The sequence below is a fragment of the Nyctereutes procyonoides genome, unplaced genomic scaffold (genome assembly GCF_905146905.1).
Source record: "Nyctereutes procyonoides isolate TBG_1078 unplaced genomic scaffold, NYPRO_anot_genome, whole genome shotgun sequence".
Taxonomy (NCBI): domain Eukaryota; kingdom Metazoa; phylum Chordata; class Mammalia; order Carnivora; family Canidae; genus Nyctereutes; species Nyctereutes procyonoides.
The window spans coordinates 67952120-68022407 of record NW_026575146.1 but is presented as its reverse complement, the minus strand read 5'-3'; the positions used below and the strand labels follow the sequence as shown (position 1 = coordinate 68022407).

The following is a 70288-nucleotide window of genomic DNA, read 5'->3' as shown; positions in this document are numbered from 1 at the left end:
TGCAGGATCCCAGAGGGTCACCAGGTAGACTTTTGAATGTTTGTCAGCAGAGCCTAGAGGAGGTCAGGGCTGGAGGTCCAGACTCCCTCTGCCCTACCCTACCCCCACCGCCCCTGGCATGGCCCTGCATGATTTAGGAGAGAGGCCTCAGAGATCAGTGGTGCTGGACTAGGCTGGGGTTTTAAATGGGCCAGCAGGAGCAGATGCCAGTCTATACCTGCTTCCTGTGGCCTCCTTGGAAGAAGCACTCCATGTGGCCCTATCTTTACATTTTTATTTCTTACTTTTTCAAAAAGATTTTTTAATATATTTATTTATGAGAGACACAGAGAGAGAGGCAGAGACATAGGCAGAGGGAGAAGCAGGATGATGTGGGACTCGATCCCAGAACCCTGGGATCAGGCCCTGAGCCAAAGGCAGACACTCAATTGCTGAGCCACCCAGGTGCCCCATAGATCTCATGGGTTTTACATGAAGCTGTTGATCCACACACGGAGTCCAGAACTCAGGAGAGTTTCCCTAGACTGGAAACAGAGATTTAGAAATGAATAGGCTATACATAGGCAGGGTTGGAGCTGCCGCATGGCTGTGAGCGCCAAGGAGGGAGGAGTCTGCAGAGGCAGAGGGGCCTGGAACCAGCTTCCGGGGACACCTGCCACTTCCGAACCAGGCAGCGGAGGAGGGGGAGCGAGCTTGGCTGGCAGGAGGGGGGCAGGAGGGGAGCCAGAAGGTCGGCAGCATGTGCCACATGAATGTCAGCTGTCCTCTCACCATTTCTAAGAAAAATTGATGCTTTGGGAAGCTCAAGAGGTTGGGGATGTTCAGGAGGAACCCATTGTGGTAACTTCTTGCTGGGGTCAGCAAGAGCATCTGGTCTGCCCCATCCAAGCCAGCTCACCACCCGTTGTTTCTCTTCAGCCATCCCTCCATGGGAGCTCCTGCCTGCTGGCTGCCTGCTGGCTGTCCTTCACTGCCCTCTCGCCCTCTTGAGGGGACACTTCCTGCTCCCTCAGCCTCCTTAAACCGCCTTTGTGGCCAGCTCGTTGCTTCCCCTCTGACCAGGTCACCTGCTGGTATCTCCATTCCTGCCCTGCTGTGTCTCTGTTCCCATCCTGCTCCATCCCTCAGGCCCAGCATTGATAACCACCTGCCTTTCCCTTCTCCTTCTCCTCCCCCAGACTTGGAGACTAGAGTGGAAATGAAGCAATCGGGGCCAACAGAGGACAACGTGGAACACCGCTCGCCTGTTGGGGTGCTTGGGGAAGGCCCTGCAAGGCATGGTGCCCGCAGCATGGCATATGAAGTCATGTGGATGCGGGACCTGGGGGAGAGGCAGCAGGGAGAAGTGCGGACCTGGCTGGAGCATGAGGAATGTAAGGCATTGGCGCCGCGGAGCACCCGCACGGCCCCACTGAGGGAAGAGGGCTCCCCGCCGTTTGTCCTGCACGAGGAGGCCTTCTCGGGTAACCTGGATCTCAGCCAGCCGTTCAGACGAGACGTGGAGAAGAAGTCTTATGATTGCAGCGCATGTGGTAAGGCTTTCAGCCGCAGCTCGTCCCTCATGAAGCACCAGCGGATCCACACCGGCGAGAAGCCCTATGAGTGTGACGTGTGCGGGAAGCACTTCATTGAGCGGTCGTCCCTCACCATCCACCAGCGCGTGCACACTGGAGAGAAGCCATATGCATGTGGGGACTGCGGCAAGGCCTTCAGCCAGCGCATGAACCTGATTGTGCACCAGCGCACGCACACGGGTGAGAAGCCATATGTGTGCGACGTGTGCAGGAAGGCCTTCCGCAAGACCTCATCCCTGGCACAGCACGAGCGGGTGCACACAGGTGAGAAGCCATACGCCTGTGGGGACTGCGGCAAGGCCTTCAGCCAGAACATGCACCTCATCGTGCACCAGCGGACACACACGGGGGAAAAGCCATATGTGTGCGATGTGTGTGGCCGTGCCTTCAGCCAGAACATGCATCTGACCGAGCACCAGAGGACACACACGGGCGAGAAGCCATACGCTTGCAAGGAGTGTGGCAAAGCATTTAACAAGAGCTCATCCCTCACGCTGCACCACAGAAACCACACGGGCGAGAAGCCATATGCATGTGGTGAGTGTGGCAAGGCCTTCAGTCAGAGTTCCTACCTCATCCAGCACCAGCGCTTCCACATTGGTGTGAAGCCCTTCGAGTGTAATGCATGCGGCAAGGCCTTCAGCAAGAACTCGTCCCTCACCCAGCACCAGCGCATCCACACCGGAGAGAAGCCCTACGAGTGCTACATCTGCAAGAAGCACTTCACGGGCCGCTCGTCCCTCCTTGTGCACCAGATGGGGCACACGGGTGAGAAGCCGTACGCCTGTGGCGAGTGCGGCAAGGCCTTCAGTCAGAGCGCATACCTCATCGAGCACCAGCGCATCCACACTGGCGAGAAGCCCTACAAGTGCGGCCAGTGTGGGAAGGCCTTCATCAAGAACTCCTCGCTCACCGTGCACCAGAGAACTCACACAGGGGAGAAGCCCTACAAGTGTGGCGAGTGTGGGAAAACCTTCAGCCGGAACACCAACCTCACACGCCATCTGAGGATCCACACATAGGGGAGGCCTAGGCTGGGGGTCTTCTTGTGTGGGGGCTTTCCTGCAGCCTGTGGGTGGATCCTGTGGGTGGATCCCTCATGCCTGCCGTCAGTGCGACAGCTCTGACGTGGTTGCCCAGGGTAGCATGGGCCAGAGGGGTGTCTCCCTACGAGGCACCTGCACATTTCTCTTCATCTGATGCCCTGGGGACCATAGTCAGGGTCAATGTGGCTGAAGCTTCCAGGAGTGCCAGGAACCTGGGCATCAGGGTTCCAGGACGTGTCAGTGAGCAGCAGGACCTGGGATGAGGCATCCAGTGTCTTTGGGGCAACAGTCAGTTGTAAAGTGCAAGATGGGGCTGGCAGGGAGATGGATTCAAGATGTGAACATGGGGACATTTCTGGACCCTAGCTTTAGTCCAGATGTCAGGTGGTCACCCCCTGTGGTTCCCCGCTGGGGTGGAAGCCAGAGGGGCCCTCTCTCTGGCCATCCCCCCTCCCGCATCCGGCCATCCCCCTCTCTGTCCAGCCATCCCCAGGCCACAAAGCCTAAGACTCTGGCAGGCTGTAAGCGGGGCAGGGAGAAGGGGGAAGGTGGTTTTCAGAGTCAGCAGATAACAGTAAGCACTGCAGATGCCGAAGTTTCTCAGAGTCTGTTAAATTTTTTTTAAATAAAACTTTTAATTAAGAGACACCAGTGTAATTTTAGACTGTTGTCAGGTGCAGAAGATACAGGCCCAGTGGTCCTGTCAAAATCCACCTCAGTGCCTGCGGGAGGTGGGAGGGCAGGCGAACACCAGCAGGCCTGATATTCAGATTTAAATACTTACTAGGTTGAGTGTGTGTATCTGAGGACACACTGTCCATTTTTATACTGATTTTTGGAGCTAAATTTTTAAAAAAGATTTTATTTATTCACGAGAGACACAGAGAAAGGCAGAAACAAAGGCAGAGGGAGAAGCAGGCTCCCTGTAGGGAGCCCAATGTGGGACTCGATCCCAGGACCCTGAGATACTGACCTGAGCCAAAGGCAGATGCTCAACCACTGAGCCACCCAAGCGTCCCTTTGTAGCTATACTTGAAGACAGCTCCAAGTGAGCCTTCTAAGGCTGACCTGACACTGTGTACATTGAGGGCCTCTGACACTGCCCTTCCTTTTATTTATTTATTTATTTATTCATTCATATATTTATTTATTTATGATAGTCACACACAGAGAGAGAGAGAGAGAGGCAGAGACATAGGCAGAGGGAGAAGCAGGCTCCATGCGCTGGGAGCCCGACGTGGGATTCGATCCCGGGTCTCCAGGATCGCGCCCTGGGCCAAAGGCAGGCGCTAAACCGCTGCACCACCCAGGGATCCCTGACGCTGCCCTTCCTGTTTAACATTTGATGCTACTTGTCGCCAGTGTCCTGGTGTTTCCGAATGTCCCATGCATCTGGACACTGGTGCCCACAGAATGGACAGCTCATTTTAAGAAATCATTTATATTATTGAGCACTTCATGTTGTGAGTAGGAAACACAACTACCCGGGAGTGCATGACCAGGCAGACGGGCTTTCGGATGTCTGGCAGCCAGGTGGGCATCAGGCTAGGTCTGTTCTAGACATAGCATCGGGAACACAGCTCTGGTGCTCTGGTTCTCTGGCTTTCCCTTCCTGTGCCGGCCTCATCCTCAGGCTGGCTTCCCTCTTCATTTCGTGGTCATGTCCACGTGGAGACAGACCTCTTGCAGTCAGTGGCACAAGAACCCAAAGCTTCATTCTGTGGACTTACCCGCCAGCTGATTGCCGTGACCTGAGAAGTGCTGAGTGTGGAAGGGCCTACATCTGGGTCTCTCCCTTATTCTTGAAATAGTGGCAGTGGCCCCAGGCTGAAGCTGTTCATGCCTTGACATTCCCATCTGGTCATTCCATCCAGATCCCAGTCCAGGGGAAGGAGGGAGGATCCAGGGAGGTGGCCCTGTGGCATCAAGTGAACGGGCTTAAAATCGTATGGCTGCTCTGGCCTTAATCATCAGACTGAAGTCTTGCTGCATGTGGCATTTCCTTTGGGAAGTGCTGTCACTGCCATGGTCACCAGGAGAGCCCTCAGTCCCCTCTGTGGCAGGGGGCTGGCCAGGGGCGCCCCCAGGAGCTAAGAGTTGCAGCTTCATGCCTGCTTGTCTCAACGTGCCTGGTACACCTCTGTCCCCACACATCCCTTCCCGTCATCTGCACGAACTATCGCTCAGGCCAGTGGGTGGGGGGCGCTGGGAGAGACGGGGGTTGGTGGGGGATGAAATCTGCAACTGCACGTGCAGAGGCCTTTGTGGTGAGCCCTGACCAGTGTGGAAGGTGGCTGGGAAGGACCGCAAGTCCGGCCGTGTGAGCCTGAGCAAGTTTCCCCCCTCCACGGGCGCCTCAGCCTGAAATGGGGCAGTGAGCGTTTCAACGGGGGGTTCTTGTTCCAGTGGAAGTCCTACTACCTCACAAGTGGACCCAACCTTTGAGAACAAAGCCCACCATCCTATTGGCCTTCTGTTTCTGTGTCTCCTGCTTCCTCCCTCTTGTTCTCGAACAAAGAAAACAGACATTTTGGGCCCCCCACCCCCATCCAGGGCTGGTCAGAGCTGGGTTGCAGGTGCATGCGTGCCACAGCCAGTGGCCCCAGGGACAGCGCCCAGAAGAGGCAAGTCTGGTGCCTTAGGACCTGCAGCAGAAGTGGCCCACGTGGCGCCTGCTGGGATTCCACTGGCAGCTGGCTCCCCTCAGATCCGTGTGCAGGCTGGGGGGCATCTGCTGCAGGTCCCAGAGGAGGCAGCCAAGACCAGCCACTCTGGCAGACCCAAGTCAGTGTGGTCAGGAAGCGGCACGGGAAGCTTGTTGCCTCTGGCCCATCTGGGACCTGAGAGACCAGCAGCCACTGTCTCCAGGCCCCTGTGCGTCCCCTGCATCATCCCGGTTCCGCCAGCTCCTGGCATCTTCGTCCTGGTGGGATGAGGCTGTCTCTTCAGGTTCCCTTGTCCTGCACAGTGCACTCGTGAAAGGCACAGGGCAGAGAGTGGAGGGGTGAAGTGAGGAGTGCCAGCTCCCATTTCACACATGGCCACCTGGTCCCAGAAAGTGGGACAGGATATCGGAAACAGGTCTGGGACGGGGCCTGGCGGCCCCTCGCTCTACAGCAGTCCCGGTGCACCTGGGCACAGTTGCCTGGAGCCGAGGATGGGGGTGCAGCACCAACAGGGATGCGCTCCCCAAGTGCTGAGCTTACATTCTGGTGGTGCCAGGCAGCAGTGAGTGGGCCAGAGAAGCATGAGACACGGAGTTAGGCCACGGTGGAGAACAGGGCAGCAGGAGAACCGGGAGCCAGCTAAGGCCTGAGGCGGGGGCACACTGGGCAGTCAGCAAGTCTGCCCAGGAGTGGACATCTGACACAAATCCCAGGACACCAGGGGATTTTTAGTGAGGTGGAATGAGATTTCCCTCCCCCGGAATGGCCCAGAAGAGGGGATCTGAGTTCAACACCATTCCCCATAAGGCAGTGGTGGCAGCACCTTGTCACTATAGTTGACATTTGTTGAGCACATGGCACGTGCTCCAGACTTGTCACAAACACTGGTGTTCTCGCCACATCATCTAGTGCGCAGATGGGGAAGCTGAGGCTCAGGGAGGCTCAGAGGCTCGAGTGAGATCGCACAGCGTGGATGTGAGGGGTGCCAGGGGTGGCATGTGGGGCTGCATCACCCTGAGCCTTTGCCCCGACCCCACTGCAGGCTGCCCCATGCTTACCAGCCTTCACCAGATGCCCTAGAGGAAGACATATAGTATTTTCATCTTGTTGTGTAAATGTCTAGAGTCATCGGAATGAGTTAGTACTCGTGAAAATGTAGAATGGAACCTGGCACATGGTACTCCATACTCCTAGCAAGTACCTGCTGTCATTGCCACCACTCGATGAGAAACGAGGCCCTCACTCAATAAATGATGGAAAAGGAGTGGAATAATGGAGCCAACATGAACAGAAGCCCTGAAGTCAGACTGCCTGGATTTAAATCCAGACTTTACTTCTGTTGTGTGACTCTGGGCAAGTTTCTTCACCTCTCTGAACCCGTTTCCTCATTTGTAAAATGGAGGTGATACTAGTCCTTGCCTTATGCATTGGTTGTGGGGAATAAATGAGATGGTGTATGTACGCTGCAGAAAACTGTTGTAGATGGAATGGTTTGGATCTCCTTGAAAGATAACAGGAACATGTTAAATATATTCATTTCTGCCCCCGGTTCCTGGCCCAGAGCTCCTCCATCACTTGGAATTTCCTGGGTGATAGCAGTGTCTTCTGCTCTGATGAGGTGACTGGGCGGGCTGGTCACCGGAGACCAAGCCGTGATTTGAAGCTTGGGATTCTCAGCTTCCCACCCATATCTTCTCTAGCAAGGGGAGAGGGCTGGAAATGAATTCAATGATTGACTGTGCCCAGGTGAGGAAGCCTCCATAAAATCCCAGAAAGCACAGTATTCAGAGAGCTTCCAGCTGATGAACACCAGCTCCACAGAGACAGAAGCTCCTGCCCTCGGCGAACTTTCCAGTGAACACCGGCTCCACAGAGACAGAAGTTCCTGCCCTCAGCGACCTTTCCAGACCTCGCCCTGTGTACCTCCTCGTCTGGCTGTTCCGCTGTGTCCTCTATCGGATCCTTTTATAATAAACCAGTAACCTAGTGAGAAAAATGTGTCTGAGTTCTGTGAGCCCCACTAACAAATTAAACCCAAGGATGGAGACTGGGAACCTCTGATAGGTGGCCAGTCACTCGGAGGGACAGGTGACAGTGTGACAGTCTGGACTTGTGAGTGGCATCTGAAATGGTGCGCAGGGTGGGGGGACTGTCCCATAGGACTGGGTCCTCAACTGGTGAGTCCTCGACCTGTGGAATCAATGCTACCTCCAGTTGAGGTGAACTGTAGGACATCCAGCTGATGTCTGAGAGCTGGATGGGGTGAGGGAAGCCCCACACATCTGGTGTTCAGGAAAAATGGGGTGCTTTTCTACTCTCTCTATATATGTATATATGTGTACTTAAATATAAAATAACACATAATATATATAATATACATACATAACACATACATTGTATCATAATTATACAATAAATTATATAATTATTATATAATGCAACATCCATTATATATTTTAGGTAATACATGTACACTATATGTAAAATAATTTGGGGTATATATATGATATATACAATGAGCTATATGATAGCATATGATATATAATAAAATACATGATATATGAGATATATATAATAAGACATACACGTCTAATGAAATATGGCTTTTCTGGAGAGCCCTGAATGACAAAGGTCCCTCCTTAAACATTATCTTCCTCATTTCCCTCTGAAACTAGCTTCGGCCCCTGCCTCATAGTCCTCCATGGGACAGACCACAGCCTGTCTTACCACTAATTTGTCATCCGTCTTCTCCACTAGAGGGATGGCAGAGCTGTGGGTGTGGTCAATTCAGTCTTGCTCACTTGTCTCCCCGGGACTTAGAACAGTGCCTAGTACACAGCAGGCTCTTGGAACTTGTTTGCTGGACGAATGAGTCAAGGATAGCACTCCATAAATGCTAGCCAGCTGCATTAGGAATAAGCAAGCAGGTCTTCCCGAGCACATTCCGCTCCAGACCTAACACAGTCCCCGGAGACCTGGATGTGGCTTGTGTCACTTCGGCCCACAGAAAGGAATAAGGTGTGGTGGAGAGAGGAAGGGTGAGTGGGTTGAGGGTCTGTGGGGCGCATGGGGGCTGCCAGAGTTGTCTGGCACCTGCCCTGGAGGGCTGAGGGCAGGCCAACAGAGGCTGGAGTGTGAGAGCCTCTCAGGGAAGGTTCTTGGGATGTCGGCTCTGGAGGGCTTGGCATTTGAAAAGCATATTTAGAGATGAGTTGTTTCCTGTCTCTAGGAATTAGCTAGCTCTGAGAGGGCAGTCCCTCCAGGCTCCGTCAGCCTCAGCAGGGGTGGCTGGACAAGGCCACCTGGTGGCCTATGGGAGATGGCCCTTCTGCTCTACCTGCCTACACACTGCCCCACCGAACCTCAGGGACCCAACACACCTGCCCCAGAATATGAGGGAGGGGTCTCCTGGGTCAGCCAGTTCCCCCTCACAGCCTTGGATTCCTGGTCTGGCAATGGTCAGACCAGAAGGCTGGGCCCCCACTGACAGCCTCAGAGACAGCGGAAAAGGAGGCTGGTCCTGCAGAAACCTAGGGAGGCAGTGGTGAGCCTTCCCAGGCAAAGCCAGGAATCTCTTGGAATCTTTGGAAAGACAGACCTCTCTCATGATTCACAGACTAATCACTACACCCACTCAACCCATCACAAACCCCAATGCCCTGGATGGAATTCATGCAAACATAAAGTGCTATGAGTTACACATGTGCATTATCCAGTATATACCTCACCCACAACCTTAATATTTTATTTTTTTTACCTTAATATTTTATTATTGATATTATACTCTATTTTGTCAACAGTAAATAGTAAATATGGTGCTCTATTATTATTTTTTTTAGATTTTATTTATTTATTTATGAGAGACACAGAGAGGCAGAGACATAGGCAGAAGAAGCAGGCTCCCTGCAGGGAGGCTGCTGCAGGACTCGATCCCAGGACCCCAGGATCACGACCTGAGCCAAAGGCAGACGTTCAACCACTGAGCCACCCAGGCATCCCAATAGTGTTCTATTATTATCATTAATAAAATATTTATTAAGAAAGAACTGGTAACCAGACTGTTATTATCTCACATCAGACTGTTCCGATGGAGGAAACAGGCTCAGGGGGTCAGAACTGGACAGGCCACACAAACCACGTGTTGGGGGAGAAGCAGACTAGACCCCTGGCCAGTAGCCTGTGTAGTGTGGCTGGCAGTGTGAGCAGGTTGGCTGCAGGGTCGGCAGATCGTGGGTTCTGTTGCATCCCCACACATATGAGGTGGTGATGGCTGAGCTCCCTTGGGGCCTCCTTGTCTATTAAAATATGGATGAAAGGAGCCTCACCTCCCACTCAGGGTGGAGGCGATGGGCAAGGTCACAGACCTGGGACCTTATTCCTCAAGGTCAATTTGGAGGAGAACAGATTTATGGGGGCTTGTGGTGCCGCTCCTGGAGGGGGGTGGGGATCCAGAGGATGGTGAAGGGAAGGGCAAGTGGCAAAGGCTTGGCCATTTCTGAACACATCCCTCTCTCTCTACAGGTGAGGGGTAGCCCTTGTCCCCCCACCCCCAGATGTGGTGGGGAAATTCGGTCTCTGACAGGACTGCTGTGTCCCCAGACCAACTTTACATGAAGTAAAGGGTTGCTGGCCCTCCCTGCCACACAAACAAGGCACAGGTGGGTGCTCAGTTAATGCTTGCCACTACCATGTAGACAGTAGTTATCATACAAAATGTCAAATTTCTAGCCATTTGGGGATGTCATAGATTGAATATGTCCACCCCCCCTCCCCCATAATTTTATGTTGAAATCCTAATACCCAGGAACTTCAAAATGCGACTGTATTTGGAGATAGGGCTTTAAAGGGATCATTGTGGTTAAATGAGGTCATGTGTGTGGACCTTAATCCTATGGCTGGTGTCCTCATAAGGAGAGAAAGCACCAAGGGCTCACTTGGGCACGGAGGGACCCCACCATGCAAAGCAGCACTGGGAGGGCTGCCATCTATAAGCCAAGGAGAGAAGCCTCAGGAGAAACCAACCCTGTGGATACCTCGATCTCAGAATTCCAGAGCTGTAGGAGAACAGATTGCTGTTGGTTAAGTCCCTCGGTCTGTGGTGTTTTGCCAGAGCAGTGAGAGCAAACCAGTACAGCGAACACAGGGATCTACAAAAAGCTCCCATTGGGCAAACTTTCCTTGCATGAGACACACAGGTCCTGCTGCACACAAGCAGCCACTGAACAGAGAATCACATTTATTCTATTCTCGATTAAGTGCCAGGTACACAGACAACTGGTGGGAATCAGGACCAATGGCAGCAGCTGGTCTGGCCCACAGGAGGGCATAGAGATGAAAGAAGCGAAGCCATCCCATCTCAGAATCCCGCCACTTGATGTGGAGGAGCCCACCCAGAGAGGACCAGGGAAGGAGACAGTGAGACCAAGCAGGGACCCTGCCATAGTATGGTGAAAGAGAGTTCAGAGTTCCTACAGGTTACTCTTGGTTGATGTCCAGTGGTTGGTAAAATTTCTGTGAAGGCCTCAATGGTCAATATTTTACCCTTTGTGGGCCAGAGGAGCTCTCTGTCTCATGCTCTTTTCATTTGATCTTAACAACCGTTCCAAAAGGTAAAATCCATTCTTGCCTTGTAGGTCATGCAAAGGCAGGTCTTCTGGCTCTGTGGGTTGTGGCTTCTCAACTCCTGGTCTGATCTCTTCCCTTGGATTAGCCAATTCAAGGTGGTGACAGCACAGCATGAAACACATGGTCATCCTATGTGGTTGCATGGGTTATGCACCCATAAGGCAGGCCCTGCTGTCACGTATCCTCGCCAGGTTCTCAGGAATGTGGCATCAGCCTCAGAGGCATCCCTTAGGATCCCTAAGTCAAGTCTAAAGAGAAAGAAGGCTGGCACTTGGCAATGAGGCCTATCACCCGGACTCAGCTGTTGGGTACCTGAGGGGAAGGCCTTCTCCCCAGCTGCCCGGCCACATGGGTCTTCTGGTGGCACGTGAAGTTCGTGATGTGCCCAAAGGTCTTGCTGCAGGCCTGGTGTGGATTCTCCGGTGCGCTGCCAGCATGGGCTGGTGCTGGAAGGCCTTGCTGCACTGCCGCACAAATAGGGCTTGTCGCTGGCGTGGATGCGGCCATGCTGCACCAGCGTGGCCTTGCGCATAAAGGCCTTGCCGCACATGCCACAATGGAAGGGCCTCTCATCACTGTGGATGACTTGATGCTGGAAAAGGAAGTACACCCTCCAGAAGCTGCGCCTGTACTCAATGCAGCGGTAGGGCTCCTCACCTGTGTGGATCTGCAGGTGGATAGGTGCGCCTTCTGGCTGAAGGCCTTGCTGCAGTCCTGGCAGCGAAAGGGCCTCTCTCCGGTGTACATCCACCGGTGCACTGTAAAGTAGTCCTTTTGGCTGTAGGCCTTACCACAGGCACTGCTCCGGAATGGCAGCTTGCCCATGTGGCTGCGCTGGTGCACCACGAGCTGCACGTTCTGGCTGAAGGCCTTGCCACAGTCGGCGCAGCGGAAGGGTCTCTTGCTGCTGTGGATCCTCTTGTGCAGGATCAGCACACAGGGCTTGCTGAAACGCTTCCCACGCTGTGGGCACAGGTACGCGCGCTCACTGGTGCGTGTCTTTTGGTGCTCCACCAGGGTCATGCTCTGTGTGAATGCCTTGCTGCGTTCACTTGAAGGACCCTTGCCAGCGTGCGTGCGGTGGTGGTTGACCAGGTCGGATTTCTTTCGGAAGGCCTTCCCACACACCTGGCATGCATGGGGCTGGGCGCCCATGGGGGCCCGCTCGTGCCCGAGCAGGGACGAGCTTTTGCTGAAGTGCTTGTCACACACATCGCACGCCAAGGGCTTCTCCCCAGTGTGGATATGCTGGTGGTCCACCAGGCTGGTGACAGAGCTGAAGACCCTGCTGCAGTCGCCACCCCTCTAGGGCCACTTGGTGTGTGTGCACTGGACCAGCTGCATGTTCTGCATGAAGGCCCAGCCACACTGGGCGTAGTGGTAGGGGCGCTTGCCCGTGTGGATGCACCGGTGCACTGTGAAGTTGGCATGCTGGCTAAAGGCCTTGCCACACTCAGCGCATGTAAATGGCTTCTCCCCCAAGTGCATGTGTGGGTGCACGCTGAGCCTGGCATTCCCGCCGAAGCGCCTCCTGCACTGGCTGCACGCAAATGGCTTGTTCGGGCGTGCATGTGCTGGTGCTGTGCCAGGTCGGCCCGCTGCACGATGGTCTCCCTGCACTGGCTGCACACACAGGGCTCCGCACCGCCAGGGGCTCCGCAGGGACCCTCCCAGTCCAGGGGCCACTGGTCGCCACTGCGGGAGGCACCCCCTTCTGAAATTCCCGGCTGGGATTCTCGGGGCTGTTCTGTAGTGGCCCTTCCTGCCGCCCCCTCGGCCTCTCCCATCTCGGCCAGGGCCAACCCAGGAGGCTCTCCTGCAGGCACGGCTGCCTCTGGGACGTCCCTGTCAGGCCAGGATTCCAAATCTGAAAGAGACCCAAAACACAAAAGTCATCCATGTAGGCTGCTCCCAGAGTTGGGAGAGCTGGGGGTGGGGAGCTGGAAAAGCAAACAGAAGCCCCCTCAAGCACTTCCCAAGAGTCCTAGGGTAAGGCCTGGTAGACCCACTGTGGACTGCATGTCTCCTCCCCCCATTCATATGGTGAAATCCTAACCCCCAGATGATGAGATGAGAAGGTAGGCAGAGCCCTCCTAGATGAGATTAGTGCCTTCATAAAAGGGACCCCAGAAAGGTCCCTTGACCTTGCCTCCATGCAGGACACATGGAGAAGGTACTGGCCCTGAGCCAGGAAGAGGGCCCTCCCCAGAATGGTTGGTCTTACCCAGTGAGCTCAGGTTCTGGAAGTTCTCCAGCATGACATCACGGTACAGATCTCTCTGAGTTGGCTCCAGCTGCTGCCACTCCTCCTGGGTGAAGTCCACAGCCACATCTTTGAAGGCCACTAGGCCCTGCAACCACAAAGTCATCTGGTCCATCCAGGGAGCTGGCTTCAGTGGGTCATCCCAGGGAAGACTGTCTACATACCAGCACAGCACAGGGCACATAGTAGGTACTCAAAAAACATCAGCTGAGATGATGATGACTATTATTATTACAGGGCTGGAGTTTGAGGCTGGGTTAGAGTCCCTGAGGCCATTCCTGGGTTTGAGGATTCTTTTTTTTTAATTTTTTTTTTTTTTTGAGGATTCTTTATGAGGACACACGGATTCAACATAAAATCATACTTGTGGCTGCCCTCCCCAAGTGATGGAGAGATGGGCCCTGGAGGGGACTCAGGCAGCCAGGGGCTCATTTAACTCTCTGGCCACCCAGCCTGAGCATCCATGAGGAGGGCAAGGGGACGTCACTACTCACCAGGGCCTCATCAGCCAGCAGCTGGGTGGCCATTCCTTCACTGTCCAAGGTGATGGGGGCCTGGTGGCTGAGTCTGGGGGCTGATGGGATGAGGTGGAGCCAGAGAGAGAAAGAGAAGGACAGTAAGGGACCAAGCCTTGCTCTGCCTCTGGGAAGTGCACATACACACCCACGTGTACACCCTCCCATCCCCAGAAGCACACAGACACAGCAGCCACAGTATGTGGGCTCACACTACCCAGACATTGGCAGAGTGGCAGAAGTGGACAGTGGAGATATCTCTCCCAGGCAGGATCAGACCAGCCCCACTCTGCCCAGGCATCCCCACCATCTCTGACCCAGCTTGTGGGGCTCTGGAGAGAACCCAGACTTTCTACACAACTCCTTTGACATTTGTCACCCTGGGCTGAATTGTGAGACTACTGGAGCCAGATACCTGGTTCAGATCTCAGCTCTGCCACTTACCCACTGTGTATCTTTGGGCAAGTGACTTAACTTCTCTGTGCCTCAGTTCTGTCATCTGGAAACTGAGGATAAGGTACCCATTTCACAGGGTCGTTACAAGATTTCAGCAGGTGAGTATAAGTAAATCCCTTAAAATCTCATGTGCCATGTGATAAGAATATAGAAATGTTTTAATTTTTTAAAAATATATATTTTTTAAGTAATCTCTACACCCAACATGGGCACTGAACAACAACCAAGAGTCGCATGCTCTACTGGCTGAGCCAGCCAGGAACCCCTGTTTTAATTTTATTTTATTACCACCATCTGCATATATAACATCCCCCTACCCCACTAAACAGATTCCTGTTGTTAGCCTCTATCCCAGGACTCTGCGTAGGATTTGGTCTACAAGAAGCCTCCCTGCTTTATTCTGCTCAAATACACATAACATAAAGTTTATCACTGTGTGAACAGACTGCTATCCATTCATCTGCTGGTGGACACTTGGGTTGTTTCCCCCGTTTGGCCATTGGGAGTAATGCTGCTGTGAATATGCATGGTCAGGTGTTTATTTCAGTCCTTGTTTTCAGTTCACTGGGGTGTATACCTGAGTGGAATCGCTGGGTCATGTGGAAATTCTGGGTTCGACTTATCAAAGAACCACCAAACTGATTTTCCACAGCAATCGGCTTTAAATTAGAAGAAACTCTGGAAAACGAAAGTGGAGGAGGCCAGGGTCTTTTAGGTCCTCTGGGGCTACAGGGTCTCAGAACCTGCATTTTTAACTGGTCCTCTTCCATTACCAGGGACCGTGATATGGCTCCCACTCCCTCTTCAAACTCTTGTGATCACAAACCCCAATCTGTAAAACACAACAAAACAAACAAACAAAAAAACAACGAAAAAAAACTGAGCCCAGGCAGCAAAGTCTGGGTCTTCCTTTCTTTTCTTTTCTTTTTAAAATTTTATTTATTTATTTGAGAGAGAGAGAAAAGGAGAGAGATTGGTGGGGGAGGGGCAGAGGGAGAAGGAGACTCCCCACTGAGCAGGGAGCCTGATGAGGGACTCAATCCCAGGACCCCAGGACCATGACCTGAGCCAAAGGCAGACACTTAACTTACTGAGCCACCCAGGCACCCCTGGGTGTTTATTTCTAAATGATACACAAGTACCACAGCATAAAACATGGTATATTATGAAACAAAAGAGACTGTATCTGTGTATGAAATGTGTATAAAATGTGTATAAAATATATGTATATGTATAATACTCTATATGTATAATACTCTATATGTATAATACTAAATACCAAATATACAGGTGTATAAGGTACACACACACAAATATATGATATTTACAAGTATATAAAGTGCGCACATACTCTAAAGACAATATTACTATAGGTATCAATGAGACATAATCACACAGTAAATCCCATATATGCACATATATGAGGTATATGTGAACTGATATACATGACATGTATATAAGAAGTATAGGTAATAAATAGCATATATACATTATATGTAGTCCAATCACACACTAAATACCACATATACCTATATATGTGACTTTATTATTCTGTGTGCTATGGTACCAAATACCATATATACCTGTATGTGGCATGTAATCAAGCACAATAACCATTATATACACATGTATAAGATAGATGTAAACTGATTATACATGTATCATTGTTCTGAATACCATATGCATAGGCATATAAACAGGTTAACATACAACAAATACCACATAAACGTGTATATAAGGTGCATAAATACTACCATATATACTTGTAAATAAGGTGCATATACTAATTACTGCATATACATTTATATAAGGTGCATATGTACACACACATTAAATACCATAATTACACTAATACATGTAACTACACCAATACTGTATATTTGGGTATGCCACTAAATACCGAATTTGGGGGCACCTGGGTGGCTCAGTGGTTGAGCGTTTGCCTGTGGCTCAGGTCATGATCTCTGCCTTTCTATCTCTCATGAATAAATAAATAAGATCTATAAATAAATACATACATACATACTGTATTTCAAGAACTCCTTATCTAAGGAAAAAAATCTGCCAATTAAACCACAACATAACATCAGTGGTAAGACACACCCTAATTTTGGAAATGTATAAAATAGGGGGGAAATGTGAAAAAATGCATCTTAAAGTTGAAATGCTCTTTCTGCTCATAGTGAAACGAGCAGTGAACACAAGCTGTACCACATTCTGGCTTCATTCCACTGCGTGGCCTGGCACAGCCCATGTCGGATGGAGATCACTGTCCTGACACAGTGCAGACCGCAGGTCCAGGCTGCCTGGGCTGGACTCCCTGCCTGTCGCTCCCTAGCTATGTGCCAGGGAGGGTCACTTAACCTGTTTGCTCATCTGGAAGGTGCGGGACCCAAGACCCCTACTTTGTAGGGCTGTTGTGAGCTGGTACCCACGTAGGGCTTCCTAAGTGTGGTTATTAAATTGCACTAACCCTCCCACCACTGGTGGGGGGGCTCTTTTCACTTTTGTGCCTCAGTTTCTTTTTATTTTATTTATTTATTCATGAGAGACAGAGAAAAGCAGAGACATAGGCAGAGAGAGAAGCAGGCTCTCTGCGGGGAGCCTAATGTGGGACTCGATCCTAGCACCGCCAGGATCACAATCCCAGCCAAAGGCAAATGCTCAACCACTGAGCCACCCAGACGCCCCCCTACCAGTACTTCTCTTAATCCTTCTTTCCTTAGAGGATACCTGGACCTCCAGTACCATGTTAATCTGTAGCAGCAATACTGGATGTTACTGTCCTATTCTTAGTATCAAAGTGAGAGCATCAGGTAGAGGGAGAAGCAGGCTCCCTGCGCGGAGCCCTATGCGGGACTCGATCTCAGACCCCGGGATCACGACCTGACCCAAAGGCAGACACTCCACCACTGAGCCACCCAGGTGCCCCTTGTGCCTCAGTTTCCACATCCGCAAACCCGGGGATGTTCTAGTGCGGAGGGAACCGGCTCCCGGAGGCTTCAGCGAGGTCCTGCGGGGTCTGTCGGGGTTTCGCAGCGTCCGCACCAGCACCGCCCGGAGCTCCAGAAGCCCCGCCCCGGATCCGAGCCGGTCTTCCCCGGGCGGCTGCACCCCCGTGGAGCGCAGGGCGCCGCCAGTAAAGCGGGAGGGGGATCCCGCTCGGTGGGGCGATGATCCCCGCTCGGCGGGGCGCTAACCCCCGCACGAAGCAAGTGGACGCCCCGAAACTGCCGGCGGCGGCGCTGCCGTTACTATTACCTAAACAACAGCGACAACAAGAGCAGCTCTGGCGGCCGGAGCCCAGCGCGCCGCCCCGGCACAGGGGTATCCGCAGATCCACTGTCCCGGCGGGAAAAGTGAGGTATGCAGGGGCGGCGGGATTCACAGCCCCTTCCGCGCCCCTCTGGCGGTCCAGGGTGCGTAGTCGTCCCCCCACGACGAGAGCCTGGAGGACCATCGAACCCGGCGGGCGGCACCCACTCACCGGTGGTCACGTAGCCGCCGCAGCCGAGCTCCGGCCACGTAGGTCCCGCTCGGTGTGCGCCTGCGCGCCTCGCCACTCCCGCCCACGCCCCGCGGCACCACGCCCCCTCAGCGCTCCCACAAGCCTCCGGGGCAACAGGGGGACCTGGGAGAGGAGGAGGGCGGAGATGGGGTTGGGGGAGGAGCTTGGAGGGAGGGCGGGGGAGGAGCTTGGAGGGAGGAGGGGAGGGAGAGGATGGGGGAGGGGCTTGGAGGAGGGAGGAGGGAAAATAGGGAGGGATTTGGATGGAGGAAGGGAGGGAGGGGCTTGGAGGAAGGAGGGGAGGAATTTGGAGGGAGGAGGGGAGGGGGAAGAAAGAAGAGGGGAGGCGGTGGGGGGACTGGATGGAGGAGTGGGGAGAGGATGAGGGAGGGGCTTCGATGGAGGGAGGAGGGAGAAGGGAAGATAGGGATGGGAGGCGGGGTGGGGCTTGGGCCTTAGAGGGAGGAGTGGGAGGAGGGGAGGTGCAGAGAACTTGAAGTGGGGAGGAAGGGATTTAGGATGGAGGGAAAGAAGAGAGGAGGGAAGGGAGCATAGGAAGACAGAATGAGGAAGGAAGGGGTAGCAGGAAGGACCCGGTAGGAGGACAGCTGTAGGAAAGCAGAGAGGAGGGGAGGTGGGGTAGGAAGGAGGAAGAGTGAGGGGAGGGGCACGGGGAGGAATGGGTAGCAGAGTGGGGAGGAGGTGATGGCGGGGCAGCAGAAAAGGGGCCTGGGGAGGAGCAAAGAGGAAGAGTGAGAGGTGTAGAGAAGCAGGGGAGGAGGGGGGAAAAGGGGTACGAGGAAGATGAGGGCATGAAGAAATGAAGGAAGGGGATAGCCTCAAAAACACTGGAAAGAACTAGAAGGTGATGGGTGAGAACTGGGTAGGAGCAGGGTCTCTGGCCCCAGGTCCGCCTGGTTCAGGTCTCAGCCAGGTGTCCTAGGACCTCTCAGCCTCGGATTTCTCACCTGTAAGGAGGTTGTGAGGAGGGAAACCTAGCTTGTAGGGTTGCCCTATGGGTTACACGAAGTAATTCCCACTGAGTTCTTCGAGAGGACCCGCTAGCACAGCACTGTCCTGAGGACCTTCCTGTGCTGGTGGAAATGTTCTCTACCCACGCTGTCGGAGCAGGTGGCCCCTAGCTGCAGGTGGGCACTTGACATGTGGCCAGTGTGGCCGCAGCACTAGATTTTTAGCTGCACTGTATTTTAATTAATATAAAGTTTCATGGTTCTACGTGGCTCCTGGTTGCTGCATTCAACAGTGCAGCTCTAAAGTCTTATTATTTTTATTATATGTACTAAGCTTCTCTTGCATTTTATAACAGTAACAATAGCAATACTGCACTTCTTGGTGTTTATTTATTTATTTATTTATTTGCTTACTTACTTACTTTTTGGTATTTATTAAGTGCCAGGGACTGTTGTTCTAGGCACTAAGCATGGATTAACTCTTTGGAGCTTCACCATTTATCTCTGAGGTGTGCCCTCTTACGGTTTATCTAGAATACTACCACCATCACTTACTGAGTGTGTACTATGTGCCAGGCCCCCTGAGAGACTTTCGATACCCATATAATGTCATTTAACTGCAGGAGGAGAAGGAGGAGAAGGCTTAGGTGTAATAAATTTGGGAAAGGCCACAGGACAGAGTCAGCAAGATGTAGATAGCGTGTGGTTGTGTTTTTGTCTCTACTTGGATCTAAGCTAGAAAATGCTGGAGCTAGGGATGCCTGGATGGCTTAGCGGTTAAGTGTCTGCCTTTGGCTCAGAGCGTGATCCTGGAGTCCCGGGATCAAGTCCCACATCAGACTCCCTGCATGGAGCCTGCCTGCTTCTCCCTCTGCCTATGTCTCTGCCTCTCTGTGTGTGTGTGTCTCTCATGAATAAATAAATAAAATCTTTAAAATAAGTAATTAAGTAAATAAATTAATAAAATCCTGGAGCTTGCAGAGAAGGGATGGGCAGAGCAGAATTCACCTGCCCTGGAGGCTCCACCCACTGCCCAAGGGGCACCTGAGTGGTCCTACACTACCTCTTCCTAAGAACTGCTTTGTTCTACTTTGTTTTGTTTTGTTTTTCATTGTTCGTTTCTCTTCTCTGCCCCCTGCCTGCCTTTCCATTTTCTTTTTAAGTTTTTTCTTTTTGGATATTAAAAATGACACACTTTTTTTTTTGGTAGCACCTGCTATCAAGAATTGGACTCTGTTTTCCCATTCCTTGAATCTGTGCTGTACGTGTGGCTTGCCTTGACCAGTAGAATATGGCAGAAATGATGCTATAGGATTTTGCAAGTTAGATCTTCTGATTCTGTCACCAATTCCAGTACATGTTTCCCCCCCACACACACACACACCAGCAAGCAATTCTCTGACTAGCTAGCTGGCTGTTGGAGACCCTATTTACCCGGAGATAGTATCATTTTGAAATAGCTAACTGGTACACCTTCCCAAAGTAATTTCTCTGTTGTCACTCCCACTGCCAATGTATTAGAATGCCTGTCTTAGTTACTGCCCCACCCATCATGGGCAGTTGCCATGAGCTCCTGAAATTTGGGATCTTAACTACATGGAATAAGGTTTAAATGTGTTTGCTAGACCCCCTACGTTTTAGCTGAGTTTCCCAGACTCCCCTACAGCTAGGTGTGGCCTTGTGACTATTCTGACAGGTGCCTCTGGCAGCCCCAGGTGAGAGCTTCCAGGCAGTGCACAGGTGCATTCACATTCTGGGTTTGTCACTCCCTTGTTAAGGAACCTTGGGAAAGTGACTTAATTTCTGTACAGCTTAGTTTCCTCATCTGTACAGTGAGGTAGGGAATAGTATCTACCTTAGAGTGGTGTTGTGAAGGACAAACAGAGTTGTACAGTGAAGCATTTAGAGAAGATCTTGGCACATAGATTCTCTTCCATGTGGTCATTATCATTATAATAATTTTATTATCACCTCCTAAGACTGATATGAGGTTTGAGTGCAACCCTCCTCTATGCCTATTACCAGGACAAGCCTCCCTAGTGTTTATTGGTCTCCCAAGACCACGGAGAAATATTAGGAGGGAATTATATCCATCTGCCTACCCCCACTTACCCCTACCAGCACCACCACTCCAGGATAGATCGATGGATTTCATCATGGACACTCATTCGCCCTGTAGATACTTCCCAAAGCATGAACATTCGTAGGAGGATGTTGTGCCCAAGATTGCGAATATGAGAAAACCACCAAGGAGCCGACACTGATGCAAGTACACGAGGGTTTATTAACAAGCTTGAGCTTGGGTCCAGGTATACCGACACAACAGAGCAGGGACTTGGACCCTGAGGTGGGTTACAGCTGGGTTTTTATGGGCTGGTCTAGGGGTAAGGTGGGGTTTTTCAGTAAGGGTGGGGGTGTGAGAATCTCCAGTAAAGAGGTCTCACAAGCTCTTGCTTCCTTATTCTGATAAAGGCGTGCTTTGTGATTTTGCCTGTAGCCGGGGTAAGGTAGAGTTCAGTACCTGGTCACAGTGGCCTGGTCACAGTGGCCTGGTCACAGTGGCCTGAGATGCCTACCAAAGCTACAATGGCTGTACTTTTGCCAATGTTAAACTTGAATGGCCCTAATTTTCTCAGTCTCCACAGAGGAATCTTTCTTTTGCCCAAGTCTCTTTAAAGAACTGCCTACTAGGATGTGGATGTTTATTTATAGATGATCACCTGCTTCACAGAAAGGGTGAGAGTTAGTGAAGATGTGGAGGAGGAGAGGCAGGTGTGAAGGCAGGTGTGAAGCTGGCATTTTTTCACTGCTGAATTTAATGTAGTACAGAGTGGTTGGTGTGAGTGGAAGTGTGTGGAAAAGGGGAGGAGATAATTGAGTCAAGAAGGAGCCTGAGATGTTTTTCTCTTCTTTCCCCCTTAGCAGCGGGAGAGAGGTCATCTAAGAAATAAGAAAGTGGATACCTAATATAGAAAAATACTTAGATCTCCTACATCTGCTCATAAGCAGAAATCTCAAGGGACAAGAAGCTTCAGGGTGAGCAGGGAGTCATTCATCGGCAAATATCTGAGCACCTCCTCTGTGCCAGACACTGTTCTAGGACCTGGGAGTCCAGCAGGGAGCAAACCAAAGCCCCTTGTCTTAGGGAGCCACTAGTGCGCTAATTTCTGAGTGTGAACAGAGGTAATGAGGTGGAGAGGAGGGGAGGCTGCTTCAGCTTTGGAGTCAGGGAGGATCTCTCTAAGAAGGTGACATTATAGCAGAGCTCTGGTTAGCAAATATACATAATAGTAAGTAGTACCATTTCTGTACAGGTTATTAATCTCTTGAGATGCTTCTGCAGAAGTTGGTAACTAGTTGATGGGAGGTCTCTGACCCTGCTGCCTTTTCCTGTCCTACAGATCACCAAAAGGGTGCTAGCTATCAGTGATTAAAATATTTACACTAGCTCCTACTGCTGTGCAGATTGCTGATTTATTGAAATTCTTCAGTGAGAGAGACAGAACAGAGGTCCCTACCCTATCATATCTGAAACTGGGACCCTCATGGTTCCTTTCAAAAGAGTGATGATGAAATTATATAAGCCTACAGGGTAGCATAGGAACTAAGAGTGTGCCTCCTAGGTATTTACCACTCAGATTTTTTTTCATCATGTAGGTACATGATTTTGATGTTAAAAAGTAGGTTTTTAAAAGATTTATTTATTTATTTTTAGAGAGAGACCAAGCAAGCAGTTGGGGGGCGGGGGGAGGCAGGGGAGAGAGTGTCCTAAGCAGACTCCATGCCGAGCACCAAGCCTGACTTAAAAAGTAATTTTAAGGGATGCTTGCATGGCTCAGTGGTTGAGCATCTGCCTTCGGTTCAGGTCATGATCCCAGGGTCCTGGGATCAAGTCCCACATCCGGCTCCCTGCAGAGAGCCTGCTTTTCCCTCTGCCTGTGTCTCTGCCTCTCTCTCTGTCTCTCATGAATAAACAAATAAAATCTTTAAAAAATAATTTTAAGCCACCATACATCTCATGTTGACATTTCCTTCAATTCTTTTTTTCAATTTATCCTAATCCTTTAACAATTTACCTACTTCTGTACTTTATTTCTCATTATTCACTGAAGAGCTTATTTGATACAAATCTCAAAGGGGCAAAAGAATATATGACAAGAAAAAAAAAAGAATATATGACAAGAAAGCAAGTTTCTCCCTGCCTTCCAACCCTGGGTTCTCTTCTGGCAACCATTACTTGGGAGCCTTCAAGAGCTGTTTTCCATGTGCATATACACGCACACCTCTCATCTCTTCAGATTCTAACAGGGCCAGCAAAGAAGGGAATCAAATGCTAGGACTTTCTTTCCCTTAGCTGGTGGTCTGCATCTGAGAGAGGGTCCCCTGTGACAATTAATCATCTCTCCCAGATGGAAAGAAAAGACAGATTGGCTTCCCAAGAATGGATCCGGGATCCTCTCTGGGGGAAGAGGACTGCTGTGAAGACCCGGACAAGACTGAACACAGTAGATACAGTCAGCCATGCCCTGTTCCCCGCTCCTCTCGGGAATGTGCAATCCTGAGGGTGAAACTGAGGAGGAGAGAGATCTCCCCTGGTGTTGAAGAACTCCAAAAATAGTCTGCCCCATGGAGCAGGACAGGGGTGGGTTTTAGAGCCAGGCTCTCAGGTCTGAATCACAAGTCTGCGATTTACTGGCTGTGTGAGCCAGGTGACTCAGTTGAATAGCTATCAGAAGGTGTTGAGAATCAGGGGTGAGCAACCATTCAAATTCCATCTGTTGGAGGGAGACTCACCTTCTCTGAATCCCTTTTTAAATGGTATTATTTTATTTCATTTCTGGACAGTTAATAAATAAAAACATTTTCTTTGTTAAAGGTCAAAACAAACTGATAGAGCAAGACTTCCTGCTGATCTCATTTCATCAATCCCAGCCCTCTGCTCTAGAGGTGAGTAACTTGCAGATTTGGGGTGCACTGGAGGGTGCTTTTCCTTCTCAAGTACATATGTGTCTGTACCCATAGAAATAGATGCAGCTTTTATGTGCATATCTAGGAATGCATTGATTCTGAGCCTCACTTTCCTTATCCATAGAACAAGCTGGGCTAATATTACTCATGTCATAATTACAATGCCAAATGTATATAAACCTTTTACTATGATATATACACTATTATTACTGAACAAGTTGTAATAATTATATCTATGTATCATATTTCTTTGATGCTAAGATGCACTTTTAATTTTTTTTAACATTCTAACATCTCTGACATTGAAGTATGCCTTTATATTGTCAATATCTTTGGATTTTAGGATTTTAACTTTTTATTTTATAAGCTATACATGTAGAAACAAAACTGTCACATTCATGGCAAATCCTAGTCAGTAAGAGAAATTAGTTTGCACTCTAAGATTAACCAAATAGAACCCGGCCTCCCTGTCTAGTCCTGATCCGCACATAATAAAACACTTCCTGAAACCCTATAATCCAGGGTAAAAAAAAAAACTTTAATTCCCAAGTTCTGCCATGCTGAGACTTGAAGGTATGTCTTCTGGCTGTGATAGTCATTTAACAAAATTACTGGTTTTTCATCATGAATGAACAAATGAAACCTTGATAATTGGTAATCTTGTGTGCCTTTTCTTAACACCAGTCATGTTTAAATTTGGCATACCTTTATATACACATCTATGAATCCATAGAAAATATCTGACATTGTTTTATATGTTGGTGGGTTTTCTTATGAGTGATGTCAGACTGCATCTGGTTTTGCAACTGACTTTTTTCTATGCAGTAATGTGTCTTTAAGATCTTTCCATATCAGTCCACAAAGATCTATTTTGTTCTTTAAAATGAGGATAACAGCATTACCCAACTGATAGCATGGAGGAGGGCACATATTTCTCTAAGCAGACTTGGCAATTCTGCCATTTTTCTGTTTCTCTCCATACCCCCCAAGTGACTACTTCAGGGTTTTAGGTGACTAGGTTAATTCTCTCACTTCAATCATCCATCTTTTCCCCTGCTCCCCTGTAGCATAAACTGAGAAATTTTCAGTAGTAGCAAAATAAGATCTTTGGTGACAGATTGCCCTAGGTTAAATCCTGGCTGTTTACAAGTGGAATTTGTGTCTTTTCCAAGAGATCTGAGGCTCCCAAATGATCACTCTCTGGAAAGAACCTTCATATCTGCTAGTTGGGGGAAGGACCACCATAATTAAATGCAGCCACATAGTGGGATTAATTACTTCTGGTGGTTTAAAAGAATAAGTAGATTCTTTCCCTTGTGGGATGATCCTTGCAAACAGGATTCCTTGCTTAATGCTACAGCCCTGTCTTCTGGGCCACAGCCACGGGACCACAATGGGGAACAACAAATCAACTGCCTATGAATGGCCTCATGGCAGCGTTTTGGTCAATAAGGACTCCATGATCTTAGATGACTCACCTGGGCAGACCATAGGCTGCATTGAGCCTACTGATGTGTTGGTTCAGTTCACTCATCTTCTTTTTAACTTAATGAGTTACCATAATTGAGATATTGGGATATTTTGTGTTTACAAACATCACTTTTCATTCATTCAACCCTTAAAAAAAGCCATTCATAGAACATCCAGTATGTGTCAAACAATGTTCTAAAGGCTAGAGGCTCAAGGATGAATTAGAAACACACAGTCCCTACTATCCAGGAGTCTATATTTTAGAAGGTGAGGCAGACTTTAAGTAAGAAAAATATGTATATAATGTAATGAGCGCCAGCTTCTTTAGAGAATTTGGAATATCAAAACCCATCATGCCAACACCTTCATGAGAGAGAGAAGAGTAGGTAAGAGTCAGACATCAGTGACTCTAGCTGATCAAAGAGCTCATATCAGAGGCTCAAACCTTCCTGCCTCTTGAAAAGGTGTGGAAATCATCCTCTTAGGGGAAGAGGATATGCCTCAGGTATCCTGGATGTCCCCTGCAACGGCCAGCACATAGTGGGTGCTTCATGAATGTCTGTCTCTTGAGTGATAGAAGCATATATGGCTTCCCTGTTGACCAGATCTTTGGGAAAATTCATTCATTCAGTCATTAATCCCACAGTGGTTAGATTTTATGCCAGGGACTCATTCTTGAAGACCTTGGACAATTCAAAACTCAAATAATTTAAGACTAATTCTAATGAAAGTGGTTGCCATGTATCTGTACTAACTAAAGTGATAGCATAATAACAAGCAGAGTTTACAATGGACATAATTGGTCACATTCAAAAGTATGAATTTTTAAAGAATTTTAAATGGTAAGTCTTCTCATTTAAAAAATGCCTCCAATGCTCATGATTTCAAATGTTTATAATTCAAGTTAGCATAAAATATAACCATGCTGTATTTATATTAATCTACAATAATATCCTTCTTGTGACCCCACCTCACAACATAAAAACTAGATTCTTGCCAATAACTCACATATACTTATATATAACACTCCCTTGTTTCCACCCAGCCCAAGGTAACCATCAGACTGAATCCTGGGCACCTTTTCTTTGTTTTCCTTTTTTTTTTTTAAAGATTTATTTATTTCTTTATGAGAGAGAGAGAGAGAGAGAGAGAGGCAGAGACACAGGAGGAGGGAGAAGCAGGCTCCATGCCGGGAGCCCGACACGGGACTCGATCTCAGGACTCCAGGATCGCGCCCTGGGCCAAAGGCAGGCGCTAAACCGCTGAGCTACCCAGGGATTCCCTGTTTCCTTTTTGTACATTTTCCTCTCAGAGATGCTTTGGAAACTCTGCGTTAGTAATTCCAGTCAGGTTGTAATCAGGCCCTGCTGTTCTAAGAGCCAAAGCTGCCTCCTAAAAATGATTCTGCTGTTTTCACCCTCATCTGCTTTCATCCCGTGCTCCCCAAAGCCCAGAGAGCTTTGTTTCCAGGCAACAGCAGGACTTTCCACAGGCAGATGGGTTCTTTGAAAAAGAGGGGGATAAAGGGTGAGGGTGGCAAGAGGAAGAAATGGGCAGGCGTGGGGAGAGACAGAGAGAGAGAGAGGCATAGAGAGAGGCAGAGGGGTAGAGAGAGAGAGCTAGAGCCCTCTCCAGCTGGCCCGCCTAGCAATTCAGCACCACGGACAGCCCAGGCCTGACCGGTTCAGCACCGCGAACAGCGCCAGGAGCCCACTTCCGCTGTCTCCGCTAGATGCGCTGTTCTGAGCATTCCTGGGCTCACTCCACAACCGTCATCCCCAGAGTGTCTGAAAGCTGATATCTGGGTAACCAGGCTCTCTTGGCGTTAACCTCAAAAAAAAACCACAGGCATATAATACTTTACATGCCCCAAAGAGGGAATTCTGGATTTTCTCACAAAAAAAAAAGTGAGTCCTCCTCACTGCATTCACTGTAGGGCACTTAGTTGCTCGGGCTCAAAGTCCAAAAGTCTTCCTTGATTCCTTCCTTCCCCCTGCCTCTCACATACTGCCCATCAGTGAGTCCTCTCAGCTCCATCTCTAGAATGTATTCTGAATCTGTCCCACTGCTCTTCACCCCAACTGCCGCCACGTCATCCAGGCCACCATCATGTTTTGCCTGGTTTATTGTAACAGCCTCCTAACTGATCTCTCCATTTTACCTGTAGCCCCTTCTAGAGTTTTCCCCATACAACAGTGTCAGTTATACTTTGCAAATGTAAATTGATTATATCACACCCTTCCTCAATGCCCTTCCATAGTTTCCCAATGCACCTACGATAACATTCAAAGATGTTGCTGTGGCTTTTAAGACCCTAGATGGCTTCTCTAATCCTATCTCCCATTAGTTTTTCCCTTGCCTGACCACTCTGCTCACGCTGGCTTCCTTCTTTTTCCTAAGGGCCTTTACATCTGCTATTCTTTCTGCCATGAATTCTTGCATCACCAGTTCCTTCTCACTTTTTGGGTCTTATTTCAAAATGCCACCTTTTCAGAAAGATCCCTCCTGACCATTCCCATCTAAAGTGGCCTCGCAGTTATTATCACATTGATCAATTTCATGTAATTCATAGAATTAACACAAACTCTATTTTGTTCTATATTTATTGGTTTACTTGTTTATTGCAATACAATGTAAACTCCATTAAGCCACAGACTTCAACTGTCTTGCCACCCAAAACAGCATCTGCAACATAACAGCTGTTTAATAAATATTTGTTGAATTACTAAATTAGTGAGTGAGTGTAGGAATGAACAACTAGCATTAGTTTGTCTTTTTCCAGTTACTCATGGAGTCTCTAAAAAGATGTCAACAGTACTCAACTCCTGGTAGAAGAGTAGCCATAGGCACTGTCCAAGGTTTGACGGCTGTGTTGCAAGTCCCCAAGACCATTCCCAGGTTTGATGATTCACTAGCAGAACTCACAGAACTCTTCATATAGGCATACTCATAATGATGATTTATTATGGCAGAGGGTATAAAGTGCAGTCAGCAGAGGGAAAAAAGCTCATGAGCATAACACATCTTCACCTTTCCCATGGCCTCATGGTAATCAGAATTTACTTCTTCACCCCTTGACTTGCCATGAAGAGTGAAGATGTATCACAGTTAGAGTGATGGTGAATTGGGGTAATTCAATCTACCACATCAAGTGGCAGCTTCTAGCTATGAATTATTAGAACTTAATTTACTTCTATTTTTTTGTTATAAAGCATGAAACTGGCTTTCCACTTATAAAGTACTGCAAAGTTTCCTTTTAAGAGACATTTAAAAATATGGAAAGTGCATTTATTTAAAATGAAATGACTACTTACTAATATATGAATATTACATGGAAATGGAATCAGTCATGAGGTGGTTTCCATTTATGCAGAGACGTGGCAAAGACAGAAAAGGAAATGTGAAAGACTGAAGAGAGGTCAAAGGAAGACATAGAATAAGATTCCAGAAACTCTTTCTGCTCTGGGAAGGAGTCATTTCCTAATAAGTCATTCTGTAGCCTCCCCACTCCCCTCCACTCCCCTCCACCCCACTCCCCACCATCCCACTCCCACCTCTACCTCTGACCCTAGGGAAACCCCTCAAACTTGAGTTTCTTTGTTTGTGATTTTATCTGTTTATTCATGAGAGACACACAGAGAGAGAGGCAGACACAGGCAGAGGGAGAAGCAGGCTCCTTGCAGGGAGCGCAACGTGGGACTCAATCTTGGGTCTCCAGGATCACCCCTGGACTGAAGGCGGCCCTAAACCACTGAGTCACCCGGGCTGCCCCCTTGAGTCTGGTTTAAGGACAACTCTTGGGCAGCCTGGGTGGCTCAGCGGTTTAGTGCCGCCTTGGGCCAGGGCGTGATCCTAGAGACCCAGGATTGAGTCCCACATCGGGCTCCCTGCAAGGAGCCTGCTTCTCCCTCTGCCTGTGTCTCTGCCCCTCTCTCTCTTTCTGTGTTTCTCATGAATAAATAAAAAAAAAAACCTTTTTTTTTAAAAAAATAACAACTCTTAATTATTTGAACTATCAGAGGAGGGGCAAGATGGCGGAAGAGCAGGGTCCCCAAATCACCTGTCCCCACCAAATTACCTAGATAACCTTCAAACCATCCTGAAAATCTACGAATTCGGCCTGAGATGTAAAGAGAGACCAGCTGGAATGCTACAGTGAGAAGAGTCCGCGCTTCTATCAAGGTAGGAAGACGGGGAAAAAGAAATAAAGGAACAAAAGGCCTCCGAGGGGGAGGGGCCCGCGAGGAGCCGGGCTGAGGCCGGGGCGGGTGTCCCCAGGACAGGAGAGCCCCGTCCCGGAGGAGCAGGAGCTGCACCAACCTTCCCGGGCGGCGGAAAGGGGCTCGCAGGGAGTTGGAGCAGGACCCAGGAGGGCGGGGATGCCCTCGGGCTCCCGGGGACACTAACAGACACCTGCGCCCCGGGAGAGTGCGCCGAGCTCCCTAAGGGCTGCAGCGCGCACGGCGGGACCCACCGGAGCAGCTCGGAGGGGCTCGGGCGGCGGCTCCGCGGAGGGGGCTGCGGGGCAGGAGCGCGAATCCACCAGCGCAGGTCCCGGAGCACAGGGCGCCGGGACACAGCCCAGGATCCGGCCTCCCCCGGGACAGGCAGAGGCCGGGAGGGCCCAGGACAGCGAGGACGCTCCTGCCCCGAGCTGAGCAGATCAGCGGCCCCGCCCCGGAGCCCCCAGGCCCTGTGGACGGAGAGCCCCGTAGTTACTGCGGGGGCTGACTCCAGGCTTCCAGAGCTGCCATAGCAACTGCGACTGTTCCTCCTGGGGCCTGACGGGGTAAACAACCCCCGCTGAGCCCTGCAGCAGGCAGGGGCAGAGCAGCTCCCCCAAGTGCTAACACCTGAAAATCAGCGCAACAGGCCCCTCCCCCAGAAGACCAGCTGGACGGACCAGTGATACTCCCCCGTGTTCCAATACAACTTGTTTTTGGCCACTCTGCACTGAGCAAAATGACTAGAAGGAAAACCTCACTTCAAAAGAAAGAATCAGAAACAGCCCTCTCTCCCACAGAGTTACAAAATCTGGATTACACTTCAATGTCAGAAAGCCAATTCAGAAGCACTATTCTACAGCTACTGGTGGCTCTAGAAAAAAGCATTAAGGCCTCACGAGACTTCATGACTGCAGAATTTAGATCCAATCAGGCAGAAATTAAAAATCAATTGAATGAGATGCAATCCAAACTAGAAGTCCTAACGACGAGGGTTTACGAGGTGGAAGAACGAGTGAATGACATAGAAGACAAGTTAATGGCAAAGAGGGAAACTGAGGAAAAAAGAGATAAACAATTAAAGAACCATGAAGACAGATTAAGGGAAATAAATGACACTCTAAGGAAGAAAAACCTACGTTTAATTGGGGTTCCCGAGGGCGCCGAAAGGGACAGAGGGCCAGAATATGTATTTGAACAAATCCTAGCTGAAAACTTTCCCAATCTGGGAAGGGAAACAGGCATTCAGATCCAGGAAATAGAGAGATCCCCCCCTAAAATCAATAAAAACCGTTCAACACCTCGACATCTAATAGTGAAGCTTGCAAATTCCAAAGATAAAGAGAAGATCCTTAAAGCAGCAAGAGACAAGAAGTCCCTGACTTTCATGGGGAGGAATATTAGGGTAACAGCAGACCTCTCCACAGAGACCTGGCAGGCCAGAAAGGGCTGGCAGGATATATTCAGGGTCCTAAATGAGAAGAACATGCAACCAAGAATACTTTATCCAGCAAGGCTCTCATTCAAAATGGAAGGAGAGATAAAGAGCTTCCAAGACAGGCAGGAACTGAAAGAATATGTGACCTCCAAACCAGCTCTGCAAGAAATTTTAAGGGGGACTCTTAAAATCCCCCTTTAAGAAGAAGTTCAGTGGAACAATCCACAAAAACAAGGACTAAATAGATATCATGATGACACTAAACTCATATCTGTCAATAGTAACTCTGAACGTGAATGGGCTTAATGACCCCATCAAAAGGCGCAGGGTTTCAGACTGGATAAAAAAACAGGACCCATCTATTTGCTGTCTACAAGAGACTCATTTTAGACAGAAAGACACCTACAACCTGAAAATAAAAGGTTGGAGAACCATTTACCATTCAAATGGTTCTCAAAATATATCCTAAAAACTATAGAACACTTCTGAAAGAAATTGAGGAAGACACAAAGAGATGGAAAAATATTCCATGCTCATGGATTGGCAGCATTAATATTGTGAAAATGTCAATTTTACCCAGGGCAATTTACACGTATAATGCAATCCCTATCAAAATACCATGGACTTTCTTCAGAGACTTAGAACAAGTTATTTTAAGATTTGTGTGGAATCAGAAAAGACCCCGAACAGCCAGGGGAATTTTAAAAAAGAAAACCATATCTGGGGGCATCACAATGCCAGATTTCAGGTTGTACTACAAAGCTGTGTTCATCAAGACAGTGTGGTACTGGCACAAAAACAGACATATAGATCAATGGAACAGAATAGAGAACCCAGAAGTGGACCCTGAACTTTATGGTCAACTAATATACGATAAAGGAGGAAAGACCATCCACTGGAAGAAAGACAGTCTCTTCAATAAATGGTGCTGGGAAAATTGGACATCCACATGCAGAAGAATGAAACTGGACCACTCTCTTGCACCATACACAAAGATAAACTCAAAATAGATGAAAGATCTAAATGTGAGACAAGATTCCATCAAAATCCCAGAGGAGAACTCAGGCAACACCCTTTTTGAACTTGGCCACAGTAACCGGAGAAGGACAAACAGTGTATGTTCTCATTCATTTGGGGAATATGAATAATAGTGAAAGGGAATATAAGGGAAGGGAGAAGAAATGTGTGGAAATATCAGAAAATATCAGAAAGGGAGACAGAACATAAAGACTCCTAACTCTGGGAAATGAACTAGGGGTGGTGGAGGGGGAGGAGGGCGGGGGGTGGGGGTGAATGGGTGACGGGCACTGAGGGGGACACTTGACGGGATGAGCACTGGGTGTTATTCTGTATGTTGGTAAATTGAACACCAATAAAAATTAATTTATATAAAAAAATAAAATAAAATATGATCATTTAACTAAAAAAAAAATTATTTGAACTATCAGGGTCACATTTGGAATTTCCCCTATGTGGAGAACTTGTTCAATAATAGTGACTCAGTCTGTATGAGGTGCATGTATTAACTCTGATGTTCATGATAACACTATGAAGTAGGATCTGTTACTGTCCTTATTTTACAGATAAGGAAACTGAGACCCAGTTAATTCACTTCCCAAAGTTACATAGCTGGTGCGTGGTAGATCTGGGTCTGGAGGCCAGCCTTTAAAACTCCCTCAAATGCTCCATGAATGAGGTAGCTCCCTAGTGTCCTGACTAAATGTCTTGTTATCAGAGGAAATGGTGAGGAGTGAATGAGGAACCATACTCTAGATAAATCTGTCTCTCACTTATTCATACTGAACTGTGCTCAGAATGGCTGGAAGCTCATCTTCTAAAACTTCTAAAGAAAAAAAGCTTCCAGGATGCCTGGGTGGCTCAGTCAGTTAAGCATCTTTCAGCTCAGGTCATGATCTCAAAGTCCTAAGATCAAGCCCCTTGTTGGGCTCCCTGCTCAGAGGGGAGTCTGCTTCTTATTCTCCTTCTTCCCCAACTTCTGCTCATGTGTACTCTCTCTGTTTCAAATAAATAAATGAAAAAAAATTTAAAAAGCTCCCTCCCATTATGTGACATACATGGAAATGCCTAAGAAAACTAGTCTCCAATCTTAATCCTCCCATGTTCTTGCCATCTGTCCTCTAGACAAATCATGTAAATCCTTCAGGCCTTAGTTCTCTTCTCTATTAAATGAGGACAATAACATCCTACCACTCTGGGTCATTGAATAAAATAATGTACATGTGATACCTTTGCTCATCGAATCACTTGGATAAATGACAGTTATTTTGAGTGTTTTTCTGGGAAACCAGGATTCTTCAATTATCTAAACATTTGGAAAAGAAAGTTGGATCTTTGCACTATTCAAAAAATTCCAGACAAACTAAACATAAAACAAGACTAAAGTATGAGGTTGTGGAGGGAAGTGTGTTTATGAGAGTAGAAAAAAATGGATAGATTGAACTTTACCAAAATCCAAAACTTTAGGCACTGTGTAAGCAAAGTGAAAAGATAAATGAAAGGCCAGGAGAAAATATCTGCCACAGATAGAGGGACAAGCTAAGGATCAGTATCAGAATATATAAAGAATGCCTATAAATCAAGAAGCAAAAGCTATAAAAATAGAATAAAGCAGGGAGAGTATAAACAAGCAATTCACAAGCAGAAAATAAACCTGGTCAACAAACATGAAATGAAATGAAAATAAGACCACAAAGAAAGACTTTTTTCCCCCATCTATGGCTTTATCAAAAATCTAAAACTTTGATGTAGCTTCCATCAGAGCAATTTGGCAGGTAGTGATTACATTGTAAAACTTGAACAGTGATAATAGCAACAATTAGGCACTGTTCTAAAAACCATACAAGCCTGGCTTATTTTTTACCTTAACAGCAATCCTGAGAGGTGGTAAGCAGAATGGGAAACCGAGGCACAGAGATGCTAAGCGACACACCCGTGGACACATTGTTAGCAAATGGCAGAGCCAGCCTCTGACCCCAGGCGATCTGGCCTCTGGGTCCCCGGGCCTGCCACACCCCTGCCCCTCCTCCCTCCTCTCTCCCACCCTGACCGGGTTTGCAGAAGAGAGAGCCATTCAGGGGCCTTAGAAAGTTGTTGGCCTTGGCGGGGATCTGCAGCTGGGAAGTTAAGGATAACCTCCGTGCCCATCAGCAGGGGATGCACAACTCGTTCCACTGTGGCCGACCCACGGTGGGCACAGCACCATACCTCGAGCAACCTCACTGCAGCCACATTGTCTCCATGGCCCCTCCACTCCCTTCCTTACCCCACAGCAGGTGCCGGCTCCCCTGCAAGGCCTCCCACCCTCCCCAACTCCCCCACATCCCCCCCACCCCTACCCCCATAGCCTCCGAGTCTGCGCAGCCGCAGTCGCCGCCACTCCAGCTCTGCAGTGCCGGGACTGGGTCTGGTTGGGGAGGGTGAGTCCTTGGAGGGACCCCCGCGGGCGGGAGGTGGGTCTGCGAGACGGGCCTGGGGGCGCGGGCAGCCACCCGAGAAGCGCGCCTGTGAATTTGTGCGAGCCCGTTAGTGTTTGGGGGCGGGATCGGAGGCAGTCCTAGGATGAGGGTCCGGGGAGGGGGTCTCTCGCTCCCTCCGCACAGTCCTCCGGGAGAGGGCTGGACTGGGGCTGGGTCGGATCTGTTCCTCCCCCAAGCATTGACCGCCCGGCCGGCGGCCGGTGCACCGCAGCTGAATTCCGATTTCCGCACCAGGAAGGGAACAACCCTGCATCCCGCAACCTCGTGGGTCGCTGGGCGCACGTGCGCCCCGGGCTCGCGGGGGTCTCGGCGTCTGCATCCGCCGTCCCGGTGCGTGTAGCACGTCGGGTCCGTGTGCCCACCCCGAACACACCTGCGTGCGTGCGCATCCGTTGTGTGTCTGAGTGCGCGCGTACCGCTCTGTAGTGGCCGGGAGTACAGGCGCGGTGGTCGGACGCGCTTGCCTCCCCGCCCAGCTCGGATGAGCTGTGTGGCTTTGACCGAGGACCGTCTCCGTCTGTAAAATGCGTGGAACAGTATCTGCCGCAGGGAATGATGGCGATGATTACATTAGGAAGGTGTGGCGCACTCCTGGGAACCGTGGCTGCAGCGTTACCGATACAGTTGTGGGGGTCAGTTGTGGCTACCTCATCTCCCTCCTTTTTTTCTCGGGAATGACCAGTTTGCTGATTCGCTGAGAACACGGAGACTGTGAAGTGTGAATTCCTTCACGAGCACACCCCTGCCACCCCCCATATTTCTCTCTGTCCCTCCCCACCCTCCAGCCAGCTAGATCCAGGCTCCTGTAACCCGGACCCCAGGCTCTTGTCTTCTCCCTCCGTCATCCCTCTTCCCAGGTCTTTTTCCCCTCAGCTTAAACACATGATTATAGCTGACATTAAAATCTAAACAGAACCCACACTCATGCTCTCTCACAAACTTTTCCAACAATACTCGGAAAGTATTGTTTATGCTTACAGCTTCCTTTCCTCACCCTCTCAAACTTCCCAGCGCACAGCGAGGTTGCAAATTGGCAGCGCCACAACCTGCCCTATTTGGCTCGCTGGCATAATATCTTCCTTTTAAACATCTGTAAGTATTTTAGAATGGGGAAGATGTCATCTGAAACTATAAATCTCCGGTGTTCTCTTGAGGAATCAGAAGATAGGAGACATTGGGTGCACGTTTTAACTGGGCAAATATTGGTTGGGCTTCTGACAGGAACCAGATTTTTCCTTTGCCACACTCGCCACTACTCCCTATCACCGCTGCCCATAACAGGCATCCATTGGCATTTGCTCACATTCTCCTTACAATAGAGAAGTATTTCTCTGGACCCGAATTTCATTTTCACTTTCAAATAGTGAAGTAAAAGGGAGGGAGAGACATCTTTATTTTTTTAGGTCTATTGCATTTGTGTTATTTGCCCAACTCATGAAGGTTGAGCCTTGCTGCTGGTGTTCTGTCTGCTGTGACACCAGGTCTCCTGCTCTGCTCGTTGGTCTTTGCTTGCTATCCTCTTGGTGCAGGAGAATGTGAGCCTCTGAGCATGTTGCATTCATCCCCAAGTCCCCAGTACTCAGCACAGGTCTTGCACAAAATTCTGGCTGAGAAATCTTTGAGAAAGTCATTTACATTCAAACACACGTGGGTGGCAAAGGTCCCATGGGATGTGACGTCTCTGCTCAGCCTTAAGGTGTGAGCACGAAGGCCAACACAGAAGGGCAAGGGTGAGCCAGGCAGAGGAAAAGCCTGTTTGTTCCTCCACTCGTCAGGCACTCACTGTGTATGAAAGTCTCCTTTGGTCTCTGCATAAAACTCACAACGACTCTGTGAGTAGCCGCCGTTACTGGTTACTGTCGACACCCCCACTTTACAGATGAGCACATTGAAATGTGGAGGATTTAAGTCACTTGCCTAGAGCCACATAGTGAATCCGTGGTGGAGCCGTAAGTTCTCATCTCACCATGGTGGCAGCTGTGAGCATCCCATTAGCACTAGCCATTCTTTCCTACCTTCGACTATTTTCTGTCGCATTGGTGCCAACACTACCATTCCCCTATTCTTTTTCCTTTACACCCCTTCCTCTGTTTCTCTTCTAGCATTTGTATTTAATCCTTGTGGTAGGCAGGAAGATGGTTCCCCAAAGATGTCTACGTCCTTATGCCCAGAACCTATGAATACATTGGTTATAGGGTGAGGGCCAATTATGGTTGCTAATCAGCTGAAGTGGAGATGGGGGAAGTGGTGAAACTGGATTCTTCATGCAGGAGCAAAGCAACCACAAGGATCCTACAAGGTGGAAGAGGGAGGTAGACGAGTCAGAATCACAGTGACACACCATGAGAAAGACTTAAGTGGCCTATGCTGGCTTTAGTGATGGAGGAAGGGGCCATGGAGCCAGGCAATGCAGGTGGTTTAAGATATTGGAAAAGACAAGGAAATTGATTCTCTCCCAGAACCTCCAGAAGGAACACAGCCCTGAGACACCCGATCTTAACCCAGTGAGACTCATTTCAGACTTCTGAGTTGCAGAACTATAAGGTGATAAGTTTGCATTGTCTTAAGCCCCCCAATTCATGGTAATTTCCTGCAGCAGCCATAGGAAACCAACAGTATCTAAAGCGTCCTTTTAATGTCTGAATGTTACAAACATTGATGTTGGAAATACTGCAGAATGAGGTTCAAAAAACACAACAAAATACATGCAATGTGCAAGTCTCAAAACCAACATTTGTTTACCTACATATTGAAACAGAAATGTGCAGGGAAACCACAAATAAAGTTCCACAAAATTTAAACAATTTGTATTTAAGTTTCGTTTTCTGTGAGGTCTAAAACACACAGAGCAATGGGCATGAAGTGTGCAGTGCAATGAAGGGAAAGCTGAGTGAATTTGCACAAGTGTCTTTACCTGTAGGACCACTACTCAGATCAAGATATAGAACATCTCCAGCACCCCAAGAAAGTTCCCTTGCAAAAAAAAAAAAGAAAAAGAAAAAAGAAAGTTCCCTTGCTTCTCCCCTGTTCCCAACCCAACCCAACCCAACCCAAATGGATGTTACCAAGCAACATCCATTTCTTTGCCTGTTCCACACTTTTAAACAATTAATAAAATCACATGGATGTTCTCCTTTGTGTCTGGCTTTTCTCGTTCAGTTTAATACATATACTTTTAGATTCATGTGTGTTATTGTGTGTATCCTTTCTGTTTGTACCCTTTATTTCTGAATAACCCTCCATTATATGAATAAACTGTGGTTTACTTGTCCATTCTCTGACTGAGAGACACATGGGTTGTCTGCAAATATGAACATCTGTATTCTACGAATACGGCTGATAGCAACATTTGAGGACAAGTGTCTGTGTGGACATGATTTTCCTTTCTCTTGAGTGAGTGTCTAGGAGTGAAATTGCATGTTCAGTTAGTAGATGTTTGTCAAATAGTTTTCCAAGTGGTTGAGCCAACATACACTCTCACCAGGACTCCTGAGTCATTGCACTTTTAAAGTCTATAACAAAGGGAGGAAGCTTTGTTATAAATGGAAAACCAGTATCTCCCCCTTCCCCTCCCCCTTTGTTTACAGTATGTAGAGTAATCATAAAAATATGCACAGGAAAGCACCACCTTCTGGCTGGATACTTTGCCTGAGCAGGAAGATGCTCTCTCTCAGAGAGGGGACAGGGGTGGGAAGGTAGGAAGGCATGTTAGCATCAAATCCAGACTTTCTCATCCAGGCAGTGGAACTACCTCACCCCTTTTCGGCTACCATCAAAAACCCCAGAGAACAACCAGTGTTGTTGGGGATATGGAGAAAAGGGACCCTTGTGCACCATTAGGAATGTGGATTGGTATGGCTGCTGTAGAAAACAGTATGGAGCTCCTGGAAAAACTAGAGAGAATTGCCCCATGACCCAGCAATTCCACATCAGGGCTTATTCCCCAAAGAAATGAAAGGAGGGTCTCAAAGAGATATTTGCACAGTCATATTCATAGCAGCATTATTCACAATAGCTGCAGCATTGATCGGACAAGCCAAATGTGTTGTTCAGCCTTAAAAAGGAGGGAATTTCTGTGCTGCAACCTGGATGAACCTTGAGGAAGAACATTATGCTGCGTGACATAACAAGGCACAAAAGGACAAATACTGTATGATTCCACTTACATGGGAAGCTAGGGTAGTCAAATTCATAGAGATGGAGTGGGATGGTGGTTCCAGCGGCTAGAGGACGGGGTGGGGTCCATGGTGGAGTGGACCAGAGGGGTAGGACCAGAGCAGAGCTAAGGCTGGGACCGGGACCGTATTTTCTATGACAGGAGCAGGTGCGCTTAGCACCGGTTGGATGTGCAGGTGAGGAGACAAGTGGACGGTGGAGGGAAAAAGGTGGAGCCCGGGAGGCAGGCTGTGCCCGGGGCTGGGGTTTCCAGGGTTTGGGAGTTGTCCCTGTCTGTAAGGAAAGCCAACATGATGATTAATAAAGTTGAAGCAAAGAACATAGTCTGCATATCTGCTCTTAGTGTCTTAGTTTCTGACATGAAAACATTTCAGATCTACTCACAGGTACAGGGATAGCCCTAAAAGCCACATCTCCCCACTTTGCAGGTTCAGAAATCATCATTTGTTTGCTTACTCTGACTTCCTTTGATCTGTCTTTTTCCTTTGCTGTAGAAGTATGTATGTATGTATGTATGTATTAAGTAGGTTCTACACCCAATGTAGGGCTTGAACTTACAACCCTGAGATAGAGTTGGCTGCTCTACTGACTGAGCCAGCCAGGTGCTCCCCCAGAAGTATTTTATTTTATTTTATTTTTTATTTTTTTAAAAAAAGACTTTTAATTTTTTTTTATTTATGATAGTCAGAGAGAGAGAGAGAGAGAGAGAGAGGCAGAGACACAGGCAGAGGGAGAAGCAGGCTCCATGCACCGGGAGCCTGATGTGGGATTCGATCCCGGGTCTCCAGGATTGCGCCCTGGGCCAAAAGCAGGCACCAAACCGCTGCGCCACCCAGGGTTCCCCCCCAGAAGTATTTTAGAGCAAATCTCAGCCATCATGTTAATTGGCTTTTACACACTACAAAAAGATCTCTAAAAAAAAAAAATAATAAAATGGGTATTTTCTGACCTGTCCATAAGACCATTTCCACACCCAGCAGAAATGATGAGACTGCCCTGACATCATCGAAAATCCCAAAGCATCATCAATTTCCTTGATTGTCTTGTTTCCTTGATTTTTTTTTCACACTAGGTTTCTTTGACTCTGACTCCAAACAGGGTCCCCACATGCAATTGACTGTGTGTGTGTTCTGCATTTGATTATTTAGTCACTAATATCTCTTTGGATCTAGACTATGTGCCCTGTGATTTCTAAATTTGCTATAACGATTTTTATTTGTGTACACCTAAGTAAAGAAGAAAATGCTTTAAAGCTTTTCCCCCCTACACCAAGAGGATTTACTCCTTTAAAAAAATTACTATTTGCCAGAGCAGTCTGTAGGTTAAAATAATGCAAGGCTGATAATACAGACAGCTCCCTAGAATAAGGAGCTAAACCAGCTGTAGAGTCCTAAGGTAAAGGATTACACAGTGTCACTCAGCTCCTTGCAAACAATTTCTTGAATTTTGGGTTGACAGGATAGAGAATGAGAATACTAAAGAGCTTTTCCTTTTATTTTTTTAAAAGATTTTATTTATTTATTTTTTTTAAAAGATTTGCTATCTGTGAGAGACACAGAGAGAAAGGCAGAGACACAGGCAGAGAGAGAAGCAGGCTCCCTCAGTGGAGCCCAATGCGGGACTCGATCCCAGGACCCCGGGACCTCAACCTGAGCTGAAGGCAGATGCTCAACCACTGAGCCACTCAGGCGTCCCAAGAGCTTTTCTTTTTAAATTAGACCTTTAACCTCCACCTTGGGAATGCTTCTAGGTTTTCCTTTATGCCAGCAAAGGAGAATGTTGGGGCTGTTGGGGGCTGGCAGGAAGACCATGGCCCTTATCTTTGCAGCCAGAGGGATTCTGGGGGTGAGTCTCCCTAAAACCTTCTGGCTGTGTGCTTTGGGCTGCGGAATGAACATGCGTGTGAATGTGCTGCTCTCTGGCTCCTACCTTGATACTCCTATTCCCTTTGTTGCCTTATTTGCCTCTAGGGCACCGTTCGGTGCGCTGTCTCTCCCCACTGGGCCCTGCTAGAATGCAAGCTGCACAAGGGCAGTAAGCTGGGCCTCTGGCACTGCTGTGTCTCTGGCCCCTAGAAATAGTGTGTGGCACACAGATGGCCCTCCGTAAAAACTTGTGGATTGACTAAATGTTTGTCAGGTTCTGAACTCTGTGCCTGAGGAAGCTGACAGATTGTCTGAAGAGAAACTTGTCTCAGAGACCCTACGTCCTTGGAAGATGCAGAGCCTCAGGCCTGAGCAGATTCGGGGGCTGCTGGAGCCGGAGAGGACCAAGATGCTGCTGCCCTGGGAGAGCAGGACCTGGGAGAAGCGCATCACCTCCACCAAAGACTGGGTGGCTGTGGAGGTTGAGGCTGCCAGCTGTGACAGTGATGAGAAAGGTGAGGGGCAGGTGTCCCATGGGAGGTGGGGGGAAGGTTGTGGCAGAGCCTTGGGGAGAGAGACACACTCATTCCTTCACTCATTCATTGGACAGATATGTGTCCCCCAGCCTTTGCTGTGTGGCAGGTCGCCCCAAAACTTAGTGACTTAAAGCAATAGCCATTTCTCTGCTCACAATGCTGCAGGTCAGTGTATGATGTGGCCTCAGGGGACAGTTCTCCCAATGCCCATGCCTGCATTTGAGCTGGCAAGCCAGCTGGTTGACGTGCAATCACCTCACTTATATGTCTGAGTGGTTTGATGGCACTGACTTTGGGCTACTTGTCTCCCATAGGCCAGCCCAGGCTTTTTCTCATGGGGGTGGTTGCATGGCAAGAGAGGGAAAGCCTCAATTCACAAGCACTTTGTAAGCTGTACGGGCACCCAATTGCTCACACGCCATTGGTCAAAATAAGCTATGTGGTCAAGTGCAGCATCATCAAGGGAAAGGGCTGGACACAGGGATCAGTGAACGGGTGGAAGGCCATTTGAGACAAAAAATTACCAAAAACACCTACTATGTGCTGGACGCTCTAGATCAAGCAGTGAATGAGATGGCCCCAGGAGAGTTTAGATTTTAGTGGAGAAACAGACAATAAACAACTAATGAAATAAAAAGGAAAGTAGTGTCTGATGAGAGCTCTGAAGACAGTAAAATGGAATGATTGACGGAGAGGGACCCAAGGGTGCTCAGGGAGGGCGAGAGAGGCAGGAGAAGGGGTCATTTACTCGAAGAGCTGGTGGTTGCGAGTGGGCAGCTGGAGCCGCACATGCAATAACCCCGCAGTGGTGACAAGCTTACCGTGTTGCAGGAGGCTGTGGTAAACAGAGAAGAAACAGTTGTCTTCCTTCATTTGAAGGAACTGAGACTCAGGTGGCAGATCACATTCAAGTCTCCTATTCACTGTGACCACCTGGGCCATGTGGGCCAGAATGTGTGTGAGCTGGCGGGTTATGCAGGAATGAGGAGGACAGGAGTAGGATGCCAGGTGGAGGAGCAGGGAAAGCTCCCCAACCCCCATCCCCACCCACCGCCAGCTGGCCTGGTCACTGGCTCATGGCTCCCCTGGTCACTGGCTCATGGCTCCTTTTCCCTGTACTCAGGTCTTTCTTCTCAAGAGCCTGGACTGGCCCAGGAGTGGAACCCGGTGGAAGGAGATGAAGAATCTGAGGACTCGCAGGTGAGTTGGGGATTTCCTCCTCATTTGCTCATTCCACAGCCATTTATGGAGCACTTACTATGTGCCAGGCAGTGTTCAAGGCACTGAAGTACGACAGTGAATGGGATAGAAATGGTGCCTCCCTCTGTTGGATTTACAGTCACTAACGTGGACAGACAAGCAAAATAAGTAGCTAAATTACAAATCATGCTGGATGGTATTAAGTGCTATGGAGAAAACTAAGCCAGGAAGGGGGTTCAGAAGTACAGGGTAGGGGTAGTATCCAGGGAAGTCTCTACTGAGAGGGAGAGGTTGGAGTAGAGGCAAGAAGGACGTGGGGGAGTGAGCCTGGCAGATGTCTAAGTGGGAAGAGGTTCTAGGCAGAAGGCACAGCAAGTGGAAAGGCCTTGAGGTAGGAGTGTGCTCTGCACATGTGAGGAACAGCCATAGGAGTCAGTTGCTTGGAGAAGAGTGGTGGTGGGGGAGTAGGAGGAGACAAGGTCATGGAGGTGTTGGATGATGTAATATCTGTTGACCATGGTAAGAATTTGGCTTTTACCCTGAGTAAAGATGGGAGCTATAGGAGAGCTCTGGACAGAGCTGGGAACAGTTCCAACTTCTGTTTTAACAGGACCCCTCTTGCTGCCAGGTTCCATTCCAGAGGGTTGGGTGTGTCTTATGGGCAGTGGGGAGCCATTCAAGGGATTTGCAGATGCAGAGAAGTCACGCTGGTAGCCCATGTGGAAGGAAGGGGGTTGGATGAGGTGGAGGAATGGGTGTAGAAGCCAGTTAGGACCTCCAGGTAGGAAACAAAAATAGATGGGAATGACATAGGTAGGAGCTGCCACTCACCTCATGAGGCTGATGCGATTCTCAGTGCTTCTCTTTATTAATTCATTTATTAACCAATTCATTTATTAACCAAGGGGAGGTGCCTAGAGGGTCTGCAACAACATTCATTCATTCATCCATTCACTGAGCTCTGACTTGTTCAGCCAGCACTGACAGAGTGCATGCTGGGGCAGGGGGCACCTCTCACTGGCCGGCTATGGGTCCTGACCCAGCTGAGCTTCTGGCATCCACAGAGCCTCCTTCCTCCTGGTGGTCTCCTTCCCAAAACCAAAGAGGATGAGGCCGTGTGGGACCAGAGACCATGAATAATAATAATAGCCAGCTTCCACAGACCTCACCATGCAGTTTCTTCAATTTATTTGATTCTTTTAACGGTTTCTTGAGATAGGATTTGTTATGGTCCCATTTTAAATATGGTGAAACTAAGGCACAGAGGCATTAGGTAATTTTCCCTAGATGACTCAGCTTGTGAGTGATAGAGCTGGGATTTGAATCCAGTACATCTCTTGAGCATTCTAGTATTCTGCTGGTCTGGGATTTTATCCTCTCCCAAGAGAGGACCTGGGATAAGGCATAAGGGCCTGTGCTCATCCCACGAATCAGACGTCACTCACCTCTCATGTCATAAATGCAAGCCTCATCTAAGTGCATGAGGTTAAAAGAGAAACACTAACACCCAGAGATAACCCCTGGTGGGCAAAAGTTGCTGACAGAACCTGTCTACAACATCCAAGATTGAAATAGCTTTCCCTTTGCGGAGACCTAAATGAAGGAGGATTTGGAGTACAGATGATGAGGTGCTTCTTATTCTGGGCTCTGGGGACATGGGTGCTCACTTCCTGAAGATCCATCAGGTGGTAATTAAAATGTGTGCAAGTTTCTTTTTGCATATTACACTCCAACACAATGTTTTTAAATTTTTTAAATTTATTTTTTGAAGGTTTTATTTATTTATTTATTTATTTATGAGAGACACAGGCAGAGGGAGAAATAGGCTCCCTATGGGAGCCCAATGTGGGTCCTGGGATCACGACCTGAGCCAAAGGCAGATGCTCAACCACTGAGCCGCCCAGGCGCCCCCAAGAGAATGTTTTCGAAAAGTTGCCATGAATCCTTATAGATGTTTTTCCTCTTGGAAACTGAGACTAGCTGGGATGTATTGTGTGAGAGATTTGTGAGGGAGCATGCTCTTGGGAGGAACCTGCAGATAGTGAGGGGAGCTTGAAAGAGCCAGTGGGAGGGAGGCAAATATATGGGTTTAACTGGGGTCCACCCTGGGCCTGATCCCATGAGGAGCTCTGGAGCGTCCATAGCCCTCGCCCTCCTGTGAGCCAGGGGGAGTGTATTATGCCCCATCCCTGGTATGGACGGCTGACCTCCCACATGATTCCCTGAGGTGGGGGTGGAATGGCTTCCATTAGCAAAGGGCATTTCTCAGAAGGGGGCAATCATAAACAGAAGAGATAAACCATAGTTCATGGCCAATATGCACAGCAGTTGGAAGAGCAACAAAGGGGAACAAGGTAAGGGGCTGATGAGGCCATTATTAGTGGTAGAAGTTGTGTGTGTGCATGTACGTCAAATGTCTGCATGTCAGATGACCTGTATTTATTACATTTTTCTTCTTAACTTTATACTCTGCCTTAAAAAATGATAAGAATTTCCAATAAAATGCACAGGTCAGTGAGTGTGTACATGTGTATATGCCCGTGTAACCACAATATTCTGGATAGTTTTCCATGTTGATATATATTGATCACCTTTGTTCTTTTTTAAAATCACTTTTTTACAGCTGCCAAAATATTCTGTAGTATTCTCGGTCATACCCATTTCCTCAGCTGATGAATTGTCAGATTTTTAGTGTTGTTGCCACAGAAAAATAAACATCTGTCCTCTTTTTCAATAGCACAAATTATGAGGAAATTTGTAAAAATACATTATTTTCTGGTCCTATCCAAGGTGTACTGCATCCAAAAATCCAAGGGCAGAGCCCTGATATTTGAAAAATCTTCCAAGTTTTTCGTTTTCTTTTTTTTAAAAGACTTTATTTATTTATTCATGAGAGACAGACAGAGAGAGAGAGAGAGGCAGAGACACAGGCAGAGGGAGAAGCAGGCTCCACGCAGGGAGCCTGACATGGGACTGGATCCTGGGTCTCCAGGATCACACCCTGGGCTGCAGGTGGCGGCGCTAAACCGCTGTGCCACCGGGGCTGCCCCCTTCCAAATTTTTCTGTGGTGGAGCTGCTTACGTGAGTTATTTTCTCCAGATTGTAAAGGGGAGCTTTGAAATGAGATGGTGTCCAGCAGTGGACAGCAGGCCAGAAGGAGGACTTAGTCCTTTTTCAAAGATTAGAGATGTGAACCCCATCAACAATTTATCATATGCTTTAACATTTCATAGGATATGCTACATCCATTTCTCTTCTTTTTAAGGATTTTTTTTTCATATTGCCACTGCCTGGCTTTCTAGATAACTCACTATGTCATATCCATTCCCCGAACCTCCCTGATATTTTATACCAGTCGCACTATACTGATCACTAATTTGGAGAAGAATTGTCATCATTAACCATTTTGTCTTTCCATCCTTCATCATGGTATGTTTTTCCATTTATGTGTTCATTTGACAGGTATTTACAGAGCTCATACATACTCTGTATCAGGTAAGAAACAAAGGTGGCCCTTCCATTTCTAACTTTTCCTTTTTAAAAAAATTTTTTTTTCTCTGTTTCAGGGCTTTTTGGAGTGGTCGAAAGCTCCGCAACAAACGACAATAGTCTTGGTAGTGTGTGTCCTGTTTTTGTTCCTGGTTTTAACGGGGATGCCTATGATGTTCCACATTTAGCTATAGTGGTGGCAATTGTCCTGAAATAGATGTCCTGTTTCTTGTTAAGGAAATGTCTTGGTTCAAAATCAGGAATAGGTATTGGATATTAGCAAATGCCTTTCAAACATTCATCAAGATGATTTTTTTTTGATATTTAATCTTCTGGTGTGAGGTTTTGCATTACTGTATTTCACTGAACTTAAAACATTGTTGATTGTAAAATACATATTATTTTATATACTACTGAAAAAGGAAAACATGCCACGTCGTTGTCAGATGCCACCAACTGGAAGATGCCTCCTGACTTTAGAGATTATGGAAAAATGAGCAATTTGGGATTGATGAAATCTGTGGATTTCTTAATATCAAATCATCTTTGTAGACTTGGGATTGTGGTGCAATCCTGGCCCTTGGGATCGTGGTGCAATCCTGGCTCTTGGGATTGTGGTGCAATTCTGACCCTGGATTATATGTCTTGATATTTTATGTATGATTCTTGCCTCTATCTTCATACGTAAGATTGGTGCTATCTTTGTCAAGTTTTGGTAACATGGTGAGTGAGGCTTGCATCATAGAAGGACATGACATTTACTGTTGTCTAAACTTTAGAATAGTTTCTGTAGCTTAAGAATTAACACTTCCTTGACATTTTTGAAAGAATTCGCTAATAAAGGAATCAGGACCTAGAGCTACAGGGGAAAGTTTCAGCTAAATTCTTGGGTGACTTTTTCAGTTTCTTCCCATGTTATCAGTTTATGAATACTTTTATACTTCATTCATTTTGATGATTTGTAGTGGTTTTTATGCCCTAGGAAATTCTTTATTCCATTGAAAATTTCAGACTTTAGTTTAATTATGAATACTATTCTATAATTAACCAAAAAACTTCTCTTTATTTTGTTCCAACCACTGTCTTCCTTTCGACTTCTGTTTGTGGTTTACCCATTATTAGATTTGTCAAAGTTTTACCTTGTCTATGATTTCTTTTCCAAAGAACTAGAATTGGGATTTATTTGTATCCATGTTTTGCTAGTTTGTGATTTGTTTTCCATGGAGACGTATGGGGTTTATTTTATTACTATTTTTATTCCTTGTCTGTTTTTACGTTGAATAATTAACTCATTTATGTCTTTTTATGAAATTACTTGCTAAAATAGCATACTTAAGAATAAATATATTTCTGATTATATAGCCTTGGCCACATCTTAAAGTTTGGTAATATGTGTCCTTGTCTAAATAAATGTTCTATTGTAGTGTTTTTTTTCTAAAGAGTGCTTTGAAACTCAGTGATCAGTTATTTAAAAATAGTTTTGTTTTAATGATTTACTGCACTGTGAAAAAAGAATGTGGCCTCAAACATATCTGCTTTCAATACCTTTTTAAAAGTCTTTTATTGTGTCAAAAACCAATAAGGTTACATGGAAATCTGGTAGTACAATCATGTTTGTCAATATCTTTTTGCAATCTTTGCTTTATGAATTCAGCCACTGTGTTCCCTGATGCATATAAGTTACAGCACTGTTAACATCTTTGCCAATTAAAGAATACATGTAAAACACCAAGCACAATGCCAGGCATATCATAGCCATGCAATAAATGTTAGTTAAAACCTGATTCTGAATCCTCTGTGAAAAATAAAATGATTATCTTTAAACCAATTTAATCCTTGGCTTAAATTTTACCTTGTCTGATAGTGGTTGGTATTTCCATCCTGCAAGAGTGGAAATGGGAAGATGCCTGTGGGGACTGTCCCAGATGTCCCGGCCAGAGGAGCTGCTGTGGGGGCTGTGGGCTACAATTAGTCTGGCCTATGCCACACATCTTAGTCAAATTTGTAGGATATTGAAAATAATCATGATGGGTGCCTGGGTGGCTCAGTTGGTTAAGTGTCTGCCTATGGCTCAGGTCATGATCTCGGGGTCCTAGGTGGAGCCCCACATTAGGCTCCCTGCTCCGCGGGGAGTCTGCTTCTCCCTCTCCCTCTGCCCCTCCCCCTGCTTGTGCTCTCTCTCTCTCTTTCTCAAATAAACAAAATCTTAAAGAAAATAATCATGAGGGACACCTGGGTGGCTCAGCAGTTGAGCATCTGCCTTCTTGCTCAGGGCATGATCCCAGGGCCCTGGGATTAAGTCTCGTATCAGGCTCCTTGCACGGAGTCTGCTTCTCCCTCTGCCTATGTCTCTGCCTCTTTCTTTCTGTGTGTCTCTCATTAATAAATAAAAAAAAATTTTAAAAAGAAAAAAAAGAAAATAATCATGATAATAGTGTAAGTCATATAAGTCGTGGTCATTTATTTGGGATCTCTCACATGCCAGAAGCCTCATTTCATTGATGATGGAAGTATCCACCCACACCACTAATGTTCTTTTTTTAAAATATTTTATTTATTCATAGAGACACAGAGAGAGAGAGAGAGGCAGAGACACAGGCAGAGGGAGAAGCAGGCTCCATGCAGAGAGCCTGACGCGGGACTCGATCCCAGGGTCTCCAGGATCACGCCCTGGGCTACAGGTGGTGCTAAACCGCTGCACCACTGGGGCTGCCCAGCCCTAGTGTTCTATTCTCCATTCAACAGCCAGACAGATCCCTTGAAACCATAATTAAGACCATTCAAAAAAAAAAAAAAAAAGACCATTCCTAACTGAATTGCTTCCGCAGGTAAAAGCCAAAGTCCTCACAGTGGTTGTCCATCTCTGCCGGAACTGGCCTGTGCTTGTACCTCTCCCTCCATTCCATCTGCACTGGCCTTCTGTTGTTTGAACAAGCCCATCATGCACGTGCCTCGGGGCCTTCACACTGACTCTGGAATGGACTCTGCCTGGAATGCTCTTGCCCTGAAAGCTGCCATGGCTCCCTCACATCCTGCAATGCTCTGCTTCAGTGTCTCCTCTGAGAGGCCTCCTTCACTGTCCCCAAAGCACCTCCATCCTTGGTCACTCTGTCTTCATAGCCTGTACCACCACCTGACAATTATGGATTCATGAGGTTCTGGTCTGTCCTCCTCTGCTTGGTCTCCCCGGAGGAGCTGAGTCCTGGGAAGGTTGAGTTGGGGGTGAGGGTGGGGCTGCAGAGTTCAGCCTGCACTTCCCAGGGACTCTCCCCATGCCAGCTTGTGGGACCCCAATCCTTTCTGACTCCACCATGTGCCTGAGGTTTCTCTGTCCCCTCTGGGAACAGGACATGCTGGACCAGGGTGGTATCTATATATAGTATCTGGGGAACATAGTGCGGCGGATGGGGGAAGGGATGTCAAATAAGTGGGCTAAAATCCTAAAGGAGAAACTGGCTTGCCTGGTGTGAGGTTGATGGGGGCTGCGTGGCGGTGTTTTTCAAATGCCAATTCCTTTGCCCCCTCACCTCATCCGTAATTTCGAAAGCTCTGAAACAGGTCTCCTTGGCAGCTGACCTCCTGGGGCTCAGCTTCTTCACGGTTGTGTGGCTGTGCGCCACTTTCCCCAGCAGGAGGGACCCCAGGCAGCCCTGTCCTCTGGGGCTGCTGGGACGCTTATCGCGCACACGCCCACCCTCCGGGGTTTGTGGGCTGTACTGCCGGCCGCTTGGCCGCCCCCGGAGATGGAGACACAGCAGCGCCTGCCCCAGCGAGGCCAAAATCCAAGTGAGGCCCTGCTGTGCAGGTGCACTGGACCTGGACCGCTCTCCTTGAGGTTTCGGGTTGGGCTCCAACGCCCGACGCCAGCCCCGCCCAAGGCCCCGCCCCATACCACACATTGATTCATTCACCCAGCACTCCCTGAGCACCTACTGTGTGAGAGCACCTGGGCTGGGCGAAAGTCAGAAGGAGGAGTCGGACTCTGTGGTCCATGACCCTGAATGGCTCTAGAGTTGGAGATAGGCTTGTTCAACTATTCATTCACTCAGTATTTCTTGAAGACCTACTGTGTGCTGAGGCGTGAGCTGGGAGAAGTCTGGGGCATTGGGATGAACTGTGTCATCCCTGACCCTGAATAACTCCAGGGTCTATGCTGGGAGGGACAACTATGTATTCAGTCACCTCGAGCTTCTTAAGGACCTACTATGTGCAGAGCCTTGGGCCAGCTTGGGTCGTAGGAAGGAACCAAAATGCATGCTCTCTGATCCAGGGCTGGTGTTAAGGATGTTCACTTATTAATTTACCTGATCTATTGATTTATATCTCCTAAGGACCTACTGTGTGCTAATGCTTGGGTTGGGTGATGTGTGGGGTACAGGTAGGAACCAACTCTGTGGTCTCTGACCCTGAATGGCTTCAGGGCTGATGTTGGGATGCTGGGATCCTGAGGACCTACTCTGTGCTGAGGCCTGAGTCTTGACTCAGACACCATGAGTCATGACTCTGTAAGACAGAATCAGGGATTTGTCACTCATCCGTCTATTTGTGTGAGATTTCCTGAGGACCTACTGTGTGCCAAAGCCTGTGCTGGTAATGCCAGGGCAAAAGTGAAGGTACACATCCTGTCCTCTTTGGCCCCTCACAGCTCCCTTAGTAGGACCAAGAGACAGGGAAGCTGGTGGGCAGGGAGACAGGTGTCTTTGTGTTTATGTATCTGTGTCCCTGGCTTAGCTTCCCTCCCCCTTACACACATTAAAGATCATTGATGTTTATTTTCAAATTACGTCACCTTTTCAAACTTTTTCAGGGACTAAGGAAATCTAATTCTTGACTGGATGATATCAAGAAATTAATGTTTCAGTGGGTGTATAATATTGTGGTTGTGTAGAAGATACTTTTTTTTAGGGATGCAAACTAAGGTATTTAACAATAAAGTGAGGTCATGTCTGTAATTTACTTTAAAATTGACCAGGGGAAAAAATAGACATATTTTCATGACCTATTTTAAAAGCAAATATGTATCATAAACTATGGTAAATCTTGTTATGAAACCATTTTTAGGTATCGTGTTCCTATTAAAATTGTTTTCTTCAAGGCATTCAAACTAGATGGGTGGACAAACATCTATTATATTTTTTTGTAGAACTGAAAAACCTCACAACATTTCTTTAATGTGGGTTTTTTTACATCGTCCCATTACACAGGAAAGTTTGTTGGGCAACCCTGAAAAAAGTCATTTCTAACAGAAAAATATTTTTCTGTGATTTTTCCTTTTCTGGAGCTGAACAAATCACAATGAGATCAAAACAATCATAAATGATTCTATACCTATGAAATCTGATGCCCTAATTCTGTGAAATGACTGATCATGTCCATTTTCATCTATTGATATAAGGTAAATAATAAAAGGTGGGAAACTGTGTGCCATACACTACTATTGTGTAGAAAGGTATACTATACATCTTTTTAGCATTTTTACACATATAAATGAATATCCACATAAATATTTGCTTATATATGCATAGAACAAGCTGGATAGATACCAGGAAACTCAAGAATGGTTGCTTCTAGGGAGAGATTCGGTGGGTAGAGGGAATGGAGATGGATAAGGATAAGGTTTTTTTGTTGTGTTAATTATGGACCAAACAAATGTGTTACCCCTAAAATAATTCTGCAGAAATCATGCTGTAGGAGAACTTACCTCGCTGGCATAATAGGTGACTACTCTGTCTCCCCACATCGTTGGGAAGGCCCTTCCTATACTGCCCCTGGTCTTGGCTATGATGTTTGCTTTGGCTGACAGGTCTAGAAGCAAACTTGACATAATCCAAAGCTCTAAACTGCAAAGTTGGCCTGGCTGGGCCATCCTGGGACAGCCAGCTACTGTCCAGCCCTCAGCTGACCGCAGATGTGTAAATGAGTCTAGCCAACATCAACTGAGCCTGGTCCAGAATCAGAGAAACCCCCAGGATAGGAAATAATAAATGGACAACTGTACTGATTTGTTACACAGCAACAGCTAGCTGACATAATCACTGAAGGCAGGATATTGAGCTGGGGCAGGGAAAGTGTGTCCTCACACTGGAAAAGGCTGGGCTCCACTCTAAAAATCTCCCTTTGCAGGTCTGTCAGGGGAGAGGTAAGTCTCTTCTAGAACTCTTCCTTCTTTGGATTTTTCTGGTTGTCCTAATCTGGGAAGCACCGGGTCAGTGCCAAGAACCCACAGCTCTCCTCCAGACCCTCTCCCTTCGTTAATACGCCAACTTCATCAAAGGGGCTGAAACTTTTATCCAATTAATTTTATTGAACAAATGCCTACTCGATCATAAAAACTTCAACCACTAACAGGCTAGCTAGAGATGCACAGACAGTACTTTGGGTCCACTGTCGTGGACGTTTATCATTCTGAACCAAGAGGCAGTGGGTCTCTGTGTGGTGGAGATGGGGGCTGTCTGGCAGATGTGGAGGGGAGGCCCGGCCCTGTGGCTTCCTCCCTGTGTGACCCTGGGCAAGTCACTGAGCTTCTCTGAGCCTCGGTTTTCTCATGGGGAGGCTAGGGTCTCTCCCCTGGGTGCTGTGCGGTCAGAAGTGAGGTGTGAAAGTGCTCGGTGCAATGCCTGACTAGGGGAGGACCTCATTTTCCTGCTGGTCTGCGGCAGTGTCTGAAGAGTCGCTGCTGCTCACAGGCTTCTCCTCCCTCCGGGAGCTCAGAGGTCGAGTTAGGTGTGGCAGCTGCGTGAAGGTGTCGCCACACTGGGTGCGCGGGTAGGCCTTCTTGTCAGTGTGCATTCTCTGGTGTCGGATGAGGGCAGACGAGAAGCTGAAGGCCTTGCCACAGCTGCTGCACTCGTAGGGCTTCTCCCCAGTGTGCACGATGTGGTGCTGGATCAGGTAGGAACGGTTGCTGAAGGCCTTGCCGCACTCGTGGCACGTGTAGGGCCGCTCACCCGTGTGCGTCCGCTGGTGCAGAGTAAGCGAGGAGCCCTGGCTGAAGGCCTTGCCACACTCTGTGCACCTGTAGGGCTTCTCACCCGTGTGGATCTTCTGGTGCTCAATGAGGGAGGACACATGGCTGAAGGCCACCCCGCACTCTAGGCACTTGTAGGGCTTGGCGCCCGTATGCACCAGGTGGTGCTGCACCAGGTGGGAGCGGTTGCTGAAGGCGCGGCCGCAGTCCTGGCACGCATAGGGCCGCTCACCTGTGTGCACGCGCTGGTGCTGGCTCAGGTGTGACACCTGCGTGAAGGCCTTCCCGCACTGTGTGCATGCATATGGCTTCTCGCCTGTGTGGATACGCCGATGCTCCGTGAGTGAGGCGCTCTGGCTAAAGGGCGCGCCACACTCGGGGCACGTGTAGGGCTTCTCACCAGTGTGCACACGCCGGTGTTGCGTCAGATGCGCGATTTGTGTGAAGGCCTTGGCGCACTGGCTGCAGGCGTAGGGCCGCTCGGCCGTGTGTGTGCGCTGGTGGCGGATGAGTGCCGACGAGAAGCGGAAGGCCTTGGCGCACTGGCCACAGGCATATGGCTTCTCGCCAGTGTGGATGCGCTGGTGCTCCAGCAGGGATGAGCGGTTGCGGAAGGCCTTGGCGCACTGACCGCATGCATAAGGCCGCTCACCCGTGTGCACGCGCCGGTGCTGGGCCAGGTGTGTGGGACGTGCGAAGGCCTTGCCGCAGTCGGTGCAGTGGTGTGGCCGCTCACCTGTGTGCGTGCGCCAGTGTGATGCCAGGTAGGAGCCCTGGCTGAAGGCCTTGCCACACTCGGGGCACGCGTAGGGCCGCTCGCCCGTGTGCGTGCGCTGGTGCAGGGTCAGGTGCACACTCTGGCTGAAGGCCTTGCCGCACTCAGCGCACGTGAACGGCTTCTCACCGGTGTGGGTTCTTTGGTGCAGCGTGAATGCCGAGCAGTAGCTGAAGGCCTTGCCGCAGTCGCCACACTTCCACGGCTTTCTGGGGCCATCCTCTCCCTCCTCCTCGCAGGCGGCCTTCTTCTGCTTCGGGGGCCTTCTAGGTGCACTGCGCCCCTGGGGCCTGCTGTCGGCTGGGGGAAGGGGCGGGCTCGGGCTGGTGCCCGGGACCTCGCTGGGTTCATCCTGTGCCTGCACAGTGGCCCCGGCAGTGTCCTCCCCGCGGGTGGTGGCTTCTGCCTTGGGATAGCTTTCCAGCTTTCCCTGCAGGTCCTTGAACTGACCTTCTTGTTCCTGGGATGCTCCCACCTCAGAGCCCTGGGGGGCAGCCATGGCCAAGAGACCTTCTTTCATCTGTGCTTCCTGAGCCACTGTTTTCACATCTTCGTTACTAGATCTGAAAGGAAAGGGAAAAACCAAATAGGTTGGTCATCTGTCCCGGGCTGGAGAAGATGTCGTGCAGAGTCCCAACCGCCATACCACTGGCAGTTCGGCTCAGATGTTCTTTATTGCAAGGTGGTCTGCGCCCTTCAGGATGTTTAGCAGTGCCCCTACTTCTACCCATTGATTGCAGGTAGCATCCCCGATAAGGTGTAACCAGAAGTGACACCAGAAGTGTCTCTAGACATTTCCAAGGGTCCCCTGGGGGGCAAAATGATCCCTCATTGAGAATCACTGATTAACAGAACTGAAAACAAGTTTATTTAAAGATTTTATTTATTTATTTGAAAGAGAGAGTGAGAGCATGAGCAGGGGGAGGGGCAGAGGGAGAGGGAGAAGCAGACTCCCCATGGAGCAGGGAGCCCCATGTGGGGCTTGATCCTAAGACCCTGGGATCACGGACCTGAGCTGAAGGCAGATGTTCAACCACTAAGTCACCTAGGGACCCCTAGTGAAAACAATTTTAAAAGATCCTTGCAAAACCATGAATCTGACAGCTCTTAGATATACCCTTGCAACTTGGTCAAAGTTGCAAAGGCCAAAATGTGTCCCCTCCCTCGAAGTTCATAGATCAAAGCCTGAAGTGATGGTGTCTGGAGGTGAGGGCTTTGGGAGATAATGAGGCCCCCCATGATGGGACTAGTGTCCTCATAAGAGGAAAACAGGCCAGAGCTCCCTCTCCAGCATGTGAGTACACAGTGAGGAGGAGACTGCAAGCCGTGAAGAGGGTGCTCACCAGAACCTCAACCATGCTGATGCCCTAACCCTGGATTTCAGTCTCCAGAAGTGTGAGGAAATAAACTGTTGTTGAACACACCAAGTCTCTAGTACTTTGTTATGCCAGTCTGAGAAGAGAGTTTTGTTTTCTGGAAAATCATACACAGAGGAACAGGGGGCTCCCAACTCCACACATAATATACTGCTGGTGGGAGCAGGCACTGGAAGACCCACTGGCATCTTCTAGGAAAGCTGTAGACACAACCCCTATAGCCCAGTAATTACATTTTCTGGAACGTGAGCAAGAGAAGCATGCAAACGTGTGTACCCGGAGGCCTGGCCAAGATTGTAACAGTCCAACACCAGAAAACAATCCAACTGCCCATTAACAAGGGAGCAGTCAGATAAACAGGGTCATACAATGGAGTATCTCACAGCATAAACACGAATGCTGATCAGCTGCTGTACCAGCTCAGAACCTCAGACACACAGTGTTGGCAAACAAAGCAAGATGCAAAGAATTTATCAGGTAAGATGCATTTTAGGTAAAAATAGTCAAACTCAATCTATTTTTTTGGGATTATGATCATGTGGCAAAGGTTCACTGCTCCACTGTGGACCAGCAGCCTGTGACATGCAGGGCTTGGCCCCTCTGCAGGCCTGGCAACTTGGAATATGCTTTTTTAACAAGAGGCTCAGGCGGAGTGTCTGAGAGATGCTGGTCTTGACCACTCTGAAGCCACCTTGGGTGTACTGTTACAGTGGCAATAACTAGCACCTGCTGAACACAGAGCTATATGCCTGGCATCCTTGAAGCTTTGGCATGTGTTAGCTCACTATTCCTCACATTATTGAGGAATAATATTCCCAGAAGTGACAAGCTAGGTCCCACACCTGGGTACCTGGCTCCAGAGCTTACCCTCACAATGCCCTCGTCTACCTCCAGCTCATACTGCCCAACTATGGGCCTCACCCTGTTCCACAAATATTCCAGGAGTGCTCCTGCCTCGGGACCTTTGCACTGGCTGTTCTATTTCCCTGGAATGTTCTTCCCCTGAGCCCAGGCCTGAGGGAAAAGACTTCTGAGCATAGACCCAGAGGTGAAGGAATAAATGTTCTGGGCCATGAGTGCAGCAGGGGCAAAGGTTCTGAGCCAGGACCACAGCTTGGGTGACAGGGGAAATGCAAAGGTGCTGGGCAGTGGGGGAGGGGGTGGAACAGAACAACCAAGGCAGGTAGCAGGGGAGACTAGGTATGGTGGCGGCAAGGGTCAGACCAAGCAGGGTCTTGTGTGCAGCGGTAAGAACTCTGCTGGTGGGAGGCAGGCTGGGCTATGCCCAGTTCTGGCACCATCTTCAGGCAGTCCTCAGGGTAGAGTTAGCCCAGCTGTGTCCCCAGAGAGCTGGACAGTGGTACCCACCTTGTAGTCTTGAGAGCACTGGGTCCTGTCCATGTCACTCAGGTAGTAGCCCCTGCTCTGACCACCATGTACCAGGGGGTCCAGTCAGCATCTGTGAGAGAAAGAAATGGCAGCCATGAAGGGAAGATGCTGGGGCAAAGGCAGGTGGGCAGAACCAAACACAGGGCGTTTTCTGTGTGCGTGTGGGAGGCTATGCAGATTCAGGGCGGGGTGAGCCGGGCAGGGTCATGCAAAGAAACAGGCAACCAAAGGGGAGACACGGACACACTCAGAGGCAGACACACATATCCTGTTACACAGATATGCATGGAGTCACACAAAATCACACATGCCGTCCCGCCCCACACAGACAGCACCCACAGGGACACACCCAGACATGTGCACAGTCCTATGCAGCAGGCAGAGCTTCACATGTGCACAAAGTCACACACACACAGGGTCTCCCCTAAGTGTGGAAATGCAGCGACCCCAGGTTTGCACAGGGTCTCATACACATCCTGTGACATCTGAAGAGATCTTTACAAGCGATTGTGTTCAGACACACAGAATGACACAGGCATGCTCAGGCTGACCAGCTCCAGGATAGCAGACACACCCATGAAAACACTGTGTACAGTGGCACACCCAGACACACAGAGTCCCACACTCCACACCCAAGAGAACATGTTCCACACACCAGCACATGTGGCACAGGTCTCCAAGTGCAGACATCTGCTCAATTCTGCATGCTGCTTCCCTTTTACTGGTACATGCCCGTATGTCAGTCATGTGTAAACACACAGTGACTTAGGAGGGATGGCCTCAAGTGCAGAGTTGCACACACAGGGCACAAACTGAGGTAGCCACCCTCACGCAAACACACAGGGACAGAATCACATGCATGGCTCACACCTGCATGGGCACACAGGTGCAAACACACGATGACATGCGGGGACGGATGGTGTTACAGGCATAGCTACACCGGCACAAAGTTGTGCAGTCACACACATGCAGACACATGGAGACAGGCGGGGTGGGGCAAACACGCACGGGGACACGCACATGGTCACACACCTGCATGGGAGCAAAGTTGTGCAATCGCGCACGTGCAGACACACGAAGACACGCGGGGCGGGGTTCACACGCACACGGCGCCCGAGTCACGGACGTACACCGACACGCACCCCCGCGCACACTCACTCGCGCACGCGCATACCACACACCGCTGCCCTCGCTTCCCGGCACCAGCTCTGAAGGCCTCGGGCAGCATCCCCCGAGGTCGGTCAGGTTCTCCTGGTTCTCTGGCCCTGCCTGGCCGGTGCGGACCCCAGAAGCCCCTGGTCCCGCGGGGGCGCGGACGAGCCGGCAGCACGGGTCACGGCTACGACCACCCGGGTGGGCCTGAGCGCCAGGCCGGTGCGGACTGCGCGTGCGCGCCGGGACAGCGAGAGCCCGCGGACCGCTCCCGAGAACTACGACTCCCGGAAGGCATTGCGCCGCCGCCCTGGGGGCCCGGAAGTTCTCGGCCCTGTGCGTGGAGGGGGGAGCAGGAGGGCTCCGAGTGGTGGGCGGGGCCAGTCACAGGAGGCGGGACTCTTCTTCCTCAGAGGAGGGGAGGGGCGGAGTTGACAGGCTTACAACTGGATCAGAGCTGCTAAGTCACTTACCGCAGGCGGCGCAGCACAGTCGGCGGGAGCTGGCGGTTCCAACCCACAGCTCGGGATGAAGTCGTGGAAAGCATTTGTCTCAGCAATTTGCTCTAATTCCCTTCCACAGCAGAGCAGGTGGCAAATCCATAGATGTGGGCCAATGGTTATAATAGCAAACATGTACATCTACGGGACTCCTGGCCAGCCAGTCTTTTATTTATTTTTTTAATTTAATTTTTTTTAAGATTTTATTTATTCATTCATGAGAAAGAGAGAGGCAGGCATAGGCAGAGGGAGAAGCATTCTCCCTGCGTAGAGCCTGATGCAGGACTCGATCCCAGGACTCTGGGATCATGACCTGAGCCCAAGGCAGGTGCTCAACCACTGAGCCACCAGATGCCCCGAGAGGGAACATCTTCTTCAAAGAATGGACCATGGAAACAGCTCAAACATTCTTTTCCTTAAAATACGATTTTTAAAGCCGTTTTCTTTAGAAAGCTATATTTAACTGCTATGGGCTGAACTGTGCCCCATCCTCCAAGAAAAGGAAGATGCACATGAATCTGAACCCCCAGTATCTCAGGATGTGATCTTATTTGGACACGGGGTCTTTACAGAGGTAATCAAGTTAAAATGAAGTCCTTGGGGCGGGCCCTAATGCAACATGACTGGTGTCCTTGAATACAGAGGCAGACACACAGAAGAGGTACACATTGCAGGGGTGAGCCACATACACCTGATGCCTGCACAGAAAGACCTGAATCAGCATCTCTATGTAGTTTTGGAATGTAGGTGAAGTTTGCTGGAGTGAGGTCTAGAGCCGACTACCAAGAAAGAATTTGTGAGACGTCTTTAGTGCAAAATAGTGGTTTTCTTAATGCATGGGGACAGGACCCATGGACAGAAAGAGCTGCTGCCCCTGGGGTTGTGAGGGGTAACTGATTATATACTTGGGAGTTGGGGGAGGTAAGGAAAAAAGGGAGGTGTTCAAAAGAATTTTTGTATGCTAAAGAGGACCTACGAGATACTGGAGGCTTTGCCATTATCAAGTTAAGATTGTTTTTCCATCTAGTAAAGCACTAACATTAAGATGGTTGGGAGTTTTGGGGGCACCTGGGTGGCTCGGTGGTTGAGCACCTGCCTTTGGCTCAGGTTGGGATCCTGGGTTCCTGGGATCAAGTCCCACATCGGGCTCCCCGCAGGGAGCCTGCTTCTCTCTCTGCCTGTGTCTTTGCCTCTCTCTGTGTCTCATGTCTCACATATTTTATAAAGAAAATCTTAAAAAAAAAAGATAGTAGGGAGTTTCCTTCTGGAAGTTAGGTTATTGTCAAAAATGTTTTGTTCTTGTAAATTAATAAGACATTTGTAAATCAAGGGAAACTCATGTCTTGCAGGATTGATCTTTATCGGTTAACTTTTTCCTTTCCCTTAGCTTTAGGGCAGCCAGGAGTGCTGAGGAAAGTCACAGGTATCCCACCTGGTGGGGGCGGCTCCTCTGCGGGGTGTCAGCTTGTGGTTTGTCCTCAGCTAGCCTTCTTTTAAAAAAACATCTCATTTAAATTCAATTTTCTGACATACAGTATAGCCCCCAGTGCTTATCTCATCATGTGCCCTCTTTAGTGCCAGTCATCCAGTCACCCCATCCCCTCACTCTCCTCCCCTTCTGCAACCCTCTGTTTTTCAGAGTTAGGAGTCTCTCTCATGGTCTGTCTTCCTCTCTAATTTTGTATTATGTTAAGTGAAATGAGTAAATCTCAGCTAGCCTTCTGTTCCCTCATCACATCTGATTCAATCAGGGGAGACTGGCCAAGCCCACTCATGAAACAGAATCATAGGAGTCTCAAGGGGACATAGGTCGGACAGGGGTGTGCAGAGAGGGGACAGAGATAAATGTTAGCTCTAAGTGTAATTAGAGAAATCACCAATAAGTCTTATTTCCAAAAAGATAAAAGAGGCCATATGTATGTACACCACAGTGCTTAAAATTACGCTCTTCAGTTACCTCCAAAGACCCCTACTCTTTCCTTAAACTAGTGTGCTGATCACTTGGGGGCACTGTTGCCCCACAGAAGGAAGGATAAAATCTGCTCAAACAAAGACTTTCCCTCAAAAAATAGGGGAAAATAGGATTCCATGGGGGTTGCTGAGTGCCAGGGGGAGGCCAAAATGTCCCTCAAGCCGGGTGGGTGTCCTCTGTCCATTCTGCCCAGGAAAGGCACTTTTAGGTCCCTTTCCCCAGAAAAACTCCTTGCACACAGGCTCCTAGAAGTGCAAGGAATGCACTTGAAATGGACACGTTTTCTTGAATGTAATTTTGTTAGAGCAAGAAGAGGTGTGGTATGTTCCTGCCCCCTCACCTCTCTAGGGCCTGGGTTGGTGGGCAGGAGGGTCGGTGACACAAAGATATCACCATGGTTCATGAGTGTCACTGGTGTGACTTTGTCTTTGACCCTAGCAGCACTGATGTGAGAGGCAATCAGAAAGCCCCAGGGCTCCCTAGCTTGCTCTGTGCAGACTCCAGGTCCCAGCTTCTGCAGGGTGCCCCCAGCCCAGCCAGCGATTTGCTTCCCCTGCTCCTAACCCCGGGGTGGTGCCCCAGGGATGAAGTCCTCCATAGCAATTCATACAACTGTTTTAAAAAATTATATTCCAGTCTATCCTATTTTATTTCATTAAAAATATGCTGGTCATGCATGATAAATGGGATTGATTACACCATCCCTCATATAGACCACCTCCTCTGGAGACAGCTGAAAAACTCTGCATTTAAAAACACCCATACAGGAGCTAGACTTTTATACCTTGGTCCCTGGCTAAGCCATAACAGTGGTGTGACTTTGGTGAAGGCATGTCAACTCTTGGTTCTTCCTACATGTAAAATGGGGATGATACTGGGAATGGCACCCACCTCTTCTGCGTGGTGCAGTTGAAAGTATACAGAATAGTGTCTGACCCACGATAATTCCCTTAAAAGACTCAGAAGTATGATGATGAGGATGATGGTACCTAACCAGATTGGCCAGATCAGTTTTGATCCCAAGGAATACAATATTTATTTTTTTATTTATTTCTTAAAGATTTTATTTATTCATGAGAGACACAGAGGGAGGCAGAGATATAGGCAGAGAGAGAAAAAATATGGAACACTTCACGAATTTGACTGTCATCCTTGCACAAGGGCCATGCTAATCTTCTCTATATCATTCCAATTTTAGTATATGTGCTGCCAAAGCGAGTACCCAGGAATACAATATTTAATGTTTAAAAACTACTGATGCCTTAGGACTCAATTTCTTCATTGGCGAAGTGGAGACAAAAAAAATGTACTTCCTTCATAAGGGTATGGTGAGAATTATGGAGATGATGCAATCATTCAACAAATCTATCTATTTTTCATCTACCTATCCATCTATCTACACACACATCCACACACCCATCCACTCAACCATCCATCCATCCATCCAGTCACCCACACACACCCATCCACTCAGCCATCCATCCACATATCTATCTATCTTTCCATCACCTTTTTTTTTTTTTTTTTTTTTTTTTTTAGTATCTACTGTGTGCCAGAACTGCTCTTATCACTGGTGATACACCTACTAACAAAATTAAAATGCCTGTTCGGGATGCTTGGGTTGCTCAGTGGTTGAATGTCTGCCTTTGGCTCAGGGTGTGATTCTGGAGACCTGGGGTTGAGTCCCCCATTGGGCTCCCTGCATGGAGCCTGCTTCTCCCTCTGCCTTGTCTCTGCCTCTTTCTCTCTATGTGTCTCATGAATAAATTTTAAAAAATCTTTCTTTTTTTTTTTAATGCCTGTCCCTCCCAGGTCTTCCATTCTGCTGGAAGAAGAAAGACTCTTATCCAGTGAATAAGTTAATTATCTAGTATTCTAGAAATTGATAAATGCCGTGAACGAGAGGCACCTGGGTGACTCAGTGGTTGAGCACCTGCCTTCGGCTCAGGGTGCGATCCCAGGATCTGAGACCGAGTCCTACATCGGGCTCCCTGAGAGGAGCCTGGTTCTCCCTCTGCCTATGTCTCTGCCTCTCTCTCTGTGTGTCTTTCATGAATGAATAAATAAATCTTTAAAAAAATGCTGTGAATGAAAATAGAGCCCAGCAGTAGGAGGGAATGACATTGGAAGGATATTTTGGTTAATACTTTCTTCAGGGACTGCCACACTGAGGAGGTGTTAATTAGGCAAAGATACAGGGAGGTGAAGGAGAAATGTGTTTTTGAGAGAAGGTATGGCAGGGGCAAAATAGGTGAGCTGGGAACATCCAATCCTTGGAGCACTGGCACAGAGCCTACAATGTGCTCCAAGTGGACTGGACAGGGTGTCTTATAGGAGATATAATGGGATCTGGGCCATGTAGGGCTTCCCAGATCACTCTAAAATTTTGGCTTTCATTCTGAGTGTGATGTGGAGCTAGTAGAGGATTTTAAGCAGAAGAGTAGCCATTATACGATTGACCTTTTAATAGAATGACTTTATTGAGAAGACAGTAACGGTATAAGAGTAGCAGGTGACAAGCATGGGGGAGGGGAGAGTAAACCTTGTATGGATGATGGCGATTTAGACAAGGAAGACAGTGATGGGGATCGTAAGAGGTGTTCTGATGTCCACCATATTGGAAGAGAAAACCAACAGGATTTATACATACAAAACTATGGTAAGCATGACACCAAAGTTTTCAATATCAGGTAACAAACCACCAAGTTACTATTAATTGAAATGCTGGAAATTGTGGTAGAAGCAGGTAGGGTGGCTCTCCTTAGGATCTCTACAATGGCTCTCTTCATTCCAGTTCTCTTTTAGGCATTAGCTGGAAACTTCCAGAAGGTGGGTTTTTTTTTCTTAATAAATTTATTTTTTATTGGTGTTCAATTTGCCAACATATAGAATAACATCCAGTGCTCATCCCATCAAGTGTCCCCCTCAGTGCCCTTCACCCAGTCACCCCCACCCCCCACCCACCTCCCTTTCCACCCTAGTTCGTTTCCCAGAGTTAGGAGTCTCTCATGTTCTGTCTCCCTTTCTGATGTTTCCCACTAATTTTCTCTCCTTTCCCCTTTATTCCCTTTCACTATTTTTTATATTCCCCAAACGAATGAGACCATATAATGTTTGTCCTTCTCTGATTGACTTATTTCACTCAGCATAATACCCTCCAGTTCCATCCACGTCGAAGCAAATGGTGGGTATTTGTCGTTTCTAATGGCTGAGTAGTATTCCATTGTATACATAAACCACATCCCAGAAGGTGGTTAAATGAGGGAGTCAGCTTCATGGGGGAGGATTGCAATAGCTGTGACTTGAGGAATGCAGTGTTCTGAAAAACAAGAAGTATTTAGATGGAAGGTGAGGCATCTGCATGATTTCCCCAGGGGTCTACAGTTTGCTTAAGACCATGGTAAGAACAGTGTTCATCTACCAATTCTAGTTGTATAGAAAACTTTCACTTTTTAAAAATTAAATTAAATTTTTATAGACAGGCCACAAGCCTTCACTGAGATGAGGAAACAGGTTTTTTCATTCAAGATCTTTACTAATATTTTTTACTAATATACTTCTTCAAACATTCTGTGAATTTTTTTCTTCTTCTTACAGTACATGCTCACAGTAGAGAATCTGAAACAATAGGAAATGGTAAAACGAATCCTCAAGCCCCAGACACACTTCCTGGAAGATGCCCCTGTCTCCCGTTAAAATGCATCGCATTCCACTTCAAAATTTATCGAATTGAGTTGAAATTATCTAGCTGGTATAATGCTATATGCTGTAGACCTTTGACTAAATGTTCATTAATTTTAATTTTGCTTTTTTGGGCAGCCTGGGTGGCTCAGTCAGTTAAGCATCTGCCTTTTGCTCAGGTGATGATCTCAGGGTCCTGGGATCAAGTCCCGAGTTGGGGGCTCCCTGCTCAGTGGGGAGTCTGCTTTTCCCTCTCCTTCGGTACTCGCTCTTTCTCTCTCTCAAATAATAAATAAAATCTTTTAAAATGTTTAATTTCTCTTTTTAAAAGAGGTCAAAGCCATTTTTAAAAGAACATTTCACTTTAAAAATAGAAATAGGGAAGAGCAGAGAAAGGGGCTCAGGGACATATGTATTTTTGAAACTATTCATTTCCTAGGACTGTCATTCCAGGTCTCATAAACTGAGTGGCTTACAAAACAGAAATGTGTTGTCCCACAGTTGGGGAGGCTGGTGTGGGAGGGCCGTGCTCCCTCTGCAGGTGCATGGGGAGGCCTCTGTTCTAGCTTCTGGTGCTCCTTGGGCTTGTGGCTCATCTTCATGTGCATGTGTGTACAAATTTTCTCTTTTTGTGAGGATACCACTAGTGCTCAAAGCTTACCCTAATGTTCGCATCTTATTTTTTAAAAAAATTTTAGGGTCACCTGGGTGGCTCAGTGGTTGAGCGTCCTTCTTTGACTCAGGGCATGATCCCGGGGTCCTGGGATGGAGTCCTGCATCGGGTTTCCTGCGTGGAGTCTGCTTCTCCCTCTGCCTATGTCTCTGCCTCTCTCTTTCTCTGTGTGTGTGTGTCTCTCATGAATGGATAAATAAAATCTTTAAAAAAATTTTAAAAGGGTTTTATTTATTCATTTGACAGGAGAGAGAGAGAAAGCACAAGTAGGGGGAGTGGAAGAGGGAGACAGAGAAGCTGGCTCCCCGCTGAGCAGGGAGCCTGACAAGGACTCCATCCCAGGACCCCGGAATTATGACTCGAGCCTAAGCTGGTGGCTCAACCTACTGTACCACCAGGCGCCCCACGTTCTCACCTTAATTTGACAACCTGAAAAGACTCTACACCTACATAGGTTCACCTATACAAGGACTGTGAATTAGCATTTCAACATGTCCCTCTTGAGAGGTGGACATGAGTCAACCCAGAGCAGCGAGGAAGGGCTTCACCCAGCCACGTTCAGCTGTGGGAATGTGAGCACAGGGAAGGCAGGCAGCTGCTCAGGCATGGGTGGACTTTCCAAGAGAAGAGAGAGAAGGTATGAAGGGATAGGCCCTGGGAATATGTTGTGTTGCTTGGTGGTGGATTTACACCAATGGCGAGAGGAAGTGAGAGATGAGGGCAATGAGGAATGATGAAAGAGCAGAAGTACCAAGGCATTTTAGGCACCAGTGGGGTTAAGACATTACTGAGATCAAGTTGTAGAGAGGGGAGCTCACCTCAGTGTAGGCAGCGACCTGGGAAGGAGCCACTGAGGTAGTTTACAGGAAAAGGTTACTGGAAGGAGGAAGTCAAGACTCAGGAAAATCAGGGTATTTGAGGCATCACTTATGATGATTTTCTTTCAATCTTAAACAATGACAACTACCTAATAATAGCATGTGTGTGCAGGTTAGGCACCACGCAACTTCTCCAACATGGGAATTAGGACAATTCCACTATCATCTCCTGTTCTACCTTAACTTTCACTCATGATTACTTTACATTTTAATCAGCCACCACTGACAAACCAGCTCGAGAAGATCTGCCATCAGAGGAAGGAATGTAGAGAGACCAAATGTTGAAAATGTGAACCACAGGAGTGGCAGTTCATGGGGTTTCAGAAAGATACTGAATATTGCTGTGCATCCCTCACATGTAAAATATCCAAAGGACCATTTGTTTTTGTCATTAAGTTTCCTACCACAGTATTTAGTGACTGGCTGATGCTGAAAGAAATGGAGCTTTATGAAAACACTGGCTTTGTCTTGCATAGCCCTCCAAATGTTAACAGGGTCACAGGCTTCACCCCACTACTTTCGCAATCTGCCACCAGTCTGGTTGCCATGCCTGCAGCTTCTCCTTCTGCAGAAAATCAGGATGGAGTGTCAGGAAGGGGAGGGCCCGTTGTCATGGAGACCTGCAGCAGAAAGCCTGACTCTGGCTGAAAATGGAATTCAGTATTTGAGAAAAGGAAGCTTCAGGGTGATTTCTTGAGTAGAGGAGACCCCCATCCCCCGGGCTCCTGGCAGGGATTCCTGACTCTTCATCAGAGACTGGCACCGGAGAGTGTGAGGTGAGCTCCCCCGCCGATGGCTCCTAGGCCCCCTCCTCACTGACTCCCAGGGTGGCTGCTGCTGCCTGAGACTCCACAGACTAAGCTCTCTCTACATCCATAATCTCTCTGCACAGACACCTGAAGCAGGGCTTAGAGGCTACCGGTGCCTCAGATGGGGACTTCCCGTTCCAATGTCACCTCATCCAGGTGCTTCCACCCCCACCTGCATGGCCGCAGACCCTCTCCCCTTGTCTCCTGCCCCTCCACTACCCTTTATTCCCCTTTGAATTTCTGCTGGGCAACCAGATGAGTGAATTAGTGATGGCACTCCCCCAAATAGTCCCCCCAGGGGTTCACTGTTCCCTCAGAATGAAAGCCAAAATTTTCCATGGCCTACTTGGCCCTGCTGGGATCCTCATGGTCCTACTGATTTTATATCCTCCTCAGTTGCAGCCACACTGGCCTCTGCCTGAGCCTCCAACCCCAGGACCTTTCCACCTGCTATTCCTTCTACCTCTCCTCACCTGGGTCTTCATGGGGCTCCATCATGTCTCCATTCAGGGCTCAGATAAGAGGTCCTCCTCAGGGAAGATCCCACTCCCCATTACCTTCCCCAGAGAACCTCCACACACCTCACACCACACACCCGCCTTATTCCCATTATGATGCTGATGCTTCCTTCATTCCCACACTTGTTTATTGCTTCTCCCACCACTGGAATGGAAACTCCTTGGCGTGTGCTAGAAAGAACGGAGCTAAAGTTCTGGTTCTGGTTTTCTGCTGGTACCAGGCTTGTCACCAGGGAGTGTGAAGGCCCAGAGAACAAAAATAGCCATAAGTGATTTCTTGTCAAAAAAAAAAAAAACCACAATAGCATATTCTGTTTGTTTTTCTCTCTTTGTCAGGGAAATGGGAATCATGGGGACTGATGAGAGGGAGACTGTCAGAGGTTTGAGAAGAGGAGAATAGGAGTGCGTGGCTTTTTTATTCATCTACGTGAATATTTAAATCAGCTGGAATTCAGGGGCGAAGTGGTGTTGGTGAGGGTGGCCCCCCACCCCCCATACCTACGAGGAAGAGAGGGATTTCCTGATGGTGTATGTTTCTGTATTTCTGATGTGTTTTCACCTGGGGAGGATCCCTCCCAGGGCCAGCCCAGGCCTACGGATAGTGAACTGCTGGCAGGGAGCATGTCTGCATGCGTATGAGCCAGTGCAGAGCCCACACCCACCACGTGCTCTGTCAGGCTGTCCTGGGTGGGCTGATATCCATGGCCCTCACCCTCCAGGGCAGGAACGGGGCACCCCAGGGCAGTCCCGAGGCTCGTGAACCCCCGGAAATGATTCAGAGTGGCCAATCCTAGGCCTGCTCACTCTGCCTCACCCCTTCCTTACCCGCCTCGCCAAGTCTGGAATGCCCAGTCCTGGATGCTCAGAGACAGGATGGGATGTGGATGCGGGAGACCTATGCTCAGGGCCATGCAGGCCAGAGAACTGCTCTCTGAGCCTGGCATTTCCATCTGTTAGATGCAGATCCTCCTAGGCCCTCTCTCCAGCCAGGGTTCCTGGCCTGGCTCTGCCTGTAGGCTCACGGCCCAGGAGATGAGTGAGTGTGAGGTCCAGTGTGCATGGACTCATCCAGCTCAGTCCACCCGGGGCTGCAGGAATCCTACCTGAGCCCTGTGACGGGCCCGAACCCCGAATGTGCGCTGTCATTGTCACTCAGGAAACAGCCTTATTAAACTACAGCAAAACCCCAAATAGATATAAACCTGTTTGTTATAAAAGGATCTCATTTATTTTCTCTGCTTTATTGTGGGGGAATGCCTCAGAGTTCATCGAGTACCCACGCAGTCAGTAGATGGCACTCTTGAATCACAGAAAAGATTTTCTTAGGGTTTTATTTATTTATTTTATTTATTTATTTTTATGATAGTCATACAGAGAGAGAGAGAGGCAGAGACATAGGCAGAGGGAGAAGCAGGCTCCATGCACCGGGAGCCCGACGTGGGATTCGATCCCGGGTCTCCAGGATCGCGCCCTGGGCCAAAGGCAGGCGCCAAACCGCTGCCCCACCCAGGGATCCCGGGTTTTATTTATTGGAGAGAGAGTGATGGGGTGTAGGGGTGGCAGAGGGACAAAGGGAGAGATGGAAGATCAGACTCCAGGCTCAGCACAGAAGCAGGCAGCAGGGCAGAGGGAGGCAGGGTGGGAAGTGGGGGAGGGAGGTGGAGGAGGGAGCCTGAGGCCCAGGGGAGGCAGGGTGAGGGAGGGGTGGTGGGGGGAGGTAGATGAGGCTGGGTCTCTATCCTCTGACCCTGAGATCAGGAACGGAGCTGAAATCTAAGTCCCTGGCTGAACCAACTGAGCCACTTAGGCACCCCTTTAGGATCTTTTTAAAATTAATTTTTAAAAAGATTTTATTTATTTATTCATGAGAGACACACAGAGAGAGGCAGAGACATAAGCAGGCTCCCTGTGGGGAGCCCGATGCGGGACTTGATCCCAGGACCCTAGGATCATGACCTGAGCCAAAGGCAGATGCTCAACTGATTGAGCCAACCAGGCGTCCCAGGATTTTATTTTTTAAGCAATCTACACCCATGGTGGGGCTTGAACACAACAATGCTGAGATCCAGAGAGTGGCTCATTCCTCCAACTGAGCCAACCAGGCACCCCCAAACTTTTTCACTGTGAAACAGAATACATATATAGAGAAAGTACACAGGGCAAAATTTAACAATGCAATGAATTATTCAACAGTTGTCATGTATAACCATACCCAAGTCTAGTAAATTAACATATTTTGGTATCTCCAAAGACACATTCATGCTTTCAACTACCACCCTCACTTTTCCCCCAGAAGATAGACATAATCCAGGCGTCCAACAGTAGAATTTTTTTTTAAAGATTTTATTTATTTACTCATGAGAGACACACAGGAGAGAGAGGCAGAGAGACACAGGCAGAAGGAGAAGCAGGCCCCTTGCAGGAAGCCTGATGTGGGACTCGATCCCGGACAGGGGATCACACCCTGAGCGGAAGGCAGAAGGTCAACCCCTAGCCACCCAGCTGTCCCATAGAATTTTGTTTTACTGTTTCTGGACTTTCTTTCTTTTTAAATATTTAATTTATTTATTTGAGAGAAAGAGAGAGCATGGAAGGGGTGGAGGAGCAGAGGCAGAGGAGCAGAGGCTTTCGCCACTCTTCGCTGTGCGGGAGCCCGATTTGGGGCTTGATCTCAGGACCCTGAGGTCATGACCTGAGCAGAAGACAGATGTTTCACTGACTGAGCCACCCAGGCACCCCCGTTTTTGGACTTTCTATACATGGATTCATATACTAGATGTTCTTGGATGTCTTATTCACCAAATTTGTGAGATTTAATTGTGTTGTATGCGAGTGTCACATGGTCATTTTTGCTGCTTTTTTTGGGTGAATTTTTCTTGTATTCCTATGTTAAAGGACATCTGTGTGGTTTATGTTTTGTCGCTGCTGTGAGCCTGATGTGTGTCACGGAGTTCACATCCATGTGTTACCACTAAACACACATAGGAGTAGAAGTGCTTTGTCATAGCATCTGTATAAGTTAAACGTAGATCCTGCCAAATTTATTGCTATGGGTGACTAATTTACATTCCCTGCATCAGTGAATGAACATTGCCATATATCCTTCATTCCAAAATGTGGCTGGAAGTGTCATTTTGATGTTCGCTGCACGTGAGGGTTTGTGGTAATTTCTCATGATTTTTCTTTTGCATTTTCCTGAGTGTTAACAAATTTGGGTTTTTCATATATGCAATGTCTGCTCAATATCCCTTTTCTGATGTGCTAGTTTCAATTTCTTTCCCAGTGTTTTCTACTGAAATTTTTTTTCCTCTCCTTGCTTTATACGAATTACTTCTGTACTCAGGATAGGAGCTATTTTTCAAATGTATGCATTGCAAATAATTTCCCATGCCATACCTTAATTTTTCATTTCTCCTTTTTTGGTTAGAGTACTTAGTGTTAATGTAGCAAAGTTTACCAATTGCACTGGGTTAGAGGTTTACATATAGCCCAGAGCATGGATCTCGTATGGTCCTCCAAGAGTTGTTTTTTTGTTATTACCTCACCTTTACTCTTTCCTTTAGAGGAAACTTAAGTTTGAGACCACAATGAGATGTCACCTCACCCCTGTCAAAATGGTTTAATCCAAAGGCAAGAAACAGGGGCACCTGGATAGCTCAATGGTTGAGCATCTGCCTTTGGCTCAGGTCATGATCCCGGGGTCCTGGGATTGAGTCCCATATCAAGATCCCCACAGGGAACCTGCTTCTCCCTCTGCCTATTCTCTGCCTCTCTCTGTGTCTCTCATGAATAAACAAATAAAATCCTTTAAAAAAAAAAGACGAGAAACAACAGATGGAGAAATAGGAACCTTTGCGCAGTGTTGGTGGGAATGCAAGCTGGTGCAGCCACTGTGGAAAATAGTATGGAGATTCCTCAAAAAGTTAAAAACAGAGCTACCATATGACCTGGTAATTCCTTTGTTGGGTATTGACTGGAAGAAAATGGAAATACTAATTCAAAAAGATACACACACCCCTTTGTTTATTGCAGCATTATTTATAGTAGCCAATATATGGAACTGAGGTCCATTGGTAGATAATAAAGAAGATGTGGTGTGTGTACACAATGA

General features: G+C 48.2%; 4 protein-coding genes and 1 non-coding gene across 8 annotated transcripts in view; 2 read left to right on the top strand and 3 right to left on the bottom strand.

Moving 5' to 3' along the window:
* LOC129499672 (endothelial zinc finger protein induced by tumor necrosis factor alpha-like) overlaps positions 1-3266 on the top strand; it is a 14155-nt gene extending 10889 nt beyond the window's left edge. Inside the window, exon 3 of the mRNA XM_055309506.1 lies at positions 1179-3266. Coding sequence (XP_055165481.1) covers positions 1179-2596 — 1418 coding nt within the window. The 3' untranslated portion in view covers positions 2597-3266. The remainder of the gene's footprint in view (positions 1-1178) is intronic.
* Positions 3267-10505: 7239 nt separating this feature from the next.
* Positions 10506-17669, bottom strand: LOC129499674 (uncharacterized). The gene is made up of 5 exons (XM_055309509.1): positions 17407-17669; positions 14723-14977; positions 13669-13748; positions 13136-13262; positions 10506-12778 (listed from the first exon to the last, which is right to left on the bottom strand). Exons 2-5 carry the CDS (start codon positions 14913-14915, stop codon positions 11931-11933), a joined length of 1248 nt encoding a protein of 415 aa, XP_055165484.1. The 5' UTR covers positions 14916-14977; positions 17407-17669; the 3' UTR covers positions 10506-11930.
* On the top strand, positions 17442-46712 carry SMIM17 (small integral membrane protein 17). Its single transcript, XM_055309530.1, has 5 exons — positions 17442-17509; positions 23501-23571; positions 40536-40776; positions 41921-41997; positions 45565-46712. Exons 3-5 carry the CDS (start codon positions 40614-40616, stop codon positions 45673-45675), a joined length of 351 nt encoding a protein of 116 aa, XP_055165505.1. The 5' UTR covers positions 17442-17509; positions 23501-23571; positions 40536-40613; the 3' UTR covers positions 45676-46712.
* A 5065-nt stretch (positions 46713-51777) lies between these two features.
* ZNF835 (zinc finger protein 835) lies at positions 51778-57358 on the bottom strand. 4 transcript variants are annotated; one of them, XM_055309502.1, is made up of 3 exons: positions 57153-57358; positions 55974-56064; positions 51778-53792 (listed from the first exon to the last, which is right to left on the bottom strand). In XM_055309502.1, exon 3 carries the CDS (start codon positions 53747-53749, stop codon positions 52109-52111), a length of 1641 nt encoding a protein of 546 aa, XP_055165477.1. In that variant the 5' UTR covers positions 53750-53792; positions 55974-56064; positions 57153-57358; the 3' UTR covers positions 51778-52108. The 4 variants fall into 4 exon arrangements, with proteins under 4 accessions (XP_055165477.1, XP_055165476.1, XP_055165478.1 ...); XM_055309501.1 differs by having other exon boundaries at positions 57169-57358; XM_055309503.1 differs by having other exon boundaries at positions 57176-57358.
* Positions 57359-60733: 3375 nt separating this feature from the next.
* On the bottom strand, positions 60734-60840 carry LOC129501142 (U6 spliceosomal RNA). The gene has a single exon (XR_008662683.1). It is a non-coding gene; the product is annotated as a U6 spliceosomal RNA (small nuclear RNA).
* Positions 60841-70288: the final 9448 nt, after the last annotated feature.

Coding starts and splice junctions, on each gene's coding strand:
- LOC129499674 (XM_055309509.1), bottom strand. CDS start 14,915: ATGGAAGAGGACCAGTTAAAAATGCAGGTTCTGAGACCCTGTAGCCCC. Junction 13,749..14,722: donor GACCCAGCGATTCCACTCAG/GTATACACCCCA, acceptor TCATCCCATCAG/CCCCCAGACTCAGCCACCAG. Junction 12,779..13,135: donor CCAGAACCTGAGCTCACTGG/GTAAGACCAACC, acceptor GGTCTCTTTCAG/ATTTGGAATCCTGGCCTGAC.
- SMIM17 (XM_055309530.1), top strand. CDS start 40,614: ATGCAGAGCCTCAGGCCTGAGCAGATTCGGGGGCTGCTGGAGCCGGAG. Junction 40,777..41,920: donor CTGTGACAGTGATGAGAAAG/GTGAGGGGCAGG, acceptor CCCTGTACTCAG/GTCTTTCTTCTCAAGAGCCT. Junction 41,998..45,564: donor AAGAATCTGAGGACTCGCAG/GTGAGTTGGGGA, acceptor TCTCTGTTTCAG/GGCTTTTTGGAGTGGTCGAA.
- ZNF835 (XM_055309502.1), bottom strand. CDS start 53,749: ATGAAAGAAGGTCTCTTGGCCATGGCTGCCCCCCAGGGCTCTGAGGTG.